At 36.6% G+C, this 72,089-nt stretch overlaps 6 protein-coding genes across 6 annotated transcripts; 2 read left to right on the top strand and 4 right to left on the bottom strand.

Annotated features, from left to right (window-relative positions):
* Positions 1 to 8,553: 8,553 nt before the first annotated feature.
* On the bottom strand, positions 8,554 to 9,519 carry LOC112304352 (olfactory receptor 13C4). Its single transcript, XM_024559952.3, has one exon. The coding sequence runs from the start codon at positions 9,517 to 9,519 to the stop codon at positions 8,554 to 8,556; it is 966 nt and encodes a 321-aa protein (XP_024415720.3).
* Positions 9,520 to 23,779: 14,260 nt separating this feature from the next.
* Positions 23,780 to 24,867, bottom strand: OR13C3 (olfactory receptor family 13 subfamily C member 3). Its single transcript, XM_024560149.3, has one exon. It carries the CDS (start codon positions 24,770 to 24,772, stop codon positions 23,780 to 23,782), a length of 993 nt encoding a protein of 330 aa, XP_024415917.2. The 5' UTR covers positions 24,773 to 24,867.
* A 15,500-nt stretch (positions 24,868 to 40,367) lies between these two features.
* Positions 40,368 to 41,327, top strand: LOC112304521 (olfactory receptor 13C8). Its single transcript, XM_024560151.2, has one exon. It carries the CDS (start codon positions 40,368 to 40,370, stop codon positions 41,325 to 41,327), a length of 960 nt encoding a protein of 319 aa, XP_024415919.2.
* Positions 41,328 to 56,256: 14,929 nt separating this feature from the next.
* Positions 56,257 to 57,177, top strand: LOC112304517 (olfactory receptor 13D1-like). Its single transcript, XM_024560145.2, has one exon. It carries the CDS (start codon positions 56,257 to 56,259, stop codon positions 57,175 to 57,177), a length of 921 nt encoding a protein of 306 aa, XP_024415913.2.
* Positions 57,178 to 64,871: 7,694 nt separating this feature from the next.
* LOC128779714 (olfactory receptor 13F1-like) lies at positions 64,872 to 65,843 on the bottom strand. The gene has a single exon (XM_053915656.2). The coding sequence runs from the start codon at positions 65,841 to 65,843 to the stop codon at positions 64,884 to 64,886; it is 960 nt and encodes a 319-aa protein (XP_053771631.1). The 3' UTR covers positions 64,872 to 64,883.
* Positions 65,844 to 70,552: 4,709 nt separating this feature from the next.
* LOC112304591 (olfactory receptor 13F1-like) lies at positions 70,553 to 71,549 on the bottom strand. Its single transcript, XM_024560252.4, has one exon. It carries the CDS (start codon positions 71,547 to 71,549, stop codon positions 70,590 to 70,592), a length of 960 nt encoding a protein of 319 aa, XP_024416020.2. The 3' UTR covers positions 70,553 to 70,589.
* Positions 71,550 to 72,089: the final 540 nt, after the last annotated feature.

Here is a 72,089-nt window from a genome sequence, read left to right as displayed (position 1 = left end):
AGATGGTTAAGATGGTAAATTTTACCAATTTTGCTACAATTAAAAATCAAAAGACAATCTATTTCAATCTCCTCCATTTAAAAACAGGAAAAAAAGAGGCTGAACATGGGGGTATGTTCAAGGCGAAACAACAGGATAAAGTCACTTAAAAGACTAAAAGTTCTCTTGCTAAGATCATGACAAAGACAAGAATGTCCACTGTTAGCACCTCTGTGTAACATTGTACTGGGTATCTCAGGCAGTGCAATAAGGCAAGAGAAATAAATAAAATGCATTACAGCTGGACAGAAATATGGAAACTTTTTTATGCATAGATTGTCTATGTAAACTAGAAAAAATCCCAAAGAATCCAAAAGGTAAGTAATAAAATTAATAAGAGAATTTGCCAAGATCTCAGGATGTGTCAGATCACACAAACCAATTGCATTTCTATTTACCAACAACAAACAACTGCAAAATACATTTAAAAAATACCAATGTTCATAGCAGCGCAATTTACGATAGCCAAGTGCTGGAAACAGCCTAAGTGCCCATCAGTCAATGAGTGGATCAAAAAACTGTGGTACATTTACACAATGGATCACTATACAGCAGAAAGGAAGAAAGAACTCCTAGCCTTAGCAACAGAACAGCATGGATGGAACTGGAGACATTATGCTAAGTGAAATAAGCCAGGTAGTAAAAGACAAATACCATATGATCTCACCTTTAAGTGGAACCTAATCAACAAAACAAACAAGCTAGCAAAATAGAACCAGAGACAAGGAAATAAGGAACAAACTGACCGTGGCCAGAGGGCAGAGTGGGGAGAGGATAAGGGGGAAAGAATGGGAAGGGTCATCAAGGAACTGGTATAAAGGACCAAAGGACACAGGCAATGGAGGGGGTAGTTGAATGTGGGAGGTTAGGGTGGGTAGGGCAGAGGAGAGTAATGGGGGGGAAATGGGGACAACTGTAAATGAACAACAATAAAAAATAGTTGTAATAAATTAAAAGTATAAAATAACAGAGCAAATTGACAAATGTGCAAGACTTTTATACTGAAAGCTAAAAAGCTTACAGAGAAATTAAAGAAGACCTATTACAGAGGTATGGTGTCACAGATTGGAAGATTCAATATTAAGATATCAATTCTTCCCAAATTGAATTATAGATTAATGCCAATCTCATTCAAAATCCTGGCAGAGATTTAGGAGAAATTCATGAGCTGATTCTAAAACTGATATGGAAATAAAAAGGATCTAGAATAGCCAAAAAAAAGTCTTGAAAAAGAATAAAGTTGGGGGATTTACAATACCTTATTATTAAAATTATTATAAACCTGTAATAATGAAGTCACTGTGGTATTGACATAAACACAGATCAAAGGAACCGAATAAAGGTGTACAGAAAGAAGCCTACACATATGACCACTTGATTTTCAACAAAGACGCCAAGCTAATTCAGTAAGAAAAGGATTGTTTTTCAAATACATAATGCTGGCACGGCTATATATCCATATCCCATACCATTCAAAACGATTTATTTGAAGATCACAGACCTAAATACAAACATTCAATTTATAAAACCTTTTGTTTATTGAGGATGCCTAAGCTTTATGGAGAGAAAGAAGCTAGGTGGCAGAACACTGAAGTGCCAGAATGTCAGAGAGCAGAATGTGAGTGAAGCCTTTTTTAATTTTCTCAGCCTGTCCAGCCACCAGCTGAAAGCAGCTGAGTGAATGATTCCAGCCAACACTACATGGAGCAGAGCTGCCAGCCGAGCCAGCCCAGATTCCTGGCCCCAGGTCCAACTTCTGTGGGGCACACAGAATATCTTGTTTTCCTTGGGAGGGGCAAAGATTTCTTAGCTAGGATCTAAAAATATCACCAGCTATTAAAAAAATCCATCAATTTTATCATTTTTTAAATTAAAAACTTCAGCTTTCATTATGTTTGATATTGGCTGAAGTTTTACACAGATTTCCTTTATCATGTTTTGGAAGTATGCTTCCTTTTTTTGTGGCTAGGTGCTATTTTATTTTTTCCAGTTTTATATAGGTACAATTGACAAATAGAAAGTATATATATTTATTGTATCCCAAAATGAACGTGATGTTTTGAAATGCATATACATGGTGAAATCATTATCACAATCAAACTAATTAACATATCACTGCATATAGTTATTTTTTGTATATGTGGATGGAGTAAACATTTACGATCCACTCTTACCAAATTTCCAGTATGAAATATAGTATTGTTACCTATACTCACCATGCTGTATATTGGATCTCAAGGACTTACTCCTCCTGCATAACTGAAACTTCCTACCACGTGACCAACCTGTCCACTGTAGGGAACTGGTCTGCTTGGCAATGGCCAATGTGGCTCAGCCCTGCATGGGAAAGCCCACAGGAGGGAAGTGGTGGTCAGGAACCAGACCCTCAGACCAGTTTTCCCGTGGGAATCAGGCCCAGAAAAATGCATCCAGACAGTTTTGGCTTGCTCTTGCTAAAACTCCCTTGCTCTGGTCTGAAACAGTACATGTTTATTGCCTGTCTTCAAGGTAATTCCCAAAGCCTGTGTGAATTTTCCCAAGGATAGAGCGTAATCAGCTCACCCCCTTTCCCTTCTGCATTTGTTATTTTTGTTTCCTTGATTGTACCTAAAATGTAGACAACAACATTCTATGTAATAGATAATAAATCCCTCTTTGATTATTTTTATTTCCTTGATTGTACCTAAAATGTAGACAACAACGTTCTATGTAATAGATAATAAATCCTTCTTTGATGTAAGACCCAAGAGAAACAGTAAAAGCCTGTCCAGGTAAGGGTTGGGCGCTATCCCCTTGAGATAAGTGGCCATAGGACTCTCATCTTCAGAGAGTATCTGTACCGTCCCTTTTTCTCCACAGGACCTCCGTAGCCTGTGTGCATTTGTTCTCGTCTTCATCCACAAACCACGCGGACTCTGCAAGACAAATTCTGCAGCGCTCCACATGTCCTCTAACCTTGAACCCCGGCATCATTCTACTCTATGATTCTGAGTTCAACTTTCTTATATTCAACATAGAATTAAGATCATGTGGTATTTGTCTTTCTGTGTCTGGCTCTTTATTATAGCATGCGACAAAATTTCCTTCTCTTCTATGGCTGAATAATATTCCATTGTATGAATACATCACATTGTCTTTATACATTCATCCATCAGTAGACACAGGTCAATTCTATATATTGGCTATTGTGAATAATGATACATAAAGAGTAAAGATACCTCTTTGAGATGCTGATTTTGTTTCCTTTGAGTATGTGCCCAGAAGTGGGATTGCTGGATCATATGGTAGTACTTTTCAGTTTTTTAATAAACCTCCATATTATTTTCCAAAATGGCTGTAATAATTTACATTCTTACCAACAGTATACAAAAGTTCCTTCTTCTCCACATCCATAGCAATATATATCTTTGTCTTATTGATAACACCATTGTAACAGATGCAAGGTAATATTTCAATGTAATTTTGATATATATTTCCCTGGTTATTAATAATGTCAATAATTTTTTCATATAGTTGTTGGTTATATATATGTCTTCTTTGGAAAAAATGTCTGTTTGGGTCTTTAGCCCATTTTTTAAATTGGGTATTAATTCCTTATGATTACATTGTTTGAGTTCCTTATGTATTAGGGGTATTAATCCTTTATCATATGTATGGTTTACCTGTATTTTCTTTTGCTTGACTCTTCATTCTGCTGACTCTTTCTCTTCTGCACAGAAACTTCTTTGTGTTGAGCAATCTCATCTGTCCATTTTTGCTTTTGTTGCCTCTGCTTTTGGAGTCATAGTCCAAAATCATTGCCAATACCAATGTCAATAAGCTTTCCTTTTTTCTACTAATCATGTTGCAGTTTCAGGTGTTTTTTCATTGGATTTATTAAGGTGACATTGGTTAATAAAATTATATAGGTTTCAAGTGTACAATTCTATAATACATCATCTGTCCATTGTATTGTATGTTCATCACCCAAAGTGAAGTCTTACATTTACATCTTTAATTCACTTTGAGGTGACTTTAAATTTATAGTGTGAGGTGAAAGTTCAATTTCATTTTTCTGCATGTGGATATCCTGTTCTATAAACACCATTTCTTAAAGAGACTATCCTTTCCCCGTTGTATGATCTTGGCACCTTTATCAAAGATCATAAATGCATAAATTAATTTCTGGTCTCTCTATTCAGTTACATTGGTCTATAAGGTCAGTTTCTCTGTCAGTACAATGCTCTTTTAATTGCTACAGTTTTGTAGTATATTTTAAATTCAGAAAGTGTGATGCTTCCACCTTTGTTCTTTCTCAAAATTGCTTTGGCAATTTGGGATCCTTTTTGCTTCCAAACTAAACTATTTCTGTGAAGACTGCTATTGGAATTTTAATATAGATTGTGATGAATCTGCAGATTGCTTTGGGTGATGTGGACATTATAAGAATATCAATTCTTTCATTCCATGAGCACAGAGTATCTTTCTATAATTGTTTATGACTTTTCCCATTTCTTTCATCATTGTCTTGTAATCTTTAGTGTATATTTCACCTTGATTAATTTATACCTAATATTTTAGTATTTTTAATGCTATTGTAAATGGAGTTGTTTTAGTCCATATTAGCATTCCCTATTAATATCTCTTTCTGATACTTTATTGTTAGTATATAGAAATAAAATTGATTTTTTAATGTTTATTTTTATATCCTGTAACTTTACTAAATTTATTAGTTCTGACAGTTTTTGTGGGGTTTTTGTTTTTATTTTTGTTTTTGGTGGAGCTGTTAGGGTTTTCTATATATAAGAAAATATTATCTGCAAATACAGACAATTTTACTTCTTCCTTTTCAGTTTGGATGCCTTGTATTTCTTCATATTTGATTGCTCTGGTTACAACTATCCAGTACTCTGTTGAAAAGAAGTGGCAAGAGTGGGCACACTTGTCCTGTTTTTGATCTTAGAGGAAAAGTTTTCCACTTTTCATTTTTGTGTATGAAGTTAGCTGTGGGCTTGTATATATGGCCTATATTGAGATACATTTCTTATGAATTTCTGAGAACTTTGACCATAAAAGGGTATTGAATTTTGTTAAAACTGTCTCTGCATCTATTGATTAGCAGGGCCTGGCCTATATCCTGGGACTGCGAGTGCCAGCCTGACACTTGGGGCAGGCCTGGAAGCTGGGTTCACAGAGGCAGGCATGGAGCATGGGCCAATGGGGGCTGGCGGGGAGCCTGGGCCTTCGGTAGCAGCTGAGAGCCTTGGGGGTGGATGAAGGGCTGAACTTAGAGACTGGGGCCACAGGTGCCAGCCTGGGGTCAAGGTTCCCTGGGGAACCTTGATGGGGTGCTGGGGTCCACAGTGAAGTCAGGTGCTCACTCAACTCTCTTTCCCCAATGAGGTAGTTGTCTTTCTATGCACTGCACTGCTAGGACTTGGGGGAAGGATAACACAAGTAACGTGAAACTATTGTTCTTACCCTCTTCAAGGCATCTTTCCTTATTTCTGTGCTGGGTTTCAATGGAAATTCAGAAGCACTGATCTGTAATCACTCACCTGGAATCTTAGCTCTTATGATGGTATTTTCATTTAAGGATAGTTGTTCAAACTGCTATTTCTGTGAGGGAGCGAGCTCTGGAAACTCCTATCCCACCACATTGCTGATACCTCTGTGGAGGTGTCCTTTTGTCACGAGCTTCTACTCACTTGTTCATGATGTAATGCCCTTTTTATATAATGATGGATATGATTTGCTAAATTTTTAATGATTATTGAATATATACCCATGAGTAATATTGGTCTATAATTTTCTTTTATAGTAATAGTCTAGTCTTGTCAAGTTTTGCTGGTACCAGGGTATGTTGACCTCATAAAAAAGTTCACAGGTATTCTCCCAGACACAGAAATTTATCCTCTGTTTTCCAAGTGCATGCAAGTGTTTTTATAAGATAAATATTGTTTATTCTTTAAATTGGCAAAATTCACCAGCAAAGCTGCCCAGGTTACAATAATAGCCCCTCTTCATTCCCTAAAATGTTGAATTTGTGCTTTCACTTCTTCCCCTAATAAGTGAGCTGGAGGTTTAACAATTTTATTAACCTTTTCAAATAGCCAACTTCTGACTTTGTTCATTTCTCTCTCTCTTTTTTGGGGGGGGTGTTTATTTTCTTACTCACTTACTTCAGATCTTTATAATTTCCTACTAAATACTTTTAAGTTAATATTTTTTCTAGCTTCATGAGTTACAATCTTATGCAACTTGAAAACTTCCTTGTTTCTTATTATACTCATTTAAAAACTCTTATGTGTAAACATCACTTTAGCTGGATCCCACAAATTTGACACTGTATTTTCATAATCATTCAGTTGTTTCCCTTGTGATTTCTTTTTTGACATTTTTTAATTTAGAAGTGTATTGTTTAATTTATAAATATTTCCAAATTTTCTAATTATTTTGATATTGGTTTAAAATTTCATTCTGTTGTGGTCAGATAAAAAGATCTCTGTATGTTTTCAGTGTTTTGAAATTTATTGAGACTTCTTTTAAGAACCAGCATATCTCCACCTTGGTGAATGTTCCAGAGTCACATGAAAAAAATTGTATTCTACAACTGGAGAATAATGTTTTATAAGTGTCAATGGATCAGTTTGCTTGATAGTGTTTTTTAATTTTCTAAATCTATGCTGAATCTGTGTTTACTTATTCTCCCAATTAGTAAAGGTGGATGTTAAAAATCTCTAGAACTAAATATAAATTTGTCTATTTTTCCTTTAGTCGTGTTAATTTTTGCTTCATGGATTTGAAGCTATGCTATTAGCTACATACACATTTAGCTGTTCTTGAATGTTCATAAAGATTTGACCTTTTAAAATCATTTATTTCTCATAATATACTATTGCTTGAAGTTGGTTTGCCTGCTATCAATATAGCCATTCCAGCTTTGAAGCAGGACCAGGTACATGTGCCTAAAACCTTGCTAGTATAAGCCAAATTAAAAAAAAAAAATTAAACATGGATCAGATTGAAGTGTCGGGCTTATTCAAGTGGGGATGGACAGAAGTTAAAAAGCATCCCCACAGAGTTTTGTACATACCTGTCTAAACAGAATGAAAAGCAGTACCCGTTGTAGTCCAAACCAGAGGAGAAGGGCCAGCAGCTAGAGGTTTTGTGCAGTGACAACACACCAACCCAGGGGAGAGTAAATGGGCAACAAGACTTTAGTGACCAGATCACTCAGGTCAAAATCTGGATTTACCCAAGACTATGGATTGGCAAAGAGTACAGCTCTTAGCTAGGAGGTCTGCAGTTATATTATGATTCTAAAAACCAGCAGGAAAGAGAAAATGTAGGTAAAAAAATTAGGCTGAAACTAGGTGTCACAATGGCTGGTGATGTGGACCAATGATACGCTGTGCTTAGCCATGGCAGAAGAATCAACAGAAATAAAAAATGTAATAGGTTTACTGAGGAGCTTCAACTCACTGGAACATAAAATGAATGGATTTTTCCTCCTATTTGCTAATTTCAGCCCTCTATCAGAGCCTGAAAAACATTTCAGACCAGCTAAAATATTTCTGGTTATTTTCACCTCTAAGATATCTATCCTCCAGCTCTTCTCTAAACTCACTTAGTCTACAGACCAAAGGAAAAAAGCTCAGCAAGACTCCATTCATCAAACTAGACATAGGTTCTCCCTTTCAGGCACCCAAAACCTCAACAGGCCCTTTGGTAGCACCCTATTATTTCGCTTGGATAGCAAAGGTCTTCCCATTCTTTCATGGGGATAGTAGTGAAACACCTCTCACCATTTATTGAACACTCTGCCTGATTTACAAGTCTTCTTTGATTCCATCTTCCCTTTTCTTGATGTTTTCTTTATACGTAGAGAGAAGGTCAAGGAGGAGTAGCTGAACTTAATAACTGGTAGCTTAAAAAATATAAGAGGTGGTAGTTACTGTCTTTTACCTTCAGTGGGAGTCTTCACTTTAGTCCTAAATTCTGAGTCAACAGGAAAAGTCAACTTCAGCATCTTTTATAAAGGCAACTACTACATGAACTTAGTACTATGCTGGTGCTTTGAGCAAATTAATCTTTATAATAATGCTGGGAGTAGTGTTTAATTACTCCCCTTTTGCAAATAAAGAAGCAAAAATTTATAAAAGATGAATAATTTTCCCAATATTGATATAAGTAGGTTGTAATACAACAGAATATATACTCCTGCCTCTCTGTTTCCAAAGCTTATTGTGATGTTTTTCACTGTGTAGCCACCCAATACACCAATAACACTCATTTCAGATACCAGCAGGGTAGAATTATAAAGGAATTCATTGTCTTTGTGAGATATGAATCGGGACCTATTAGAATCTGACTTTATAGCAGATGACTCTTCTCAGTAATTGAAGCTAAGCTGAGCAAGTGAAGACGAAAAATAGAAACTTATCTGTATAACTTTTTGCTTTCCATAAGAAGTTCCTCAGTGATGGACCAATGATGCCATTTCCATTCTTAATACACTAAAGACCCACATTCTCATTTGGTCTTATGGTTAGCAGCTTTACAACTCAGCAAATATTTCACAGCAGCTTTTACATCCTTATTTCTCAAGCTATAGATTATAGGATTTAGCATGGGGGTCACTACCCCATAGAACATGGAAACAAGCCCCTCCATAGCTTGCACATTGTCTTTTCCAAGGAGGTTTTGGGACTTGGGTTTGGCATACATAAAGAAGATGGTACCATAAAATATGATCACCACAGTCAGATGTGCTGAGCAGGTGGAAAAGGCCTTGCGTCTCCCTGTGGCTGAGTTCATTCTCAAGATGCTGTAGAGGATGAACATGTAGGAGAAAAAAATGACCAACAATGGAAGAACCAGGAACGCCATATTTGACACCGCTAGGGTAACAATATTGAGGGATATATCAGCACAAGCTAGCTTCAGGACAGCTAATATTTCACATAAGAAGTGATTAATAATATTATTCCCACAGAAAGGCAATTGCATGGCAAGAGATGTTTGCACAACCGAGTTGATTCCACCAGAGAGCCATGACACGGAAGCCATCAGTACATATGCCACCTTGCTCATGATGATGGGGTATCTCAGAGGGTTACAGATGGCCACATAGCGGTCAAACGCCATCATGCCGAGGAGCAAACACTCTGTTGACCCCATTGCAAACCCAAAGAACATCTGCACTGCGCATCCAGAGAAGGAAATGTTTCTTTTCTTTGAGATTAAGCTCACCAAAGTGGAGGGAACAGAGGAGGATGTGTAGCAGATATCCAGGAGAGAGAGGTTGCCCAGGAAGAAGTACATGGGGGTGTGGAGACGGGAATCAAAGATGCATGCTATGATCAGAACACCGTTGCCAATCAGAATCACTAGATACATAACTAGGATTAGAGCAAAGAAAATAATCTCAAGTTTTGGGTACCCAGAGAGTCCCAGAAGAATGAATTCTTTCACAAATGTCTTGTTTATTATATCCATGTCTTAGCTTTCAGATATTAAAGGTAGACCTAACATAAAATATTTTCACTACCAAGCAACAAATGTAACAGATGTCTTGAATAGGCATTACTCTAGGTTGATATAGAGTGTTTTCTTTGATTTCTGTCATCTGCTTCTAACATATGTTGTCTTCCACAGTTTGGGCCTAGAATACAATGATAATGGGATGTTGAGAGTTTCTGTGTCCTGTGCCTACTGTGTTCAGATCTTCCTAGGATCAGAAGCAAATTCAGAAGAAAACTCTCCTCCTATTAATTACATCCTAAGTTTAGTTTTCTAAAAGACCTTAGCATAATTAGACAACAGACCCGATTTCTTCATTTAGCCAGGCCCAGTGAGAGAGTAGCAGGGAAGGCAAAAGACAACTGAGCAAGGACAAAAATGTTGATTTGACGTTGAATAGAAATTTTCAGAAAGGTAAAGCAAGTTTGATTTTTTCGAATATTTGTTTACCTGGCATTCTGTAAATCCTTTTAGTCAGTTAAATGATGTGTTTATATAGGGCTGATACTGGATTATAGTACATTGAACCACATACATTACAATTTAACACCAGCTCAAAGCTCAAGTTAGTTGTAGATCTCATAGTTACAGCCCACTCTTATGCTTTTGTTAGTCCCTATTGGAAGGCCAGTGGGTAGATCAACTATGCATGTATATGATGGAGAACGTATGAAGACCAATAGTCATTCTTCATTTGTTTTACAGTGTGACTTCAGAGTTACTTGTAACTTATTTAAGTGAGAAAACTCTATTAATGGTTAAGTGTATTTGTGTGGGTAGCACTATATACTTTACAAAAATATTATTCTTCTCATTATCTCTATTTTTTCAAATGTTGAAGACAGACGGGCCAAAGTTATCTAGCCTATCAGTAAAAGGTAGAGCTCAACTCAAATCTTTGCCAATGAATTCTAGAGCTCTTTGGGCTATAAAGCCAAAAGTTAAACTGTTTTCTCACCAACTACAATACAGAATTTTGGGGCTGGGTGGAATAATAAAAACAAATCAACTATTTCAGTCTACAAACTTTTCACATGTATATAAATTACCTGGGGGGGTGTTAAAATGCAGATTCTCTTTAAGTGGGTTTGGTTCAGAGCCTGTGATTCTGAATTTCTAATAAGCTCCCAGGTTGTGCTGAAGCTGCTGATATAGGGCCAGATTGTCAGTCCTCAGTGGGCACACCATGCAGATGTTTCCGATACAAATAGATGTTCTTTTGTTTTATTATATAGACTAGCTTAACAACCTGGAAAGTGACTAAGGGCATACTTCTTTCATGTTTTCCAGCAAAATCCATGGCTGTTCAGTACAATTCAGAAAAATAATAATATTAAAAGATGAAGTGTATAAAAGCAGGATAAACTTTTGCTGGACTACTATAATATGTATAGAATATTGCTAAGAGCCTAACTGGAACCCATTCCTCTTCCAAGCTGAGTAAGGAAAATAAAAGTATAACACAACATGTCTGTCATCAAAAAGTGTACGATTCAGCAAGGAAAACAGCAAAACTATACATGAAACAATTTGATATAGAACATATATACACTGTGTGACCAGAGTGAATATTATTATAAGTATTTCCAGAAGGAGGAGGTTCATCTGAGAAATAAACAAGTCAAGAGAGAGTTCTGGAAGAATCTCTACTAGGCTGGATCTGCAAGCACGGAAAGGATGAGGCAGGTTTGGGAGAGAAGAGGAGCAGAGGGGTATCCCAGAAGGGAAAACAGGCTGAGCGAAGTTTAAGAGGAAGCCTATTGCAGTATGGCAGTACCTCCTTTCACACAAGGGAGCTTCTGTGAAGAAGTGATGTGAAGCACACTTGAAAAGGTAAATGAAGCAGGTGTATATAAAGGTCCAAAAGTCCAGCAGACAATTTTGATACTTCTTTTTGTGAGGAAGGAGCCCCTTTATTAGATGCACCAAGTCCAAGGTGAGCTTTTAGACCCTGTGATTTTTAGCTACCCTTCAAAACTGACATTAAGCACTTTGATTTTAAGAGGTTTTTGAGCAGATATCTGATACTAGGAATTAAAATATTTAGATTAATTAGATTATCATTCATTACTGACTGGCACACTAAAAACTCATCTTTTCATAATTGCCAGCAGTTTTCAGGTAAACCAAAACTGCAAGTTTAGGGTTCACACAGGCTAGCAGTTCTGAGAACGGCAGCATAAGCTCACTGCACCTCTCTTAACAGTTTGATCTGTGATGATAGGTGAAAAGATTGCTCTACAGTGTATAATGTCGTAGAGTCAGAAGCCAAACTCAGCAGAGGGATTCTCACTTCAGAAACAATTCAGTTAAAGAACACAAAGGAGACTATCAACTGGGATGAGAGATGCAGATGAGAGAATACTGAATCTCCAAATTAGAGATGAGAAAATGGAGCCTCAAAACAATTTTTAGTGTATATTTATTCAGGTAAGGGTCAGAAGTACTTTTAAAACTTTTAATGTATTTAAGTGAAAAAAACCTTTCATTTATGGAAGCAACTTCTATTGCAGGATCTTATGTGCTAGATACCGTGTTTATCTAGCACAGTATCGGAGAGGAACTGGGAGTCTAGCCGAGCTACGGACTTCTGTTTCTTTTCCTGAGATGCAGTACCGCTGACTGGCCTGGTTGGGCAAGGGGAAGCAGGACTGTGTGTGGATGTTTGTGGGTGTTTTAAAGGGACTTTGAGATTTAACGGTGACATTCCACCATTAAACACACGTAAGTTTTGAAAAAAAATTAGTTTACTTGGTTGAAGTCACATGGCTAATAACAGGCAGAGACAAAACCCAACGCCCATTCTCTTTCCAGTATTTCTGTGCGTAACAGGTAGCATTAAACTCTGTATAGAAAACATGTGTCAGCAACAGAAAATGGTCAGTGAGACTACCGATACATCAAAGTCATAAAGGAGAAACTTAATAAATAAGGGACACGGAGAATGCTTAAGCCTTAGTTAAGAACTTACTACTTCTTCTCATTATGGGCGGTTCAGGGCTATGGGATTAAATTACATGTGCCAGAACACCTCATTTTCTGTGAAGTGATTCTACATTCACTCTACACTCCTTCTTAGGATAAATTGAAGTTCCCCACACGTGGGGTACAGAAATTGGTCAAGGGATGCCTTAGATAAGGGACGGGAGCACTCTAATCAGCCCAGGCACTAATGCAAAAGAAAACAGCAAACGCTGACTTACCAAGAGACATGGGGATGTTCCAGATCCAGTCTCTTTGGGGCCCAGGCCTGGAGAGCCTGTTGACTTCTACTTCCAGAAAAATGTAATGACAATGTATCTTAGGCCACTTAAACCACTTTTCTTGCCACCTGCTCCAAGCCTTCCCCTCCTAGGCAGAAATTCTCTCACCAATTCAAACCTACCTTGAACCAGTCCTGTCTTGCTGCCTTTGTTCTTCTTCTCCCAGAAATCCAAACTGGTTATTTTGTATATTGTAAGATAACAAGAGATGTGAGGAGAGGAGCTTGTCTGTCTCGCTCACCCTTCTGCATCTGGAGCCTAACAAAGTGGCTGCACATCTTGGGCTTGGACTGAATTAGTGAACGTTTACACTCTAGATTCTTAAGCAATTTCTCTGTGCCTGATTGTGGATTCATATCCAAGAAAAGTTTAGTATGCCCAGATGATTCATTTGCAACAGGCTGTGACTTTTTTAAAAAAGTATCTTTCAGTACGAACAACATGCCATCTTATGTAGACAACGCAGGTACAGAAGACCACCTACTACTCACTTGCATGGATATAGCATGGGGTGAGCCTAGTGAAAAAGTGCTTGGGACTTAGAAGCAAAAGTTCTAGGTTTAAGGTTCTTTTCTTTTATTATATAGTCTCAGTTTTCTTATTTGTGAAATCACAATAAAAATACCTGTCTTACTTTTCTCCCAGGTTTGTTTTGAGAAAAATTCAGTAGCATATGGAAACTGCTTTACGAATTAATGGGCATTATACAGAAATAGCAATCACAGCTATTGGGTAATAATAATAAATTTGTAGCTGTATTTCCCCATGCTGTTCACATTTTAAATCCATATTTAATAATAGCTTGTGTGGAATGAAGAGGCATAGTTTCATGGTACTGAAGACTTACCTTTCTACTGATCAATTATTTCCACCTCCTAGAAGAATCAGTTACTTTCTTCATAGTGTTTATGCCAGCACGCTGAATTAAGATCAGGTTTAACAAACAATGCCAGATTCCACAGATGTGGAAGAAAAATATTTGTAATGCAACAGCTGTAATTGTTCCCCAACTCCCAAAGCAATTTAAGTTGCAGTGAGAGATCTGTGGAACGGAGAAACTTCTGGTGTGTTAGGATCCGTGTCCCACAGACCCAATTAAGATTGGTGCTGGGAATACTGTGGCTGAACTACAGCTCAAAAATGAAGTGACATTCTCTTACCCATGTAACTTTTGGAAACAGGGGCAAATGTCCACCAAATTAACTTTATAAAATGTGAGAGCTTTTTAATTCAAAATATGTTTACCAAAGCAAAGTTGATTCAAAGTAAGATCTTAATGCCAATGATAAGTACTAAGGTGAAATGCTGGAACTTAAAAATGATCTAGATATTACAAATTAAACAGATACTGGTTGTAAATTAAATGCACTGTCATTTAACTCTTTTGCTTTTTTATCTTCATTTTTTTAAAAAAGGTTAATGGCATGCACAATACTATTGCCAACCTATTTTTGGAATGAAAAGAAATACAGATGATTAATAATATAAATACAGTCATAGGTCAAAAGTGAATTCAGATGTTTAAGGTCAAAAGTAAAAAGAGTCCAGAATGGAAAGCTTGGGGCATGTATTTAAAGATAGCCCATTATCAAATTAAAGTGTTTCAATCCATTAAGCTATATTATAACACAGATTCTGACTGTAATTTTCCAATAGAAGCTACATGTCACTGTAGAGTTTATGGATTCTGGAGGGCCATTTTCAGAAGGCAGTCCCATGCCCAAGCAGGAGGCTTACCAACTGTGGATTATGGCTCCAGCTACTAACCAAGAAACACCCCTGTCCCACTGTGGACTTGGCTACGACACTGACTTTGACCCTGTCACCAATAGCATCTGCCAAGGGACCTGTCAGGAGTCATGCTTCCCCATGACATAGGCTCACCAACCTTAATCCTGGCTATGGACCCTGAATTGGAGGTGATCTGTCTCCAGCTGCTCTTAGCCAACAGTACTGTCAGCCCATGGCCTGGGGGAGACACACTCCCTCTGTGCCCCAAGGCAGGCCCTCCAGCCTCTGTCTGCCTGCACGTCCTGAATTGGCCCCATAAGTCTGTTCCAGTCCCTTGAGGTATCAGGATGGGAAACTCACTGCCCACTCAGGGACCAGCCTAGAGACATGCTTATCCGAACCCCTGGAGGTAGACTTTCTGACCTCAGTTTAAATCGGTACTGGAACCCAGTTCCAACCCTTCACATCTGCAATGAGACAAGTACTATTTGCCCAGATACCAGCCAAAAGACACACACATCTGTGTCTCTGGAGGTAAGCACTTGTCCTCAGTTTCACTGCAGATCTTGAAAGGGTACAATTAACCAGCTCCAGCTCCTCACAGCCACAGTCTAAAAGTGGACCAGCCAAGGGACCTGTTAGGAACCTCCCAGGGACCTGAGAGAGCTACATTCATCTGTATACCTGATCAAAAGCCCACCATCTGTGGACCTTAAAGCAGATCCTTGTTCCAAAATTGGAAATATCGACCAGGGTCCTAAAGGCAATCTCATCCACACATGGACATGAAAGTATATAAAATACATATCTCACTGTCAAAGATACATACAAACACAGACTTACATACTGTAATGGTGGCATGTAAATCACTTTTACTGCTAGTATATAAAATACAAAAGTAGCATAAATAGTTAACACCACAGATACTTGTTAATAAATATACAATATAGAAACAAGACATCAATTATATGAAAGGAGGCAGTAAAATGTAAAATTGCTGTATTTGATTGTGTTGGGCTCATCTGAACAAACTAAAAATGAGTAGATAGTAAATCAATAATCAAAAAAAAAGCTTCCAATGAAGAGTCCAGGACCAGATGGCCTCAGTGATTAATTCTACCAAACATCTAAAAAAGAATTAATGCCTATCCCCCCCGAAAAGCTACCAAAGAACTGAAGAAGAGGAAGCACTTCCAAACTTATTTTAAGGGGACAACATTACCCTGATACCCAAACCAGATAAGGACACTACAAGAAAACTAAACTAATGCTCTCCAGCTCGGGAGAGCTGCTAAGTGAAACAAGCCAGGCAGTAAGGGACAAATACCATATGATCTCACCTTTAAGTGGAACATAATCAACAAAACAAAAAAGAAAGCAAAATATAACCAGAGACATGGAAATTAAGAACAATCTGACAGTAACCAGAGGGGAGGGGGCAGGGGATAATGGGTGCGGGGAAGAATTTTCAGGAACTACTATAAAGGACACATGGACAAAACCAAGGAGGGGTGGAAGCGAGGGAGGGAAGTGGGGATGGTTGGGGTGGTGGGTAAATGCGGACAACTGTAATTGAACAATACAATAATTTTTTAAAAAAAGAAAACTAAACTACAGACCAATATTCCTAATGAACATAGATGAAAAATCCTCGACAAAATACGAGTAAACCAAATTCAATATTAAAATGCACTAAAAGGATTATACACTATGATCAAGTGGGATTTATCCCTAAAAGAAGGATGATTCAACATATGCAAATTAACAAACATGAAACTCCACATTAACAGAATGAAGACTTAAAACCATATGATCTATTCAACAGAGGCAGAAAAAGCATTTGATAAAACTCAGTGCCCTTTCATGATAAAAATTCTTGACAAATTAGGTATAGAAAGAATGTACTTCAACGTAACAATGACCATATATGACGATCCCACAGCTAACACTGTACTCAAAGTTGAAAGGCTAAAAGCTTTTTCTCTGAGATCAGGAACAAAATAAAAATGCCTACTTTCACCATTTTTGCTCAATACAGTACTGGAAGTCCTAACTAGAGCAATTAGTCAGGAAAAAGAAAAAGAAGGCATCCACTAGAAAGGAAGAAGTTAAATTATCCTTGTTTGTAGATGACGTGATCTCATACAGAGAAAACCTTGAAGACTCCACCAAAATAACTGTTAGACCTAATAAACTAATTTAGTAAAGTTCCAGGATACCAAACGAATATACAAAAATCAGTTGCATGTCTATACATATAAAATAAACTATTGGAAAGAGAAGTTAAGAAATAATCTAATTTATAATAATATTAAAAAAACAATAAAATACTTAGAAATAAATTTAAGCAAGGAGGTGAAATAGCTGCACTGAAAACTATAATATATTGATGAAAGAAATCGAAAAGCATGTAAATATATGGAAAAATATTTCATGTTCACAGATTGGAAGAATTGTTTAAAATATCTATACTTAACCAAGCGATCTACAGAGTCAATAAAATCTCTTTTGAAATTCCAATGGTTTTTTTCACAGCACTAGAGAAACAATCCGAAATTCATAAGAACCGCAATAGACCTTAAATAGCCAAAGCGACCTTGAGAAAGATGAACAAAGCTGGAGGCATCACGTTTCCTGACTTCAAACAGAATTACAAAGCTTTCATAATTAAAGCAGTATTATACTGGTATAAAACCAGACACATAGACAATGGAACATAATAAGCAGCACAGAAATAAACCCAGGTGTACATAGCCAACTAGTCATTGACAAGGACAACAAGAATATTCAGTGGGGAAAGAACAGTCTCTTCAATACATGGTGTTGAGAAAATGGGATATCTACTTGCAAAAAACAAAATTGGACCCTTATCTTGTACCGTTCGCAGAAATTAACTTGAAACATATGAAAGACTTACATGTAGTGTCTAAAACCGTAAAGATCCTAAAAGAAAACTTAGGAACAAAGCTTTTTGACAGTGGTCTTTGCAATGAGTTTTTGTATATGACACCAAAAGAACAAACAACAAAAGCAAAAAATAAATAAGTGGGACCACATGCAACTAAAAAGCTTCTGCACAGCAAAGGAAACCAACCACAAGATGAAAACGCAGCCTATGAAAAGGGAGAAAATATTCGCAAACCCATATGTCTAGTAAAGGGTTAATATCCAAACTAGATAAGAAACTCATACAACTTAATAGCAAATAAATAAATAAATAAATAAATAGGCAAAGGAACTGGAAAGACATTATTCTGACAAAGACATATAAACAGCCAAAGAACATGGAAAAAGTGCTCAACATCACTATTCATCAGGGAAATGCAAATCAAAATGACAATGAGAGAGCTCCTCATACCTTTTACAGAGGCTATTATCAAAAAGTCACATTATAAATGCTGGTGAGGATGTAGAGAAGAGGGAACCCTTGTACACTGTCGGTGGGAATGTAAATTAGTATAGCCAGTATGATATACAGTATGTATGTTCCTCAGACATTAACAATAGAACTACCCGTGATTTAGCAATCCTAATTCTAGGTATACATCCAAAGGAAATAAATTTAGCATCTCTACGAGGTAACCTCACTCTCGTGTTCATTGCAGCATTACTGGAAATAGGAAAGATATGGAAACAACTGAAGTGTCTGTTGCCAGGTGACAAATGTGCACGTGAAGATGTGTCTGTGTGTGTGTATATACATACACATATTTACAATGGAATAGTATGTGGCCGTAAAAAGGGAAGAAGAAAATTTTGCCGCTTGTGACAACATGGATGAACCAGAAGGGGATCGTGCTGAGTGAAATAAGTCGGGCACAGAAAGACAACACTGCATGAAATCCCTTACAGGTGGAATCTAAACAACAAATCAAGCCAGTGGGCCTGGGGAGCAGAAAGGCGGCTGCCACAGTTTGGGCAGCGGGGGCAATGGGAAGATGCTGGTCACGGGGTACAGACTTCCAGTTTTGAGATTGGCGAGCTCCGGAGACAGTCACAGTCTATTGCAGCGCCTGTCAGCGTCTTTCATCTCGTGGCGCACGCTAAGTAGGGAAATTCTGCAGCGCACCAAAAAACGTATTTTTGAGAATATGACAAAAATAGGTGTAATTTTTATTCATTCATACTGGATTGCTATTGTTGTGTTGGCTGTTGTCATTTTTTTAATTTGACAATCTGAGGGAAAAGAAGTCAGTGCTTCTGACTAAAGAAGCAGATGCTTCATATTTCAAAATTTCTTGTGAAACGCTGCTCGAAAATCACCGCTCGAAAATCAAACTCTGCTGAGAATAGATATGGAGAGCTCTCATTTCACACACACACAAAGGTAACTGCGAGGTGGTGGGTGTGTAAGTTAGCTTGATGGTGGTCATCATTTCACACTATATACATATATTAAAACACCATGTTATATACCATTACAAAATTACATTGTACACCTAAATATTATATATATGATTTTTCTTTGTTAATAATACCTCACTCAAGTAGAAAAGCTTTTGAAATAAATACATGGATTCTGAAAAATTAAAATCTATGTAAGAGCAGTATTTATACATGTAGATATATACAAATGCATACAATGCCGCCTCCCCTCTCACACATTCACACCACAAACCATACTGTAGGCACATTAATTCTCAAGTGAAAATATGTCAAGATTGTTTTTCTATTATAAGGTCATACAAGTAAGTTTAGAGCTGGGAAACTCTAAAAATCATTTAGTAAGACTTCCCTTTCTATAGATGACTAAACTGAGGTAAAAGTGATGATATAATATTCCAGAGTCACAAAGTTGCTGTTAGTATTTAATTAAGAAGAATTAGAAACAGTCTTCGTCACTCACCAAAGGAACCAGACAATTACAGTAATGAAATGGTGTGAATTTTTACTGGGCTAGCGAATGGTCTGAAAATATAGGCCATATATGACTGGAATATAAAGGATTCCATCTCCCTCAGGAGCTGGAAATGGACCTAACAATTGTTACACTTCTCAGCAGGAAAGTCTGAGACTCAAGACATTTATGAGCCACCGACTTGAAAGGATCCAGGAGGAGCCATAGCTGGCAAGTGGGGCGCATTGGCCCATTACCCTTGTTTCTGGGCAAATAACAAAGAGCCTTAGCTGAGAGACACCCATTCTGGATTTGGATTTGCAAACCTGGCAAATGAAGTAAATACCCCTACCACTATTTAACACCTAGAGCAAAAGTATTATTTTAATTTGTATTTTGATCATCTAATTAAAGAAGTGTAAGGTTCAGTGAGTTACAAAGCATTAGACATTGCATACATTCCCACTCACAAAATGTGGACTAATAAAAATTGGAATGGACAATTGAAATGCCTGCTTATGAAATTGCAGGGTGATAAAAAACTAAAAGAATAATTGTAAGGAATGTATAAATGTGTGTGTAAATTACATATATGTAGATTTAAGGAAGATCATCATTGAATATGCCATTGAGATACTTTGGGAGAAGATGCGGAGAAAATGATGTGAATAATACAAGTACTCATAGAAACTTTTTCTGCATTTCTAGATGTTTTTCTTTTCCTTTGCCTGACACTGTATTAGTAGGACATGGGTTACATTTATGAGTTCCGTAGGAAGAATCAATTACTGAACGTGATACTATAGCAATACATCTAGATATTACTGACCACACTCCTAAAAGAAGGAAAATATAGATCCTTCCTTTTTTAAAAAGTTGGATTAATGGTTTCTGTCCCTATCTTACCTGGTCGGTGAGGCATGCCTGTAAGCTTGTGCTTATCCAGCCCTACTCTACAAAACAGACTAAATAAAGGAGAAACCATTGACCTTATTTAAATTGCTCCTAGCTCTATGGATCGGTCCTCTAGCTGAACCTAATTGTCCTGCCCCAAGGAGAATAATCGGGATAAAGATTAATGAAAAGTGGAAAGAAGAGAAAGTGATTGCTGCTATAAAGGAAGCTTATGGGAGGAAGCTCTTTGACAGGCTCTAAAGTATGGTTGGAGATCACTATTACCTGTATCATAGAGTCACGGAGAAAGCAACATTTTAGTCCAAAATACGTACCCAAACTTGACAAGCAGTCAACAGTAGCATGTTGGGTATATAAACCAACAGTGACTAAAACATTCTAAAAACATTGGCCTGGGAGATACAATTGACATTTCAGAATTTGCCTTTTTGTCCTGAAATTCCTTCTTCCTTTAGTACCATATCCTCTACCTTTACAGGGAAGCCTTAGCCACACATGGTTATACACTCCGAGGCCCCATGTGCTCTTTAAAATATCCAATTAAGGTTAAGTGCTGCAATGTTTAATTTTAACATCTAGCCTCTTGAAACTTAGAAAATCATTTAGATTATTCACAGTCTGCATTATCTCATGGCAACCATCCACTGGAGTGGAAATCGCGTCCTTCGCATGGCTCTTGTGCCCTTCTCACGGCTTGCAGTCCTCACCGGCCCTGTCCCGCTGTGCGTAACTGGAGACAGAACCATTCACATCCCAGGTTCTGTGCCCCAGGAGGTGAATTCTCACAGACTACCATGTGAACAACGGCATTTGGATTTTTGTGACTTAGTGTATGTCTACACATTACATCTATATATCTATATATTTATAGGTAAATATAATAGATAAATATATAATCTATAAATGGGGAGATGATAGATAGATAGATAGATAGATAGATAGATAGATAGATAGAAAGAAAGAAAGAAAGAAAGAATCTGGAAGAAGATATATAATGATGAAAGACTGACCATGTGTTGAGAATTACTTAAGCCATTTGATTGTACATGTTATTTATTAAATTATACATTCTTTTATTAAATATTTGAATATAAAAACTTCCAAAAGTATGTTTCAAAGAAAAAAATGCATGTAAATGTGTGCCTACATGGATAAATGCAGATAGAAATATGTGTGTATGTATTTTGGAAACAGCTGTAAACATATTTGGGGGAAATCATATATGGTATTTAGGATGGATAATATGACCTTTCTGAAGGTAATTTAGCTAGGAATTGAAAAAGTTCATATCACCTGCTCTGTTAACTTCAGTTCTTAAATTTACCCTGTGAAACCATATGTATCTTATAATAATAAAAAAACCCTTCAACTTCAAGTTCATATCACATTAAATGACAAATCAAAATAAAAACATAATGAATGTGTGACTCCCAGTTACTTGAAGAAATGTTTAAAATTATATCTTTGTGAGGTGGCCAAGTGACAAAATTTTTTGTATTTTTTGAATTAAAAAGTATTTATTAATCAGAAAATAATACACCTAACAATCTTCTGAAGATTTCATGATTTTCCAGGGAGGGCAATTTATTACCAAATCTGTTAATTTTCTGATCACTTGATTAGCATGAACACACTTGTTTATATTGAAGCTGAACTTCACCACTTTTACATACCTCTGGAATATTCTAGCAGTTGAAGAGTTCAACTTGATATAAGCTTGCAGAGAGATGCTGGCATCCTTGGTATTGTGGGGGGAAAATAATAACTAAGGTGCTAACGAGTTGGTTAAAGCAATTTAAATAATATTTACATGCCTAAAACCTTGTTGTCATACATCAAAATTTAAACAGAATTCAATAAGGATCAGATACAAATGCAAGACCTCCAGTGAAGATGGAGGAGAAGAACGAGAAGTTCAAAAGCCACTATCCACAGGGTCTGGTACACACCTTTCTGCATAGAACCCAAAGCAATGCCAGTGTGATCCACCCAGAGAAGAGAGGAGAGCAACTGAATGTTTTCTGTAGGGACAACACTCCAGTTCTAGCGGGGCAATGGCAGAGGGCCGAATTTAGTGACTAGATCATCTGTGTAGAAACCTGGGTCAACCCAAAGGAAGAGGACTGGCAAAGAATGAAGCCTCTGAGTGGTAGACATGTGATCATGTTGTGGCTCTAAAACAGGTAGGAAATACCATATTTGCCATGTATAATGTGCACTCACGTTTTTGTATGTGTTACTCATGAGATTATTATGCCCAATATTATACTCATGATATGTAATCATTATACCCATGTATAATGCACATCCTTATTTTTCCCTCAAAAATACGGGCAAAAAGGAGTGCATTATACATGGCCAAATACAATAGTAAAATTGATTAAGAAAAGAAAGTCACAGCTCAGCTATCATGATGGGCTAATAGATTATAGGAAAGCTGGATACTAACAAAAAACCAACTATGATATATTTATTGAAAAATTTCAACTCACTGGAGAATGAGAGAACTGACTTCATTTTCCCAATCACTGTTTTTTATCACTCTTTCTGAGCCTTTGAGAACATCTCAGGCAGATCTGAAATGTTTCCATTTATCTTTGGCATAGAATACCTACCTTCTTCCCTCTTCTAGACTAGCACCTCTGCTTGTCTGTAGCCTTAAGAGCTCAGCAGGCCCCTTATCATCCAGACAAAAACTAGATTCTCTTTCTTTGCAAGCACCCAAAACCTTAAGAGACCCTTTTGTAGCACCCCTTCACTTGGCTTGGATTGAAAAAAAAAACCAACTTTCCCATTCTTCCACAGGCACTGCAGTGAAGCACCTCCCACCACTCTTTTGTGCGCTCCCCATATGGTAGAACACTCCCTTGATTGTTTTTTCTCCTGGCCTGAACTTCTCTTTACATAGATACAGGGGGAAGGACAAGGAGAGTGTGATTTATATTAACACAGTGAGTTTTATGGGGAGATATTTGGCCCTTGCAACTATTAACCTGGAGTCTTAGCTTCAATTCTGAAATTCTAGGGAACCTCGAAGCTGGTACTATGCTAAGTGCTTTCTCCACTGGGAACAGGTTTTATTTATTTCCTTATTGCAAGATAAGCTAACTATGGCCTACAAAGAAAGTCTATCCAATGTCATTTAGGTAGTTTGCGTAATTGCAGATTTTGTAGTCTTGCTTGTCTACTTTCGAAACCATGTTTGATTGTTTTCCACACTTACCCGGAAACACTCACTTTAGAGATCACCAGGGGTGAGATTCTAATAGAATTCATTGTTCTTCTGAGATCTGGATCAGGGCATGTTGGAAGCTGAGTTTATAGCAAACTATATTTCTCAGTAATTCTCACCGAGCAGGGTAAGGGAAGGAGAATAATAAAAATACTTCTTCTTAACCATGGTTTCCCCAAAGGAGGTTCTTACAGATTTACCTATGAGTCCATCTGTGTGCCTATTACACGCAAACTTACATTTTCTGATAGAATATACTTATTGAATAGGTTTTTGGTTCAGCAGATATTTCACAGCAGTTTTTACATCTTTATTTCTCAAGCTATAGATTATAGGATTTAGCATGGGGGTCACTACCCCATAAAACAGGGAAATAAGCTTGTCTGAAGTTTGCAACTTGTCTTCCCCAGGCAGTCCTTGAGACTTGGGTTTGGCATACATAAAGAAGATGGTACCATAAAATATGATCACCACAGTCAGATGTGCTGAGCAGGTGGAAAAGGCCTTGCGTCTCCCTGTGGCTGAGTTCATTCTCAAGATGCTGTAGAGGATGAACATGTAGGAGAAAAAAATGACCAACAATGGAAGAACCAGGAACGCCATATTTGATACCAACATGGTAATAATATTGAGGGATATATCAGCACAAGCTAGCTTCAGGACAGCTAATATTTCACACGTGAAGTGATTGATAATATTATTCCCACAAAAAGGCAATTGCATAGCAAGAGATGTTTGCACAACCGAGTTGATTCCACCAGAGAGCCATGACACGGAAGCCATCAGTACATACGCCACCTTGCTCATGATGATGGGGTATCTCAGAGGGTTACAGATGGCCACATAGCGGTCAAACGCCATCATGCCGAGGAGCAAACACTCTGTTGACCCCATTGCAAACCCAAAGAACATCTGCACTGCGCATCCAGAGAAGGAAATGTTTCTTTTCTTTGAGATTAAGCTCACCAAAGTGGAGGGAACGGAGGAGGATGTGTAGCAGATATCCAGGAGAGAGAGGTTGCCCAGGAAGAAGTACATGGGGGTGTGGAGACGGGAATCAAAGATGCATGCTATGATCAGAACACCGTTGCCAATCAGAATCACTAGATACATAACTAGGATTAGAACAAAGTAAATGATCTCAATCTTTGGGTATCCAGAAAGACCAAGAAGAAGAAATTCTGATACAAATGTCTTGTTAATTTTATCCATGTCTTCTGTTTCAGAAGGAAGATCTAATATAAAATACATTCACTGCCAAAAAACAAATATAAAAAATTCATATTTTTATATGAACAATTCATTTTTTAGAATGTATTATAAGGAGTTCTTGCTTGAAGCTCTGACATCCAATTATCTCCAACAAAGTGTGTAACTAGAGTACAATGAAATGAGGGAAGATAGAAGTATCTGTACACATTGCTAATATATGAAGATCGACCTACAGTCAGACATACAAAAGTAACTTTTCCTGCTGTTTAGGATTTGTTCCTGAATAGAGGCTTCTAAACTCTTGACTGGTTATTAACTATAAGCCTGAATTCTTCATCTACCCCAGAAAGCAAGCAGCGGAAATAGCAAAAGACTACTCAACAAGGACTGAAAATTTGATTTGGAATTACAATAATAATGATGGTCAAGATTTCACAACAACTTTGATTCCTTGGCACATAGCTTCTTCTATGCCTGCATACCTTATATTAGTCAGTTTAACTGAAATTTAACATGTTTAAACACAGTTGCTGAACTCATATTCTAGCCCCTCTGAGTATCTTCTATAACTGTTCCTATGACACCATTGCACATATCAGCTCTACATGAGTATTACAGATAATTCTTGAAGAATATTACATAGTCTCTTCAATTCTTTTATTCATTAGCTTTAGTGCATATCTTGATAATTCATTTAAATCAACCTGAGAAAATGAGGTTTAAATATTTTATATAAATAAACATATATGTGTGTGTATATGTACCATTTTATGCTTTACAAAATTAAACTTTTATATTATTCTTAATTTTTTCAAATACAAAATATGGAACTTGTCCAAAGTTATGCAGATAGCAAATAAAGTAGAGTTTGAAGCTCAGATCACGGCTAATTCTCAGCTTCACTAATTTTCGTGTACATGTGAATCATCTGGGTATCCTGAAAAACTTTATTCTGTTTTAGTGTTCAGGGCAGCTCCTGAGATTCTGCATCTATTGTAAGTGCCCAGGTGATACTTAGGCAACAGCTCTTGAACGTACTTGAGTAACAAAGCTTTAATCTGCACCGAATTGGTAGATTATCCAGATTTTTCTGATCTAAATGAATTTCTTTTGCTTTCTTATGGATTGGCATGCCGACCTGAAAAATGGCAAGAACATAATTTTCTGTCTTATAAAAAGCTCCATATTCAAATTGCTTGTAAATATGCTAAAGAAAAAATATTAGAAGACAAAATTTTTTAAAGTAAGCTAAACTTGTGCCAGGCTACTAAATAGTTTTAGAATATTACGGACGGCTTACCTTTGGTTCAGTCATATTCTCTGCATGGTACGAATACATAAAAGAATAATGTGAAGTGCCTGCCATTACAAAGCTCACGATTCAGTTAGGGTATAGGAAAAGAACAACTGAAAATATATTATAAGTATAATTACAGTATGTAACTGAAACCAGGGAAAGTGCAACCCTGGATAAGAGGGGATTACGGTACCCATTGGAATGCATATCACACGGGTTTAACATGGTGGAAAAGTGCCCCAGGCTGAAATGAGAATCTTTGGTTTGAGGTTCTGAGCTTCTAATTAGCACTGCAGTCTTTTCATTGTTAAAATAGTGATTAAAAAATACCTGTGTTACTTTTCTTCCTGGGATATTGTATGAAAATAATGAGACAGCACATGGAAATCGCTTTAAAGATTAACAGACATTATATAGATAATAATGAAATAATAATAATGTTTCATATCATATATTTTGGTGATAACAAATTGGTATTTGTATAGCACTAGGTTACTCACATTACAAATTATATTAAAGAACAGCTTTAACTATAGATTGAAATATAGTTTCACAGTATTGAAGACTTACTTTTCTATTCATAAATTATTTCCATCTCCGGGAAGAATCAGTTACTTTCTTCTCAGTTTTTATGTCAGCACTCTGACTTAAGGTCAGGTTCAACAAACAATGCCAGATTCCACAGTTATGGAAGAGTAAATATTTATTGTGCAACAATTGTAATTATTCTCCATTTCCCAAAGCAATTTAAAGTTGGAAAGATAGCTCTTGTGGAATGGAGAAACTTCTTGGAGACAACGTCCCACAGACACAATTAAGACTGCTGTTGGGAATAAACCGCAGCTGACTGCAGCTCAAAACTGAATGAAATATTCTCCTACCCATGTAACTTTTGGAAACAGGGGCCAATGTTCACCAAATTAACTTCATAAAATGTGAGAGCTTTTAAGCTCAAAATATATTTACCAAAGTAAATTCAAAGTCAGAAACTACACATTCAAATGATAATTACCAAAACAAAATGCGAGAATTAAAAAATGATCTAGATGTTATAAACTAAATTAAAAAGGCATTTGTTGTAAATTAAATGCATTGTCACTTAACATTTTCACTTACTTTACATTCATCTTTTCGATAAATAAATTTCATGCAAAATGCCTTTGCCAACATTTTTTGGCATGAAAAATACAGATAGCAATAAAATAAATAAATTCACAGGACAAAAGTGAATTCATATATTTATTGCCACAAAGGTTAAAAAATCCATAATGGATAGTTTGAGTAACACTGAGGTTCAGTAAAGATATCCTTGAAAAATGAAGGAGAAATAAAGATCTTCCCAGACAAACTAAAGCTCAGGGGGTTCACTACCACTAGACTCTCCTTAAAAAATTGCTAAAAGAAGCTTTCAAGCTAAAATAAAAGGATGCTAATTAGTCACATTGAAACCTAAGAAAATATGCAACACAATGATAAAAGTAAATATATTGTCAGATTCATAAAATTCTAATTAGGTAATAGTATAGTGTTTTTACCACTATAAATGTAAAGTTACCACTGTTATGTAAATACTGACAGTTTTGAAGGGAGAAATAGACAATGACAAAATAATATTGGGGGCTTCAATATCACATTTTGAGCAATGGATAGGTGACGCAGAAAATCAACAAAGACCTTTGCCCATTTTGTAATCGGGTTGTTTGTCTTCCTGGAGTGGAGTCGTGCAAGTTCTTTATATATTTTTGAGATCAAACCCTTGTCTGAGATATCATTGGCGAGTGTATTTTCCCATATGGTTGGTTCCCTTTTTATTGTGTTGATGTTTTCTTTAGCCGTGCAGAAGCTTTTTATTTTGATGAAGTCCCATTTGTTTCTTCTCTCGTTTATGTCCCTTGCTCTAGGGAACATATCAGTGAAAATATTGCTGTGTGGGATATCTGAGATTTTCCTGCCTGTGTTCACCTCTAGGACTTTTATGGTGCCATGACTTATATGTGTCTATTGATCTATGTGTCTGTTCTTACGCCAGTACCAGACTGTTTTGATTACAGTGGACTTGTAACATAGTTTGATATTAAGTATTGTGATTCCTCCTACTTTGTTCTTCTTTCTCAGAATTGCTGAGACTATTCACAGTTGCTTATGGTTCCATACAAATTTTTGAAATGTTTGTTCTGTATCTGTGAAATATGTCATTGGTATTTTAATAGGGATTGTGTTGAATGTATAAATTGCTTTGAGTAGTATTGACATTTCAATGATGTTAATGCTTCCAATATATGAACACGGTATATGCTTCCATTTATTTGTGTCTTCCTTAATTTTATTCCTCAGTGTTGTGTAGTTTTCTGAGTACAGGTCTTTTACCTCCCTCTCCAAGGAGTACATACAGAGGGCCCAGAGACATATGAAAGGATGCTCTGCATCACTAGCCATCAGAGAGATGCAAACTAAAACCACAATGGGGTACCACTTCCCACCAGTCAGAGTGACCTTAATAAATAAATCAACAAACAATAAGTGCTAGAGAGGTTGTGGAGAAAACAGAGCTCTGTTACACTGTTGGTGGGAATTCGGACTGGTGCAGCCACAGTAGAAAACATTATGGAATTTCCTCAAAAATCTAAAGATGGAACTGTCCTGTGACCCAGCAATTTCACTGCTGGAATTATACCCTAAGAATCTTTAAACATCAATGCAAAAGAACCTATGCACCTCAATGTTCATAGCAGCACAATTTACAATAACCAAGTGCTGGAAATAGCCTAAATGCCCATCAGTCAATGAGTGGATCAAAAAACTATAGTACATTTACGCAATGGCATACTACACAGCAGAGAGAAACAAGGAGCTCCTACCCTTTGAGACAGCAAGGATGAAACTAGAGAGCATTATGCTAAGTGAAATAATCTGGGAGGTGAAAGACAAATACCACATGATCTCACCTATAAATGGAACCTAATCTACAAAAAAAAAAAAAACAAGCAAACAAAATATAACCAGAGACATGGAAATAAAGAACAAACCGACAGTAACCAGAGGGGAGTTTGGGGTGGGGGGGGACTGGAGCAAAGAAGGGGGAGGGTCATCAAGGAACATGCATAAAGGACACATGGACAAAGAAAATGGGGGAGGGGAGAGGATACAATGTAGGAGGTGGGGGTGGGTAGGGCAGGAGAGAGTAATTGGGGAAAATGGAGACAACTATAATTATACAACAATAAAAAATGAAAAAAAGAAATATTGTAATCATTTAAAAAACAAAAGAAAATCAGCAAGGAAACATTAAATCTAAACCATAATTTCAACCAAATAGACCTAGAAGATCCATCCAAAAGTAACAGAATATACATTCTTCTCAAGTGTATACAGAATAGATCACATCATGGGCCATAAACAAGTCTCAACATGTTTAAGAGGATTGAAGTCACATGAGATTTATTTATTTATTTATATTAAATTTAGTGGGGTAACATTATTTAATTAAATTATATAGTTTCCAGGTGTGCAATTCTGTAACACATCATCTGTATAGTGTATTATGTGTTCAAAACCACAAGGCAAGTCTCCTTCCATCACCATTTATCCTTCCAAACCCCTTTCTACCTCTCCCACATCCATTTCCCTCTGGTAATCACCGTACTCTTTCCTCTGTCTATTTTTTTTTTTCTTAATTCTGTCACCTTTTTCACCCAGCCCTACAACCTGCCTCCCCTCTGACAGCTGTCAGTCTGTTCTCTATGAGTCTGCTTCTATTTGTTTGTTAATTCATTTTGTTCATTGGATTCCACATATGAGTGAAATCATATGGTACTTTTCTTTCTCTGGCTGGCTTACTTCACTTAGTATAATGCTCTTGAAGTCCATTCATGCTGTCACAAAGGGTAAGATTTCCTTCTTTTTTACAGCCAATTAGTATCCCATTGTGTAAATGCACCACAGCTTTTTTATCTACTCATCTACTGATGGAGACTTGAGTTGCTTCCAAATCTTGGCAATTGTAGATAACTTTGCAATGAACACATGAGTGTATATATTCTTTTGAATTAAGTTTCTGGTTTCTTTGGATAAATTCCCAGGAGTGAAATTGCTGGGTCCATATTTAATTTTTTGAGGTAGCTCTATACTCCTTTCCACAGTGGCTGCACCAATCTGCATTCCCACCAAGAGTGCATAAGGGTTCCCTTTTCTCCACATCCTCACCAACGTCTGTTTGTTGATATACTGATGATAGCCATTCTGACAGGTGTGAGGTGATATCTCATTGTGGTTTTAATTTGCATTTCTCTGATGGTTAGTGACATTGGCCATCTTTATATGTGTATTAACCACTTGTACATAGTCTTTGGAGAAGTGTCTATTCAGGTCCTTTGCACACTTTTTAACTGGATTGTCTGTTTTTGGTGTGGAGTTGTATGAATTCTTTATAAATATTATATATTAACCCCTTATCAGATGTAACATCAGTAAATATGTTCTCCCATTCAGTAGATTGTCTTTTCATTTTGTTGATAGTTTCCTTTCCTGCACAAAAACTTTTAAGTTTGATATAGTCCCATTTGTTTATCTTTTCTTTTGTTTCCCTTGCCTGAGGAACATATCAGAAAAAATACTGCTATGAGAGATGTCTGAGATTTTAATGCTTATGTTTTCTCCTAGGATTTTTATGGGTTTAAGTCAAACATTTAAGTCTTTAATCCATTTTGAGTTTATTCTTGTGTATGGTAGAAGAAGTGGTCTAATTTCATTTTTGCATCTATGTGTCCAATTTTTCCAACATCGTTTATTGAACAAACTATCTTTATCCCATCATATGTTCTTGCCTCCTATGTCAAATATTAATTGACCATAAAACATGGGTTTATTTCCGGACTCTCTATTCTGTTGCACTGATTTATATGTCTGTTTTTATGCCACCGCCATGCTGTTTTTATTACTATTGCCTTGTAGTATAATTTGTAGCATAGTTTAATATTAGGTAGCATAACTCCTCCAATTTCTTTTTCCTCAAGATTGCTATGGCTATTCAGGGTCTTTTGTGGTTCCATTTAATTTTTTGGAATATTTGTTCTAGTTTTGTGAAATATGCCATTGGTAACTTGATAGGAGTTGTACTGAATATATAGATCACTTTGCGTAGTATGGACATTTTCATGATGCTAACTCTTCCTATCCATGAATATGGTATATGCTTCCATTTATTTGTATCTTCTTCAATTTCTTTCTTCAGTGTCTTAAAATTTTCCAAGCGCAGTTCTTTTATATCTTTGGCTAAATTTATTCCAAGGTATTTTACTTTTTTGATGCAATTTTAAAAGGGATCGTTCTCTTAGTATCCCTTTCTGATAGTTTATTGTGTATAAAAATGCAAATGATTTCTAGATAATTATTTTTTATCCTTCTACCTTATTGACTTTATTTATTAGTTCTAGAAGTTTTTTGGTGAATCCTTAGGGTTCTCTATATACAGGATCATATCATCTGCAAATAATGACAGTTTTAAGTCTTCCCTTTCATTTTGGATGCCTTTTAGTTCTTCTTTTCTGATGGTGTGGCTAGAATTCCTAGTACTACTTTGGATAAGAGGGGCAAAAGCGAACATCCCTCTCTTGCTCCTAATCTGAAGGGAAATGCTTATAGTTTTTGCCCATTGATTGTGATGTTGGCTGTGTTTTTGTCATGTATGGCCTTTATTATGTTGATGTATCATTGTACCTTCTATTCCCACTTTGCTGAGAGTTTTTTATCATAAGTGGGCACTGGATTTTATAAAATGCTATTTCTGCATTTGTTGATATGATGATAACCTTGATTTCATTAATGTAGTATATATGTTTATTGATTTATGGATATTGTACCAATCTTGCATCCCTGAAATATTTATCATGGTTTATGATCTTTTTAATGTATTGCTAAATCCAGTGTGCTGAATTTTTGTTGAGGATTTTAACAATTATATTCATTAGGGATATTGGCCTATAAATATATTTTTATTTCCCTTTTAATTTTGTATTGGACCCTTTGGTTTTTATGAGGCTATTGTTTACTTTTCAGATATTTGTAAATGAAAATGAGAGTGCAGTGCAGTAAATTTTATGGCATGCTAGAAAAACCCTTCTTAGAGAGAAGTTTATAGTGATAAAAGCATACATTAATAAGAAAAATCTCAAATAATCTAACTTTACCCCTCAAAGATCTAGAAAAAGAATAACAAACTAAGTCCAAAGTTATCAGTAGAAAGGAAATAACAAAAATCAAAGAGGAAATCAATGCAATAGAGATCAGAAAAATAACAGAAAAGATCAAGGAAGTCATGAACTCCTAGAAGAAAACATAAAATAAAGTTCTTTGATAATGGACTTGACAACTATTGTTTGGATAAGACACCAAAAGCACAAACAACAAAAGCAAAAATCAAATCAGATTACATCAAACTAAAAAGCTTCCGCATAGCAAAAGAAATAATCAACAAAATGAAGAGGCAACCTATGTAATGGGAGAAAATATATGCAAACTATATATCAGATAAAAGGTTAATATCCAAAATATATGAAGTCATACAACTTAGTAAAAAAAACCCCAAACAATAAGATTTTTAAATGGGCAGCATAAATAAATGGACTGTTTTCAAAGAAATCATACAGATTTCATACCTATTAACCAACAGGTACATGAAAAGCTGCTCAACATCACTAATCATCAGAAAATGCAAATCTAAACCACAATGTGATAGTACCTCATATCTATTGAATAGCTATTAACAGAAAGACAGAGATAAGTGTTAGTGAGGATGTGGAGAAAAGGGAAAACTTGTACACTGTTGGCGGGATGTAAATTGCTTCAGCCACCAGGAAAATAGTATGGAGGTTCCTCAAAACATTAAATATAACATGTGATCCAGCAATCCCACTTATGGGTATATATTCAAAGGAAATGAAAACAGGATCTCAAAAAGATATCTGAATTCCCATGTTCATTACAGCCTTATTCACATTAGCCCAGATATGGAAACAACCTAAGTGTCCATCAGTGAATGAAGATGTAATTAATGTAATATAATTAATATAATAAATATAATATAAATATACACATATATACAATGGAATATTACTCAACCATAATAAAGAAATCCTGCCATTTGGGGCACCATGAATAGACCTTAAGGGCATGATGGTAATTGAGATATGCCAGACAGAGAAAGACAAATACTGTAAATCACTTTTATGTAGAATCTAAAAACGCCAAACTCATACAAACAGAGTAGAATGGTAGTTACCAGCAGCTGTGGAGAGGGGGAGCTGGGAAGATGTTGTTCAAAGAGTACGCACTTGCAGTTGGAAGTTGACTAAATTCTGAAGATCTAATACACAGCATTGTGATTATAGTTAACAATACAGTATTACATACCTGAAAGTTACCAAGAGAATGTTGGCACCACAAGAAATGATAGTTATGTGACGTGATAGAAGTGTTAACTAATACTATGGTGGCATTCATATTGTAATTTATAATTGTATCATATCAACACAATGTTATATGTCAATAAGAAAATTCAGAATAACACATAAAACATAGATTCCAAGTTTTTCTGATTGAAGGAAGAGAAAAAGAGGTTAGCAAAAGAGAAATCAGCTCTGCCTCCTTCCAGGACTCTATTTTTTCAGTGGTTCTTTGGTGAAAAGTACCATTGTAGACAAAAATTACAAACATTAAGGCAACATGTAATTTCACAGTATAGAAAACATCTGTGAAACTGAATGTAGATGGTAAAGCTGTCCGTCTGCCCACAAGGAGATATTCTACATGTCCGCCATGCTCAAGGCATGTCTTGAGATGTTGCTGGGGCACAGAAAAGCAGGAAGTTTTCTGCCATAAGTAGTTTTCGGCTCCTTAGGGGAAACTCGTTGCATATACATTTCACAGGCAATAAATAATCTTGTTGTTTCTCAGTCACTCAATCTTCAAAATAAAGATAATAATAGTATATATCTCATAAAATTGTAATAAGGATTATGTAAATTAAATGCATGTAAAGCTTATTAAAAATACCCCTTTCCCACACTCAGCTGGTATTGCCTGTTATTAACTACCATTAAATTACAGATACCTGGACAGCATAACATAGCATTTAGAGTGAACTAAAGAAATGTCAAAGGTTAAAGAGAAATTACTAATTTGAAATAGTAAGGTTGTCTGAAAAAGCTTTAACAGGAAAATATTGAGAAAGGGGGATTCATTTCTGGGGCAAAAGTTGAGTTTGAACACAGTCCTTTATAGTGAAAGTCAAAAAGAAGCTGCTTTTGCTAAAAATTTACATTCTGTTCCATGTGCTTTAACTTTTATTTGTATCTAGAAGGAAAATGAAGCTTAGTTTTTAACTTTGTATTGACGTTTAATTGTCAGTTTGTTATTAAAGTCTTCTAACCTAACTTTTCCTGCACTCAGTGCCGAGTAGGGATGCGATACTCAAAAAGCTAATTTTCATTTCAGATTCTCATCGGTGAGCAGTGGGGCAGAGCTACAAGCAGACTGCAGTAGCAGGAGCCATAAAAGCTGGATTTGGGATCTTTTTTACCACCTCTTATACTGGCTGGACAACCTTCAGCAAAACATCTCAACTTTCAGAGTCTCAGACTCTACATCTGTAAAATCGGAAAATTGTACTAACTCTTGGTAGTATTCTGAGAACTGGTGATACTTGAAAATACTTTACCAATGAAGGCAATATATGCTGTTAACCATGAGATGATTTCATACAATTTCAGAAAACAAAAAAACAATGCTGATTAAAGAGTTTTTCTGTGTGAGTTATTAATTCTTCAAATACTGTGATAATGTAGACGGTGATATAAATTTCTTATTTAGGTTGCAATGCAACAGGAATACACCAATTATAGGATATAATTGGATCTAACTGTAGTCTCCCGGGAGTTTTGGAAAGTTTTTAATCCTCCAGGTTGACAGTTCTAACTTTAGCTTGTTGCCAATATTGGACCCCTCCCTGGCTCACTTCAAAAAGAATTTAAAATGTCTTGCTGTACTAATGGCCGCTGTCTTGGAGGATGTTTCTGGAGCTCAAAATGTAGAGAAACACTTAGATGACCACAAAGGCCCCAAGAATCTATGGGTTATCTCCCTTTTTTTTTTTTTTTTTTTTCCTGAGACTGAACTAGAAACTCCGGGCCTGAGAGTCAGAACATTTTAGATAAATTCATCTATCAGTTTCACCTGAGAAGTAAACTACGGGTCAGTCCAAACAGGAAGAAAATAACTACAGCACCCTGCTTACTGTCTAACTCTCACTGACATCTCCTCACTTAGTCCTGCAGATGAATGCAAACAGAGAGCATTCCTTAAAGTTATAAAGCAAGACAGCCTTAAGGAAGAAGACTGGTCTCAAATCAAGGAAAGAAAACCATTCCTCAGGCTAAGAGGTATATAAATGATACAATACATTTTCTTCTCTTGTAAATATTGTTTTTTCAAATTATGGGTAAGATATCAATTTTATATGCTTTAACTGGGTATATCTAATTTTCTCATCTGACAAGTTTTCATCATTTAGTGCCATAAAGCTTTGCATTATATTTTAGAACGTGGCTGCGTTATGTTCACAACAAAGCTGTTAGGTAGGAATGGACATCATTTAAAGAAGAGGGAAAAGGAGGCTGCAAGTACTTGAGTTTCAAACCTAGGCACTCTAAAATAAAGTTTAGTGCTCGTTTGCCATGTCTGCCTCTTCAAAAATATTTACAGTTGACCCATGGGCAAGATTGGATTGTGCCTCTCCTCCACTCCCTTCAGCAGATAGAGTAAGAACATTTGATACCAATGCTCTTAGAGTCGTCATTGTAAAACAGCTGTGTTATCTCTTATTTAATTCAGCAGCCAAGCAATTTGAATACTATTATTGGACCTATAATCTACTGAAAAATTAATTCTCTGTCCCAAATGTGGGGCTCCAATGCAATTATTTAATCATACTCAGCAATCGCTATGGCTAGTTATATTCAAAATAATTGTTGAGTTCAAAACAATTAAAATGAGAAGAGGCTGAACCTCATTCACAAGAGCGGATTCACACCAGCTCACAAATGCTACTGTGAAGCAGAGTGTCAAGCTTTACAATGAGCAACGGAAAAGCCAATGGGGGAGCAGCCACTGAGCTCCTCTGATCAGCCCATTTTTTCTGGCTCTGCAAGGCCTGCATGTAGCGTTCTCATCAGAAGGGGAAAACTAGGCCAAATGAAGGGGGTTACTTATATGAACAGCACATTTATTGGAATCAGGATAATAACAGGAATGCCAGCTTCATCTCTCTCTACATTAAGCATAACTTTCCCAACGGGACCCCAAGAGGAAAACTGCTGGATGAACACTGTCTCTCATTAACCTTGGGAACGTCCCTCCATTCTCCACGCATAACCAACCACTTATGACTGACTTATTGTTTCTTTAACTAGACTTAAAATTTTAATTTTTAAAAATGTCTGGTCTAGTTAAGCTTTAACCTGTTTTTTAAGTGTCTTAATTTTTTCCCCTCCAGTCCATTACATATTGCTTTTTGGTGTCAGAAGTCAATGTTCTTCCTTTTTTCTTTTTTTACATTTATGATAGTCCCTTCTATTGAACTATATATTGATTAGAGCTCCTTCATTAGTATACGCCTTATATTGCTCTTTACGATTTTTATGTGTTATCTATCTGTTTCCATTTAAACTTAGACCTTGGTTCATCGTGCTCTTCTACATTTTATTTTATATTCTTCTACACATTATTTTCCTCACTCCTTAAAAAGCCTCCTATTCTCCCATTTTCACTGATTCCACTAACATTCCCTCCTCAACTTGTAATTATGTGTTTGATTTGTTCCTAAAAATGCATGTTCCCTTGTAAAATATGTATTTTAAATGTATATGTCCATTTTATGGTGCTAAAAACCACAATATTGATTCCTTTTTTAACCACTTTGTCAGGGATCTATTTACCTTGTTGTACAAACATCTACTTCATTTGCTTCTCACTTCCGCAAATTGTTCTATAACACATGCTCACACATAGTAGGTCCATTCCTCTGACGATGGACATCCAGGTTTCCTCCAACCATTTTTTGCCACAAGCAATGCAATAATGAGCATCCTTAGGCTATTCCCCTTATAATTCTGGGCAAGAACTTACCAAGGACATATTCTCTTGACTGCAATTGCTGGGACCTATGCAACTTTAAACACAGCCAGAGAGTTTTCCAGCACACCAGTGTACAGTCCTACCAGAATCTGCCTCCCTACATGCCTGCCAACATTTGGTATCATCTACTTTTCTAATAAAAATTGATGATATATCATGGCTTTTTTATTATTTAGTGAGCATTTCAGATTTTCTAACTGTGAGAATTTTTCCATATACTTGTCAGCCAGTTAGAAAAACCTTTCTGTGAATCCCTGATTTCTATCCTAACTTTCTATTGGCTTAAAGTTTTATGTTTTATAAAGTTGTTTCCTCTGCTATAAGTTCACAAGATTTTCTGTGCTTTTATTAATTTTATACTCTTTACATGTACATTGTTAATCCATCTGGTCTCCACTTTTTTGTATGGTAATCTAAGAATCTAATTTTATCTTTTTTTCATATATAAGAGCATTTTCCTAGCATGATCTACTATGCTGTTACTTCCCCATGGCTTTGGGGTGACGGTTTTATAATATGTCAAATTTCCATACAAACATGTGTCTATATCTGAGATCTCTTTTCTTTTCCACCAGACTGCATTTTAATGTCCTTGAACCAATATTTTCCAATCCTCATCCCAGGATATATTTATTGAGTTTTTAGAGACAGCAAAGAAGAGAGAGAGAGAGAGAGAGAGAGGGAGACAGCCATGTGACAGAGAAACTTCGATCGGTTGTCTCCCATACGCACCCCGACCAGAGACTGCACCTGCAACCCTTTGGTGCACAGGACAACACTGTAACCAACTGAGCCACCCAGCCAGGACTATAATATCTTATAACTGTGACTTCACAGTGTGTTTCATATATGGATGTTTCCCCTTTTTTTCTCTTACACATTTAACTGTGCAAGTTGTATACTTTTGTTCTTCCATATAAATTTTAGAATGAGTACTCATATTCCTCAAAATAAATCCAGCCAAAACTTTGAATGTATTTAATTGAATGAATAGACTAATTTGGGGGAAAATGGCAGCCTTATATTTTATCCCATTTATTAACATGTACCTTTTCAATTACTCATAGTCTATTCAATTTTAAACAATTTCCGTAAATACCTTGTGCAGACTTGGTTAAAATAAAACCCAGATGCTTCATAATTTTATTTTTATTATAGTAATATCCATCATGTTTGCTAATCATTTATTGCTAATATAAAGAGAACTATTGATTTTTCCATTGATCTTACATTCAAAAGTCTTACTAATGTTTTCTCATTAGGTCTTAACATATTTTTTCAACTCCTTTTATTGTTACTTCTGCCATTTCTTATATGATTTTAAAACAGACTACAAAGTCTATGTGAAATAGCAGCTGTAGGAGTGGACATCCTTATTATAGATCTTAATGAGAGTGTATAAACTGTTTCCATCATTACTGAATAGTAATTTGCTATAGGCTTTTGGTATATAGTTTCCTTTTAAGATTAGGAAGTTACCTTCTGTTTTTGAACTTCAAATAGTTTGTATGAAAATGATTAACTGAGCTTTACCAAATTTTTTCTTGCATCTCATAAAGTAATTACATTTAATTTTCTTTAGTCTACTCACTCATATTATGATTTACTGATGATGTTTACCAAATGTTTAAGGAAGGCTAATAAGGAAGGTCTATATGCATAGAATAACACCTCTTACTTCCTTAGATTGTTATGAATAAAAGCATTCACAAATGTATCTGCCATAGAGTAATCAATATATATTACTATTATATTTGATAATAAAATTATTAAAGTGCATATTATTAATATTACTCCCTACTCTTTGCATTGCTTTTCAAACCATGCCCTTTAGAAACCAAAACAAGGGAGGAAGAATGAAAAAGGTACTAAAAATAGTTCTTTTTTTCCTTTCCTGCAAAACAGTGTAACTTCAGAAAAATTCTCCTTTTTGTTTGTTTTATATATTACACTTCTGTTTAAATTTTCTTTGCTAAGAAATAATGGTTGCATATCACTGGTTTAATGTTTTAAACATATACATTTTTAACAAAGGCACTGTTATTAAAGTTGATCCCTTAGCAATAGTTCTCGCATGAGGTAAAAAGAAACAAGTTAGGTGGAGGCTACAATACACAATATTATATCTTTTCCTTCGTGATAAAAATTGACTTTGTAAATACTTTTAATTCATTTCTATTAAAAACAGTTTTGAACACAAAGTTCCTCATCGAGTTGAGGTGGATACTGGAATAATATGAATATATGTCCTTTGTACACAGCCACTTCTCAATGAGACTGTATGCACACATGTAATAACCAGCACACCACACTGAGCTCTCAAATGAGACTCAACCACACAGGACTGCATCATGGTTTTGATGGGCCCTAGAACTTTGCCATTACGGGCCCTTTCCTCCGTGCAATAATATTACATGTTATATCTGCATTGGCATGAAGATAAGTATACTGCTTATTAAAACTTAAAAATTCATCATTTTATTCCTATTTTAAAAGAAATCAAGACATTTTCATAGTCTCCTAACAGTATGGTAGGCCAACGGTGCCTAGTGGATAAGTCAGCCTCGCAGCCGTGGGCCAAGCATTCCAATACACACGGGATTCTGACAGGTAGGAATTGTTATTGGGACCAACGGAGAATAACATGTCAATATTCATCTCCAGTAACAAACAGATAGCAGAGAGAGGAGGGTATCCTGGTAGAACAGAGAACATGCTTCAAATCCAATGGGTCAGTTGTAACTGAGCTCAATGACAGAAATGGGTTCGATGTTTCAAATAACTATAATTTGTTTGAAGATAAGCTAAAAATACAGATTTTATACCATATCTCCCACTCATACAATGCTGACCTTTAACTGAAATTTAAAGCACAGTGCACAGTAAAATGACAATAAACTAGTTTGGGATCTAAATATCCCATAATCAAATGTGTTTTCTCTTAACCCTAAGAAAATCAGATTAGAACTCTTGCTCTAGTGACATGGGTTTCCAGTATGAAATTTGTCCCAGAGTTACATTGTTGCATCCAAATACAGCAATACAGTAGCATAGAATGTGATTCTTAAGAGAGGAGCTCTTACCTCCACTGTTTTAACAAATTTTATTCTATCATCCATAGAGTGTTGTTGGAGAAAGGGTATATGAAATATGGGAAGGACCAATGATTCCACGTTGACAGAATTTGTCCTGGTTGGACTTTCTGCCCACCCAAAGCTCCAGACAGTTTTCTTTGTGCTAATTTTGTGGATGTACCTGCTGATCCTTCTGGGAAATGGAGTCCTTATCTCAGTAATCATCTATGATTCTCACTTACACACCCCCATGTATTTCTTCCTCTGTAATCTTTCCTTCCTGGACATTTGCTACACAAGCTCCTCTGTCCCATTAATTCTTAACAGCTTTCTGACAGTAAGGAAAAGTGTTTCCTTCTCTGGGTGCATGGTGCAAATGTTTCTCTCCTTTGCAATGGGGGCCACAGAGTGTGTGCTTCTAGGCATGATGGCACTTGACCGCTATGTGGCCATCTGCTACCCACTGAGATACCCTGTCATCATAAGAAAAGGTGTCTACGTGCTCATGGCAGCTGGGTCCTGGGTCTCTGGGCTTGTCGATTCGGTGGTGCAGACATCTCTCGCAATGCAATTACCATTCTGTGCTAACAATGTCATTAACCATTTTGTCTGTGAAATCCTGGCTATCCTAAAACTGGCCTGTGCTGACATTTCAATCAATGTGATCAGTATGGCAGGATCAAATCTGATGGTTCTGGTTATTCCATTGCTAGTAATTTTTATTTCTTACATTTTTATTGTTGCTACTATTCTGAGGATCCCTTCCACTGAAGGAAAACGTAAGGCCTTCTCCACCTGCTCAGCCCACTTGACGGTGGTGATTATATTCTATGGAACAATTTTCTTCATGTATTCCAAGCCCAAGTCGAAGAGGTCTGTTGGCACAGATAATCAAGACATCTTTGAGGCCCTCGTCTCCCTCTTCTATGGAGTGATGACTCCCATGCTCAATCCTCTCATCTACAGTCTGCGGAACAAGGATGTAAAAGCTGCCGTGAAGAGCTTGCTGGGTAGGAAAAACCCTGATGGGACATGAGTGAATTCTGATCTACTCTATGTGACTCACCTATGTGAAAAGAGACCAGGTTGTAATGAAGACTTCTTTCCTGCTCTGCATTGAAAGCTGCTGCAGACACGAAATTCAAATAGAGGAAATTACCCTGTGAAAACAAATTCACCATGCCATTCAAAACCATACTATAGAATATTTTGATTGCAGTTGTTACTATTAGTTTTTGTTCTAAGTGCAGAAATAAAACACACTTTTGGTTTTATAAAGCACTATATGGAATGCAAAATGTTCAAAGTCTCTTAGGAAGGCCCAGCAAAAGATAATCATTCTTAAGCCTTCAGAAAATAATAAAAGCAAAAGGTGTTCTAAAAAGAACTCTATAACCTAAAATAAGTGCATTATTTGTTACTTATGCAAAGTGATTGTTAATCAGCACATGATATATTACATACTCATTTTTAATTTGTTTGTTTATTTACTATTTGTGTCCACCACAAATATAAACTCTATGAGAGTAAGAACTTGTCTGTTTATTACCCTATAACATCCCAAAGGCCTAGAATAGAACATAACATCTTATGGATGCTCCATAAATATTTTTCAATAAATAAATGAATTATATCATATATAAAAATAGAAATGTATATCTGTCATAACTGAGGTTAAAAAGTTTATTCAAAAATATTTGATCCACCCTGGCTGGTGTGGCTCAGTAGATTGAGTGCTGGTCTGCTAACCAAAGGGTTGCTGGTTCAATTCCCAGTCAGGGCACATGCCTGAGTTGTGGGCCAGGTCCCCAGTAGGAGGCACACAAGTGCAACCACACACTGATGTTTCTCCCTCTCTCTCACTCCCTCCCTTCCCCTCTGTCTAAAAATAAATTAATAAAATCTTTAAAAAGATTGATCCAATGTAATAGTATCTAAATAACCTGTGTTGGCATTCTGCCACATGACTCCCTAAATAGTTAACGTACTACCTTTCTTATGTAATATGTATTATGTGATGTAGAAGAACAGGTTTTATTTGCAGCTATCATAACTTTTCTGGATTTGGTACATAATGAGACTAAGATAGCTGAAAGAGTCCCTTAGTAATGCACTGTAAGTTTTAACCTCATAAAAGAGAGGTGACATGGTACCAGAGAATTCTTCTTGGGTTCTGAAAAGAGACTAGGCTGTAATGAAGTCTTCTTTTCTGCTCTGCATTGAACCACAGAGCTCCTAAACAGAAGGAGAATAGACAGAACTGGTAACTGACCAAATCTAAACTGAAGGCTCTTGGGTTCTGGAAGCCCCATAGCCATTAAAGGAACTGAGTCAGATCTAGCCCTTTGGGGAGTCTACAAGAGTTTAAATATAGAACACAAATCTAAAGTAAAACACTACAGCTACTTCTAAATTGTGAAAGTAAGCTCATAATATCTTCCTTTGTTGTCAGCAGGTAATTATTGTTTCTTCATAAGACGGAATAAGTTAATTCATGTATAGCACTAAAAAGTGCCTAAAACACTAGATGTCCAATAAATGTTGACTTGTTTTATTGTTGTTGTTGTTGGGTGTACTATAATGCACCATAAAGCTTTGAGTAGCACAAGATTTTCATCCTCACTCTTTATGAAGTAATTTTGATATAATTAAACTACTGTGTCTCAGCTTCAAATCCACTTTTCTATGCTCTGCTTTGGGAATTAGGATTGGCACCCTGAAAACCACATTGCTCCTTTGCTAGCTAGCATCTGTTAAATCCTTCTAAAAGAGTTGCTAGAGAGAGAATGGAAGGATGGATGAAGATAAGGGACCTCCCTATGCGCTCCTTGTTCCTGTCAGCATCAGGCCACCTGTGGTCCTTCACTGTGACCATGGCAGCTCCTCAGCGACTTATAGTTTGGGTTTTAGTTTTCTTTTCTTCTTTTCTATAACCCAGAGCCAGCAGCTACCAGTGCCACCTCCTCAGAGGTTTGTATGTGTTTCTCAGCCCTCCTTCTGAAATGAATAGGCCTGCCAAGTCTTTAGCCTGTCTTGAAGATCTTTAAAAGCAATAAAATAGGCAATTCTCTGCTTGAGAAATGTAGTGAAGTAGATAGAGTATAAGCAACAGATTTGGTTAGGTTATCGTTTTCATACACAACTAAATAACAGAAGGTAGTGGAAAGACATTTGTAGTTCTTCCGCAGTTGCTTTCTTGTGTCTAAAATGTAGATTATGGAAGCTTCCTTAGTATATACTAAAATAACATGATAATAGTCGTATAGTCCTATCAAAGGAAAATATTGAGTAGTTGCACCAGACCCTGAAATACGTGTGAGAAGGGACAAACTTAGGACCTTGAGACAAACGTAAGCATAACTCTTTTCTTGTACTAATGCATACCTAACACCTACCTAAGTTCTATCCCGGGCACGTGGTATGCTATTTCTATGAATATGTTAAATTAATTCATAAGTAAGTAAATAAATGAATGAAAAAACTTCAGAAGGGTACATGTAGTTTCCAAAATAATTTATCAAGATCATATTATTGGATCCTCATGATAACTGTTCAAGTAGCTAACATTTCCCCAACTTTATATGACATAAAACCTAGTTCCAAAATTATAGAAATAGCTGAAGTCACAAACAGGACATGGGAAGTAATTCATTTAAACAAAACAATGAACAAGCTTAACAATTTAACTATTATGGAATACAGAATATACCTCTTCTAAAGCACATATAAAACATGTACAAAAGTTGATCCTTTTTTAGACTGAAAGAGAGAGTCAGCACATTTTAAAAATTGTATTAAACAGTCCATATTCTTCCAATTAAATTACAAGTAACTCATTTTAAAAACTCCATAACCTGAGATAGCACTTCTAAATAACTAATGAATAGCCATGATATTCAAAATATTTAACAATTTCTGTGACAAGTACTCCAATAAATCAGAATGAATGCCTGCCATGAACAACCCATGTGGCCATAGTGACGTATGCCAGCTAAATTTCAGCTTTGCTTTATAGGTCAGAGAAAATTACAAAAGAAAATTAAAATCTCATAAAACTAGCCCTGAGTTTATGCCCATTAGTACCGCAATGCCTGTTCTTGATAGTACACATGTTGATTGGTTGATAACTGTGACATAGTCTTTGTAAAAGATCTTTTCAATATCAACCCTGCTAATAAATAAAATACTATTGAATACTGTATATTAAAATTTACTAGATATAGAAAAAGCAGTTGAGGGAAATTTTCATTTTTAGACTCATAGGAACAGCTTCATAAAGAAGAGAGAATGAAGGAAACAGAAGAGAAGGATAAGAAACTATAGAATTTGAATGCAAAGCCATGTGCAAGGCATTGTGCTATGTATTCACATCTTATTTCTTATTAAATCTTCACTATCATGTTGAAAAGTGTATCTCCTTGCTCTTAACTTATAGATAAAGAGACCAAGACTCATAGAAGTTCAGATCATGCAGGTTCGAAGTGGCAAAGCTAGTTTTCCAACCATGGTCTTGACTATAAAGACGTGTTATTTCCTCTACTGCCTACTAGTATGAAGGGAAATGTCCTGAAGTCCAGTTGCACCTGAGTAGGAAACTAAAGATATTACAGGGCAAGAAAGTTGAAATATCCTAAATGAATTTAACCTTGGAATTTCTCCAAGGATGTTAACTGGATATATCGGTAAGTTCAGGGGACTATGATGACCAACTTCTCAATAATTTTGGCAAAAGCCATGAATGGGAATGAATAATACTTTGACTTTGTTTATTCCCAGTATTACATCATCCTCCTGAGAAACTCATTGATATCCCTGTGCTTACAGGTAACAGACAATAATCACGAGGAACCAAGTGTCTTACCCAACCAGAAAACTGCTAAATCAACCTGGGGTCATGGTTGTTCAGTGTGATGCACTTTAGGGATGAATTTTTAGGGTTCAAGGATTTTTAGTTTATAAAAGAGACAGAAAACATTACTGGTTAGGAGACTGGATGTGCAATTATACTGTTGAGACTGAAATCTCACTGCCACATCTACCTTACTAATCTACAGCCTATGCACACAATTTAACTTCTCTGAACCTCAGTTTTCTTATTTATTGTAAGGACTAAACATACCAGTTCATTCATCCATACTTTACAGCACTTCTCTCACTCTGGAAAAAGGGTCTTAGTCTGAAAAACCAAAGAGCCAGAGCAATAGGAAGAGTTCAACTATAACCACATTTGCTGTGGTCACCAGGAAGATATAGTCTAGCCATTATAAGAAATGAAAACTTACACACTAATGATGGACATCTAATGTGATGCTGTAAATGGTGTGATTTTTGATGCAAACACTATAGGTAATATTTTTGCAGTATATGAGAAAAGCAGAGCAACAATTACTAACTGCACCCACATTTTGGGGAAGAAAGAAAGAGAACCACTAAAAGGAGGAGCAAGTTGTGAGAGATAGAAAGAGAAGCATGGATATGTAGAGTCACCAAGATAACAAAAGGGAGAGCCTCCAGAAGCTTAAAAGGGAATATCCCAACTCTAAGAAAGGAAATTGGAGATACGGACATTGGTGATACCAGGGATACGAATATGCAGAAGAGAAACTATGACCCAATTGGGTCAGGAATGGCCCCTGTACCACAGGCTGGAGAGTCACCACTGTTAAGGCCAAAGTTGCCATAGGATCAGTAGGACCATAAACAAAATTAAAAGAGCAATAATTTTATGGAGCCCAGATAGAAAATTCTCATGACTATCTCCAGACAACACCCATGAGGTTTCCAGAGAAATGAGAAAAGGAAGGAAGAGCCCTCTTCCCTGTTGCAGCTGAATTAAAAAGAAGCAACCGCTTCAGTGACTAAGGTTTTATGTAGCTCAGGGAAGGGAACATGTTAAACATCACTTAAGTTGAAGATACACTTAATCCTCATAAAACCCTTAAATATACATTATTTTATATAATAAGGAATGTGGAGTCCACAAAAGTTATACAAATTGCCCTGGGTCACACAGATAAGAAGTGGCACAGTGGAGATTGGAGGATAATTCAACCGACTCCAAAATTCATACATTTCCCATCACCACATCATATGTATCGTTTTTACTTGACTGCTGAATGACCTTCCTATTCATCTCTTTAGCAAATGGACAAAGAACAATTTTCAGCCTTATATGACTTCTCAGAGTGTAAAACACAACCATTCCCAAAAAGGCCAATCGGCCTAGGAAGACACCAATTCTTTTCTACTTGTTATCTTATAACCTGGTAATCTCCTCCCACGGGAATATGAAACACTGTCTGATATTTATAACTAAGCAGACAACTACATCTCAAAGGACATCATTAAAAGTTGACTGACCTACTTGTCTCTGATATCAAGGTACAAATAGGCTACATAGGGACGGGATCCCATGTGCTTGCAACAGTCTGAAGTCAAGCTTGTTAAAGTGAACTTGTAACTTTTTAACAACAACACTCTTCCCTCCACAAGTTTTCTGGAGGGAATCTGGGGATTTTCCTAGGAGAGTCAATCCTCCACCTTAGTTGCCAACAAAACACAAAAGTAAAGAATGTATGAGATCATCACATGGAAATTCGAAAAGTGGAATCCTTCTATTCTGTGAACAGACAGCAACCCCTTCTGTGTTTGCCATCACCACCACGTCATTCATAAAGTGTAATTAGACGGCGTAAACAAGACATTCTAGTGGAGACACTGAGTGGATAGGGGTGATAAACTGGTGGGAAAGGGGATAATCTAGGCTGTGCATTCTGTTCAGTCAAACAGAATTCAGGAGATCGCCCAGTCCTCCCCCCCACCTTGTTTATACTGACGTGTTTTACTCACGTGCATTAATGGCACAGCGGTGAAGATCTTGAGTTTCTGATTTCCAAAAGACATAAAATCGTGCAGATAGTCCATTTCCATTCTAGGAAATCAATTGAAGGCCCATCTAATCAATGTTATGATTTTTAAAAAGTCATTACGGTTGTTGGGAGATAGAATGCTCTTACTTTTAAAGTAGAGAGACCTTCTTTTCTCCAATATTCATATAAATCCTGTACAAGCAGGAGTCAGGACATTACAAAGGAAAATCTTGAGCAGGAGTCCTCCTATCCAGAGTAAGTTTCAATCAGTATTAAGACTTTCTTTCTAACTCTCAATTTAAATAATCTGTAATGACATTTAAATATAGTTCAAATCAGATACTCAGCTCAGGGCCAGTAAGATGATAAATGACAAGTAAACAAAAATGATAAACTAATCATACTAATTAGCACACCTTTATGATAGGTCTGTTCATCACATAAATTCAGAATCACTGTGAAATCACCATGACCCTCTAAGAGCAATTGATTCTATTACGGTTCTGTGGGAGGAGAGTGAACAAACTATTTGTTCACCTGCATCTAAATATGTGAACATTGATTGCAGAAATTTTAATATATGGTTGCCCAGGGTTTCTAATAGTAGCTAAGTGATCAGATTTCTATGAGCTGAGTCACTGAGAATATATTTGTACTGATTTTAATACAAATGTGAGTAAGGGCAATAAGAGTGATCAAACCACTTTATCTTTTGTTGGAGATTTTTTATGATTACAATCTAATTTTAGAGGACTCAAATTTGAAATGTCTCAAATAAATATGTCATTTTTAACATTACCTAGAACTCATCACAACTAAAAATGTATCTGTCCCTTTGGCATCTGGTAACACTGGACACAGACATGTGGGGTGAGAAGGGAATTGGGCCATACTGATCTGCCAACTCCTGTGTTCCTGACATACTATATTCTTTACCCACCACCAAACCACACAAAGCTCCAGGAGAGTAGGATGAGCTGCCTTAGCCTTGGCTGCAAATGAAATACCCAAAGATGATTGTGAGAATCACACCCTCAATCCTTGAGAATATAAGCTCTGCTTCTTCCAAATATTTTCTACTCTGTTTTATAAGAGCCTGTGAAACATGAAAGTCAGAACAGAGCATATTCTCTCATCTTGAGAAAATAAACATTATCTAGAAATAGTCCTCACACAATATCAAGTTGTGACCATTTCCCAGTTTACTGTAAGTGTGAAACTTGGCCCTAACAAGAGATGATACTCAAAAAAATATTTAACAACTAAGGCACAGGCAACAACAAATCATAACAGAAGCACAGCGGGGGAAACATACTGAGCTGTAAGCAGAGTGGTGGTGATGTGTTCTGTATCACAGGTTAAGGTGATCCATCATGCTGCTGTTTGAAGAATGTATGGCAGGAAGGCCGGAGTGAAAGCCGAGAGACCAGCAGGAAGCTGTTACAGAAATGCCATCTTAAGCAGGAGCTCGTGACTTGTCAGAGCTGTGCATTACTCAACTTTGTGTCTCCCACAGCTCTTTGGACTGCCAACGTGCCTGCTGAGTTAGGTTGACTTGAATACATTTATCAAGAAAAATGTGTCTCCTCTAGTTTAGATGGAATTATCTTAAAGACTTGCCAAGGCTTTGTGTAATCGGATTCAGTGAGTTATGTAATTCTGTCTCATACAAGCAATCAGTATTGTCCTCAACTCATTAAGGAACAGATTATATTCTTTGGTGGCAGTGATTCATTTTGATACTCTTCTTATTGATTTTTATAGCTTCATACGGAAGCATAATGATTAAGTCTATTTTATTTACCAAAACAAACTGAGATCATTTATATCATTAACAGTAGGCAAACTATACTCAGACTCACTGATTTATAATTAAATATAATAATGTTAACTGTCTTTCATGGAGTGCTTATTAAATACCAACAACCAAGATAAGTACTCTTTATCACATAACAACCTTGTCCACAATCTGTAAATACTTGAAAAGATGCCAAGAAAATGGAGTATATACTTATATTTTGTTGTTTGAAAGAGAAAGATGAGTTGCATAGAGAGAGTTATATATATATAAAATATTCTAAAAATGAGAATTGTCCCAAAATAACCTGTGTGGCCTCATAAAGTGTTCTAACCATCACTGGGTTTGAGAGCAGAAATAAGATGAATGTCAACCATGCTTAGATGTGTTTCTGTCATCTCACAAGTGTTATAAATAGATTAAGTAAAAGATAAAGATGATTTCCAGCTCTAAGATCCAATAATTTAGAATTTGACTATTTTACTGGTCTAATTGTGTAAGAGTGTACATTTAGCAAGCTAGCAAAGTTTCCTGTCACTATTTTTTCAAAAAGGTTTCCAATTTCTTGCTCTTTCTCTTCTAGTTCTGACACCCCGATGATGCAAATGTTGGTATGCTTGAAGTTGTCCCCCAAGGTTCCTCACACTATCCTCATTTCGTAGGGTTCTTTTTTCTCCTTGCTGTTCTGAAGGAAATAGACATACAAATCCAGGAATTGCAGAGAGTCCCAAAGAAGATAAACCCAAAGAGGCCCACACCAAGACACATTATAACTAAACTGTCAAAAGTTAAATACAAAAAGAATCTTAAAAGCAGCAAGAGAAAAACAGTTGCCTACAAGGGAGTTCCCACAAGACTGTCAGATGATTTCTCAAAAGAAACTTTGCAGGCTAGGAGAGATTAGCAAGACATATTGAAAATGATGAAAAGCAAGGACCTACAATGAAGATTACTCTGCCCAGCAAAATTGTCATTTAGAACCAAAGGACAGACAAGGAGCTTCCCAGACAAGAAAAAGCTAAAAAATTCACCACCAACAGCCTTAAAGAAGGGTCATCTTAGAAGAAGAAGGAGGAGGAGGAGGAGGAGGAGAGGAAGAAGGAGAAGAAGGAGAAGAAGAAGGCGGCAATAAACACATATCTAGCAAAAATTGAATCTAAAAACAAAATAAACCAACAAGCAGGACAGAAACAGAAATATAGATACAGAGAACATTCTGATGATGGCCAGATGGGAGGGAGGTCAGGGGGTGGGTGAAAAAGGTGAAGGGATTAAAAAGTACAAATCGGTAGTTACAGAAAGGTCATGGGGATATAAGTACTGTATAGGGAATAGAGTGGCCAAAGAGTATATATGCATGATCCCTGGACATGGACAACGGTGTGGGGATTGCCTGAGGGAGTGGTGGGGACGTGTGGAAGGGGACAAGGGGAAAATTGGAACAACTATAACAGCACAAACAATAAAATATATTTTTAAAGTATTTATAATAAATTAAAATGAATCCATTTTAAAATTTAAAAAATGTACATTTAATTATTTTTATCTCCACTTTCATTTGGAATAAACAAAAAAATCAAATCATAGAAGAAAATATCATTCATATTTTTAGGGATCACATGAAAATCTTACCTCAATGAAAATTAAAATAACATGTCAACAATAAGGAAGAAATCTACAGGTCGGAAAAGTATTTGCAAAAAAAATTAGAGTACAAAGTGTATTGAGGGCTTAGGCAAATTAAAAGGAAAATTATCCAAATACCAAGAGATCATTAAGCAAAGGATAGTTAAACAAAGCATGTGGATCGGCAACAAAAGAGTAAATACATGTATAAGTAACAAATAAAAATAGAAGAAATGTTCGAACAAATTAACAATCTTAGAAATGAAACATTAAAACAAAGTAACATTTTATACAAATAGAAAAGAATAAAAACCTTCTCTGCTTCTAGAAAAAACACACAAAAATGGGCAAATGCTTTGATAATAGTGTGAAGTATTAACTTTGGAACAATTATTTTACATGAGTACTAAGAATTCTCTCAGTTCACATCCTTTTGTTTTATAATCCTATCTCTAGAGATTTACCTTATTTCCAGTAGAAGTAAAGCAGATAGTCTGATACATATATATTAATGGTCACTTTATCAAAATCTCAAAAAAATAGAAACAAATTGAAATATCCAATAATATTAAAATTGTAGGGTAGATCTATACAACCACACTTAATGAAACATTTTTCAAATATTAAAAAGGGATATTACAAAGACTTTTGTGATTTTCATGAAAATCACAAAAAAATATTGCTATGAAATGGCACATACTAATTAAAATTTACCCATACAATGATTAAACTGGTTAAAGAAAACTCATATGTGTTGTAAAATTAACAAAATTATGTAAGATTAAAAGATCTTAAAGATGTGGAATGACTTATTTAGGATTCGGGGGGATTGATGCAGTATTATTTTGGAATAAAAAGAAAAATGAATTCCTGAAAGACAAATACTGTAAGATCTAGATCACTTACATGTGGAATCTACAAAAGCTGGATTTAAGGAAACAGAGAGTAGACGGGTGGTTTCCGGGGCTGGAGGAGGAGTAAAGGAGTGACGGTGGTCAGAAGGTACAAACTTCCAGTTACAAGATTAGTAAGTTCTGGAGGCCAAATGTACAGCATGGCGACTACAGTTGATATGTATCGCAAACTAGAAAGTTGCTAAGAGAGTAGATTTGAAACGTTCTCACCACATGCACAAAAAAGCATGATATGAGCTGATAGATGGTGTTAACTAACCTTCATCATGGTAATTACTTTGCAGTATGTACATACATCAAATCATCATGTTGAATATTTTAAATTTATAATTATATAATATAAATTATATCTCAATAAAGCTGTGGGGGACAAATTCTTGGGGAAGTTTAACTTTTCTGAGAACTTCTGGACATATTCTAATTCCAGGCCCAACTTATGTTGAAGTCATAAATATTCAATGAATACTCCAAGAAATGTTGGGAGATTTTCTTTAAGTCAAAGTAATTGGGCCTTTGCAACGTGCAGAAGTAGAGACTTTGTCTCCAGGGAATCCTAAATTTCTAACTCACAGCCGTAGGGACTGCAGAAGATTGTAAAAATAAGTGCTAAACTGACTTCCAGGAGAAGTCGAGTCTCTTTCAAGTAAGTGACAGCTTTAGGGCAAATGATGTAAAACTAGAGTTGCATCATTGATCTTTATTTTTAATATGTTTTATTTCTTTGACACCCTCTTAAAAAGATTCAAGTTTGCCTGACTATGGCTATTCTATCCCATATATCCCCCCCTTAGGAAGGAGAAGCAACCATCTTTATAATTGAGAATTTGCTGGTCTCATTTGTAAAATGCAAATAAAATTCAAATTCCTGGGGATTTTTTCTGTTGCTCAATAGAGTACATGGCGTGGATGACTTTAAAAGCCCAGTCTCAAGGTAAGATAAAGAGATTTTTGTTAAAAATTACTTCAAAAGAAAAACATTCTAACAATAAATATAAAGATTTCTGACTTTAGGTGATCCTTGCTAGTATGATTTTGAAAATTACATATATATACATATATTGACATGCATAAATACACACATATATTTACAAATATATATATGTAAAGGAAAAAATACAAATACTTAGACATCATTTTCAAGACCAGAATATTATTTGAATTTATATTTTAACCCCAAAATGGTTTATGGAAGAGACTAGGGAGAAAGACGAAGTTGCTTGCAACATTAACAGGCCCTCACAAATAACAGGCTAATGACTACTATACTCGAGTATCCAATTCACCAAAGTCTTAAGTAAAAATTATCTGCAGCAAGAGCCCATGGTGATTTACATAATATTCAGACATAAACTATGTTCAATAAGACTTCAAGGAAACATGTAGTTAAAGGTGTTCAGGGGAAAATAGGACTAGAAACAGAAGTGTGTAGCAGAGGGCAGAAGTAATCCCAGCTGTTAGTCTGACTCCCAGGTGGTGAAGCCTAAAGAAGAAATATTAAAAATGTTTGAGTTCTCATTTATTACAAATCAAATTCCACTACCCCAGACCTTAATTCTCTCCGTGCTCATCATGAAAAGAGTTTCGGGCACGTTTTTCATTTGAATTCATTATTGTGATACATGTCTTCATACGAAGAAGACAGTGTCTTCAATGTTTTCAGAAAAGGTAAATGTATTTTGTATATATGATTACCAAATGGACTCTTGATGAAAGTTAATTGTACCATGTTAAAGTATGGTTTTATTTAAAAATTTATAAATTAGTAAACATTGAGGTATAGAGGGGAAAATGGGAGATTAAGGGTCATAGAAATAAGGGTTTAAATCGTAATTCTAGCATTTGCTAACCATAATATATTTATATTGTACTTAACCTTTGAAATCTCAAATTAATTTCCTCATAGTTAAAATATTAAGAATAATATTTGGGTTATTTTGAAGATTAAATGATAAAAATTATATAAAGTGCATTGCACTGGAACCTCACATCAGCCATTCTTCTCTCACTGAGCTAAAATAGTACCTCTTTCCTTGTAGTATATTAATTGAAGATTAGAGTTTTTAAAATCTATAAATTGAGAGTTGGCAAATCCATTAATCTTTGTGCAGTATCATCAATGGACTGAATTAATCACTTTAAAAGAGTTGGAGAGGATAATAGGATTATTTCCTATAGTGACAATTTAGAGTACAGATGGCATAAGTTTTTCATTGAAAAATCTCAGTACTTTAAAAATTAGATCTTTAAGTAGCTAAGTCAATCAAACAAAGCAAAAGAAAAAACACAGAAAGTTAGGGGTCCTTCTACAAAGTTAGAGTTTGACTTCTGAGTTGGATAGAAAAAAAGTCACACATATTTTTAGGTCTATTCCAACACTATAACTTCATGTCTGGGCCTGCATGAAGTCCCAAAGCATTGAACCAGAGTGGTGCTTTCTCATAAAAGACCAGGGGTTGGAAGAGAGGGATTAGAGGATGGCTAGGGTCCAGGCCATTCAGCCTTTACAAGTAAGAATGTCACCTTCTCGGGACAATTCTGTTTCAGAAATCAGTGGTCTGCAATCTCTTTTTATAACATATGATTAAGTCAAGAACTCAAGTTGTTTATGTTGGTGTACCTCCAAAAACAATAAACACTGTTACGAGAGGATTTTTAGGGCAAGGAATATAAATGCTCTGGGTCCACTAGAAACAGTGGGTTCCCATTGATATCCGGATACCAGCACGACTTGGGCTCACTGTGTAGCCTCTAGATACCTAAGACAATCGTGTATAATTTATATTGTTTTAACATTTTTTTCTGAGTTAATCTTCCTAATAAAATTGGATATCTGCTTCAGTGTTTTTTTCTGTTTTATTATAATTTTTCTTTGTGCACATCTATTTTAGAAATTTGAATGTCAGAAAAACAGATAAAAGGTCTGTAAGGTAACCATTAGTGTTTTGGATATTTCTTTCCAATCCTTCTATTCTGTCTACCTTGGTGGAGGTTTTGGTTTTGCAAACAATACCGTAACATCATTTTCATAATTATATAAATACCCCACAAACGTCATATTAACAAGTGCATAATAACCCATCAAATAAGTGTATTATAATTATTCAACAATCACCTTAGTGTTAGCCAATAATGAAAAAACTGTTTCACAAAAATAATATCCAATAATGACAAAGAACTAGGAAAAATTGAATTATCCAATATACAGACCTCATGGGAAGTAATTTACTAGAAAATATCAAGGATCTTAAAAGTGTTCATTCCATTGTTCCCAGGAATACATTTAGGGATGTAAACATAAATAGAGAAAATCTTTCAGACACAATGATATTCAACAAAGTGTTTGTTAAGTGCTTCTTAAAAGTTACACTACCACTACAAAACTCATGAAAATAACTTCCTTTATACTGTCTATTTAAAAGAATTAAAGCAGATTGGTGGTTTTTCCTATAGAGGTTTGCAAGGGATTTTTTCCCCCAGCAACTATCTCAGAGTTGTTAGAAGACCAAATGCACACCATAATTATTTTCTGCAATGTCCAAATAGGAATCAATTTTTAGATCTTTTTAGAAAAGAAAAAGAGAGGACATTTGATCTGATTCACATCTTTCCTGCAAAAACTTCAGTACAGGCCCCAAATGGCTGATGTTCTTTCAAAGCCTCTATAAGAATTTTATTCTTATAGAGTATCCAGTTTGGTTACTTGTATATCTAAAATCAAAAGAATACAAAATTTATCACTACACACTTACACAGAAGTCTCACCTCCAACTCGCAAAATGTTCAGTTTTGCATTGTCTGCTACTCAACTCAATTCCACATACAATCAAAGCACCAGTGGTACTCTCCAAAGGTTTTGGGAAAAGATGGTCTAAAAGGCCTTACTATCCATGTGAAGTCTGCAGAGAAGCAGCATCAACAGCATCTGGGAGCTTGTTAATAAATGCAGATCTTTGAGTCCACGTCAGACCCACTGATTCAGAATCTTCTACACAGATTCTCTATGTGATTCATCTGTTCACTAAAATTTGGAAGCACTCCACTAGACAAGTGGTTCTGTTCCTCAGGTGCACATTAGAATCATCTGGAGAACACTATGCAAAATATATGCCTGATTCTCACCCCTTAGATAACTTGCATAATTTGGGGACAGCAATAAGCATGTAGTTAAAAAGGGGGTGGGGTAAAGTAAGAAAATGCAGATTTGAATGGTGCATTTTTATATTATACATCTCACTTACTATGTTTTTATATAAATTTCCTCTATGAATTTTATTTCCTTAGAGAAATATTGTGATGATAAAATACATATAATGTGTGAACCTATTTGTAAGTTATAAAACCCTAAACCAATGGTATTGTTAATGATTGGGCATGGTATAAAATCAAATAGATATTTTAACAGATTATGCATGCTCTTTTCAAAATAATAATATTCAAAGTGGGTTCTGTGGCTTCACTGAATTAGAAATGACAGCTGTGTATTCAAAATGCATTATGATCTCAGGAATGGAATGCAGAAACCTGTAGTTTTAATAAGCAACCAATGTAATTATCACATGTCTTCAATCCCCGGCTTTATAAGCTAGAAGGGGAATTTGTAAAACTAAACTTACAACTGTTACCACCATTCCTGCTACTGCTGATACATTTGATGCCCCTCCTACCACGATCTCTTACTCCACATGTTAATACTCTACAGATTCATTGAATTCACGTGCAGTTTTCTCTTTTGGATTACTCCAGGTATAAAGTAATGAAATGGAAAGGACCAACTGGACAGAGGTCGAGTTCATTCTGCGGGGACTTTCTGAGTACCCGAGAGCTGAAAAGGCCCTTTTTGTGGTGTGCTTGGTGATGTATCTGGTGATCCTCCTGGGGAACAGCACCTTGGTGGTCCTAACTCTCCTGGACTCCCGCCTCCATGTACCCATGTACTTCTTCCTTGGTAATCTCTCCTTCCTAGACATTTGGTACACATCCTCCTTTATCCCCTCAATGTTGATACACTTCCTGTCAAAGAAAAAAACCATCTCCTTCACTAGATGTGTTGTTCAGATGTCTGTCTCCTACACTATGGGGTCCACAGAGTGTGTGCTCCTAGCAGTGATGGCATACGATCGGTTTGTGGCCATTTGCAAGCCTCTGAGGTACCCCGTCATCATGAGCAAGGCACTCTGCATTCAGATGGCTGCTCTGTCCTGGGTACTGGGCTTTTTCAACTCATTAACAGAGACTATTCTTGCAGTACGATTGCCCTTCTGTGGAAAAAATGTCATTAATCATTTTGTTTGTGAAATATTGGCCTTTGTCAAGCTGGCTTGCACAGATATCTCCTTGAATGAGATTACTATAATGTTGGGTAATGTAATGTTTTTGTTTTTTCCATTGCTGTTGATTTGTATCTCCTACATTTTCATCCTTTCTACTGTACTAAGAATCAATTCAGCAGAAGGAAGAAAAAAGGCCTTTTCCACCTGCTCAGCCCACGTAACGGTGGTGACTATGTTTTATGGGACAATCCTTTTCATGTATATGAAGCCCAAGTCCAAAGATTCTGCTTTTAGCAAACTGATTGCCCTTTTCTATGGAGTAGTCACACCCATGCTCAATCCTATCATCTATAGTCTGAGGAATACGGAGGTGCATGGAGCTATGAGAAAATTGATGACTAGACACTGATTCTGGAGGAAAGGATAAGAAACTTAATCTTTGAGTCCATGCACAAAATAAGCTCATATATTGGAGCCAAAGGGTTTTTAATATAAATGCAACAAGAGAAATAAAAGTTATATATAGATTCATGGAATTTAGGAGTTGGGAATAAATTTCAACATAATAATCTAACTTTATCTTTTTAAGAAAATGACACAAAAATACAGGGACAATTGGTCTAAGAAGTAAAATTAAACTTTTAAAGACAAGAAAAATTTCAATTAAGCTTTCCAAGCAAATCCAGTACATAAGTCTACTTAACAAGTAAAACATGTACTTTTTATTCCCCTTTTTGAAAGAACTATTTGTGTTCATGTTTTTGTGTCTGCTTACTGTTGGTTTTTTCTTTTACCCCGAGACTTGATCTGGCCCTAACCTAAATTTTCAGGTGCATATTTGCCCTTTTTCTGTCCCTACCCATTTTTCTCCCACCCCCTTTACATATTCTGAGCTTCACTCACTGTGTAGTTATTCGATTGTATCATGTCCTTTCCCACCTAAGGTCAATAGCATATGCCATTTCATTTCCATTATCACATTTCTCTTTCTATGGTGACATCCTAGCAAGCTCATTAAAAACAATGCAAGTGTTATATTTTCTGTTAATCCTTTCAAAATTTACCCATAGTTAGTTATGCCCCTCTCTACACTGTCTTGAACTTTATCTCTTTTATAGCAATTTTCCTTTTACTATAATCATTTGTTAGTTTCTAAAAACCTCCCCAAGGGCAGCATTCACTGTTTTCTTTATGAAGTTCAATGTAAAATTAATTAAAAACAGTAGGCAGTAATTAACCATTGAACTAATTAATTAAAAATTTAAAAGAAGAGTAAAATATAGTCTGAGTACTTGGTATAATACAGGGAGATAAGAAAACCTGAATTTATGTATATTTCATTTATCAAGTGACAAATCCAAAAGCTAACTTTAAAGACACATAAAAGATTGAATAAAACATATTGAAGAGGTCATCTGGGCTGGATAAGAAAAAAATCATATTGGTGTATATTATTCTCTAATAAGCAACTGTTAAGGAAAAATTCATAGATTGAATAAATCCTTAAAAAACATTGACAATTTCACTTTTTCTGAAGCAATAGTAGTCTCATTTTAACTATTTCCTTTTTCAAAAATATCCCCTTGAAATTTCTAATGAATAATAATATACAATAATAATAGTTGGTTTTTTGTATAATATCATATCACACATTTCTGTGATATATACTTGAACTGCCTGGTACAACATCATAGCCTGAGCTGGACAAAGAGAGCATCGTGTGCTCAAGTGCCACCTGGCAAAGCTTTTAGTAACCTGACAGTGTGCAGGAGGGAACCTGTGCCTACTCGGCCCAGCATGATGCTCTGAAGCCTTATGCAGTAAGTGGAATGTCAATGTGGAAGGGAGGTCCAGTGCAGGCTGATGGTACACAGGCAGAATGAAGAGGATGTCCACCCAGTGAACGACCAGCTCAGGCTGACAGAGTCCAAGCAGGATGAAAGGGGCCTACGCAAAAGAGGCAGAATGTGGATCCCAGCACTTGGTTGAGGATCAGATTTGTAAAGGAAGGCTACCCAGTAGAAGATATTAGAACACAGGTAGGGCAAGGTAAACACTGAAAAGCCAGGGGAAGGAGAGGGTAGGTGGCCCCAAATTAATTGTCAGAGCCTAAATGGGTGAGAAAGGCGTCCACAGGCTGATAATTCAGAGCCTGAGTATCCATGTCTGAGAGAGCTGTAGAGGAAATAAAGACCTACATGGTGTGAGAAGAGCATACCTGAGGAGGGGGAAACAGTCATTGAGTCAGATGGACTAGTCTTACACAGGCATCCTTGAAGTGGGACAACCTTGCCCAAAGTGTTAGTTCTCAATCAACTTAAAAATGTTAGTGTAGGAATAGTGGGGTGTGGGGATTAATGTGAAGCAAAAGAAATGGGAGGCCAGTTATTTACAGTGGATAAAACAAGTAACAATTAAACATATTGAGACCGGTTTTCTCACTATCAGAGAAGAAGTTACAAATATGGAAAGACAGGAAACTACAATAGAATCAATGACATGGTGTTGGAATGGAACTGGAAACTGTGAACTCATGGTTTTCAACATGTACAGATATATAGAGGGACATACACATACATGTGGAAAGATACAGAGAGATGATGTATAGATATAGATATGTGTATAAAATTAACATGGATGTAAATGTTTGTAAGTGTATGTATATATGTATATACATATGTACATACCGTATGTGTATGTATATATACACCTGTACATACAAATTCATACATTTATTCCCCAAATATGCTCACTGACAGGGCCTGGGAGCAATGATACACCAATAATTATTATATATCTGGAACCATATCTTAATTCCTAGAACAGTTTACCACTAAAAAGGAATGAGATCTGATTCTAGGAATAATGCAGAGAAAAATCTTGATTTTGAAAGACTTGTACTTTGGGTGTAAAGTTCTAGATTGACAGTTTTTTCTTTCAGCACTTTAATGATATTGCTCCATCACCTCTGGCTTGTACTGTCTAAGGGAAGTCTTATGGTGCTTAGAAAGGAACAAAGATCTCTTTGGGAACCACAATCCATCTTTTTTTTTCTTTCTTTTTTTAAAGCAATTTAATGATTATGTGCCTTGGTGTGGTTTTCTTCGTTTCTTATTCTTCTGATTTTTGAACTTCCTATCTCTGTATAGTTTTTGTTTTCACCAAGTGCAGAAAATTTCCATCACTATTTTTTAAGTATCCTTTTGTCAACATTTTCTCTTTTGGGACTTCTGTTACATGTGTATCAGACCACTTCGGTTGTCTCACAGCAACTAATGGTCTAATCACTTTTTTTAGTTCTTTCATTCTCTGTGTTTCATTTTGAAGTTACTATTGCTCTAATTCCAAGTTTACTAACCTTTTCTTCTGCAGTGTCCAGTTCTTTAATTCCATCTAAATGTATTAGGTATACTCATGTTAGATGTAGTCTTCATTTCTAGATCTTAGATGTCTTTTTAAAAAATCTTCCATATCTCTAAAGTAATCTATGTCTCAAATGACATGATTGAGTTTTTATCTATCTTCTTGACTATATGGGATATAGTTAGAATAACTTTTTCATGCCTTGTCTAGTAATTCTATCAGTCATTTATGTGTGTGTTTTGTGTGTGTGTGTGTATGCTAGTATTATACCTCTAGTGGGTTTTATGTGTCTGTTTTTTTAATCTAATTTATTTTTTCAGCTTTATTGATATCTGATTAACAAATAAAATTGTATCCATTTAGGTTGTACAATGTGACTTCTTTATAGGTGTACAATGTGTTCATTTTATTTTCAGCCTCGTGTGAGCTCTAAAAATCATTTCTTTCAATCCTCTTAAATGATTCTTTCCTGGACTGTTAGTTTTCTCATATACTTGCACTAACCAGTACTCAGTTGAGGATTCAAGAGCCATCCCCTTAGATCTCCAGAACTCTTTTTCTCTGTAGCTTTCTCCTCTTTGGTATTTTGCTTTTGAAAACTAGCTGCCTTGTTCTCCTTGGATTCTTAACTCCATCCCCTAAACTCAGGGAGACTCCACATGAGTTCCTCTCTCTATTTTATTACCTAAAAACTCACTCAGGGAAGTAAGCTGGGAAAATTTTAGGGCCCAATTAATTTGCTTCTCCTTTCTCAGTGTTCATTGTCCTATGTTGCATGATGTCCGATATCTTAAAATCAGTTTTTCATAGTTTTTCTGTTTTACTTTATTGTTACAGGAAGAAAGGTAAACCTGGTCCTTGTGCTCCATGTTGTTCAGAAGCAGACATCTAAATCCTCACCACTTTGATGTTCTACCCCCAGAAACTGGGGAAAAGCACAGTTCCAGTGTGCATACCTATGGAGTAAAGCTGGAAAACAGAAAAAAGTAATCTTGGGGTATTTTATGCTTAATCCCTAAGTACTGCCATAGTGGTAGGCTTAGACTTGTAATACACTAACAGATGTTGCTCAGTATATTTGAGATCACAGGTAAATTCAAACTACCTGAAGCTAGAGTCTAGCCATAAAAAAGAGATCAAAAAATGACTGTATCAAAGGGATAAGTCCATCATCCCTATTTCATAGGAGAGGATATTGGATGTGGATGTTTAAGAAATTGACTAAAATCACTCAAAAAGTTGGTGCTCTTTTTTAGATTGAAATTGAATTTAAATTGAAATTGGAATTCTTTACTCCAGATCACAAGTATGCTGTTTTTCCCCTATATCACAGCTCTGACTGTTCACAGGAAAACAGTCCATCACTTTATAGACATTTGTCCTAAACTTCTCCCTAGAGAGCATCATCCACACCTAGGGCTCAGTTTCCATCACTGGACTTCACAGTGTATAGCTTTCTTCCTGGTTTCTCTTCTCAGTTGCCCTAATCTCTTCACCCAGAGGTCTGACCATCACTGCATTGGCAACCAGTCAACCAACCAACATCCTTATTTTCATGAAGTGATCATCCTTAAGCCTCTCCTCTCATCTAATCACTGATTGCATCAGACTTCTTTACTTAGATCAGTGGAGTCACCTTCAGTGACTGGCTATCTGAGAAATCCTCAAACCCAGTCCTATAACCCTGCAATTTCTAATTCATCCTGTCTTCCCCATCCCATATTTCCCCTGGTCTTCATTGCCTCGATGGGTGCTGTTGCAATGGGCCTCTACCTCATTCTTAATCAATCCTCCAACTGTCACAAAACCAGTCTTTCTAACAAAGTGCTTAATATGATTACATCAGACAACTGGGAGAAAATCTTCACTGACTGCCCATTTTCTGCAAAGACCAATATACAAGATTACTGAAAACCTGGCCTCATTAAACCATTTTACCTTCATCTCTTAAATGAATGCTAGCAGCCTTGAAATGATCTCTCCCAGCCCTTGCCTTTGGTAACAAAAATTAGAAGCAGTTGGTTATGGGTTTTGAATTTATTTTCTCATTTGATTGTTGCAAACAACCTCATGATACAGGCATTGCTGTACCCATTTTCTAAATCAAGTAACCAAAGCACAGAGAGGTCATACTCAGTTTTCCTGGGTCACGTAGCTAGGAAGTAGATAAGTAGGAATTCAATCCTGAGTTCCTTGGTTGTAAAGCCCATGGTTTTCCATAATACCACCTCACTACTCCTGTGGCAGCAGTTACTAAACTGATAGGTATTGACATTGTAAATGAGAAATAGATTTTGTCCACAATTTTTTACCTCTTCAACAGGCGTATGTAGATCATTAGGTAGAATAATATGCTTCTTGATATTAACTGAGAATCAGGTTATCATATATCTTATTTTATCATGCTAATGAGGATTCAAGGGAAAGGATGATGAACAGGAGTTTTTGAGTTAATATCTATTCCCATTTGCATTGCTCTTTAATTTGTTCACACACCTTTTTATTTGTCACGATGTGCCCCTACTGTGTCTTCAATTCAGTGTAGTGTTAACATTAAAAAGTATTGATTATTTTATATGGAACCTACCAATCTCTCCTTTTCATTGTGATATAAAAATAAAAGGTAATGCTAACATTACCTTGCTATTTAATGTATTAAAATAAAAATATGAAATATAAAAAACACTAATCTTAGGCAATGAAAGAATAAGAGATCCATGGTGATCAGGTATGTGAGCTACTGAAGTTGATTCAAATCAGGCAGAGCAAATCACAAGACCAAGGCCAGTGATGCTATCAAAAACCTTACATCATAAACTTATAGATATTTGATGTCAGGCTTAGAAAAGTATCCACTTGGAGGTAGTAAACCCAAGGCCAGATAACAGAAAAATTTAAAGGGGGTGAAAGCTTTACTTAGGAAGGCTCCATATAGAAATAGAGGTTTGTGAGGCTTGGATGCTTTCGATCTACTCATCCAGAGGTCATATTCGCCCTGCCCTTATGCAGGCAGTGCAGGTGACATCTCTGAGGGGAAAATGAGTGCCCACCACTAGTTGGAATTAATAAGCTTGATCTCATATCACTGTGCTAGCTGTTGCTTCCATTTACTGCTACCCTCTTATCTATTACTTCCACTCCCTCACCTTTCTTTTACTCTTCCAATGACTACAGGTCATTGCCTTCAAGGATTATCATTGGATAACGATTGGTCAGTCCATTGACCCCAATATATCTACCTGTTGTTATTGAAGTTGTTACCCTTTAGACAGAATAGATATATCCTGATACGATATTCTCACATGCCCTAAAGTTAATGCAAGTCCTTTTCTTGTCTCTTCTACACCAACGGGCAACCTTCGCCCTGGGTCTAAACCATCACAACAATCATTCTGACTCTCATGGCAACTCCATGATAAAGAGCAAGTACGTTCTGCACATTAACCCCACACTGAGTCATCTGGTCCAGAGGGGAACTACAAATACTAGAAAAGCTGCTGAGTGTACATTTTTAAATTCTTTGTATATTGTGATTTATATAATATTTATATAATAAGATATACTCATATGTTTCAATAATTTACATCAATTCAGTGGGTTTGGGGTATTATCAATTCTATGATATAGGTACCATGTCTTTTTAAGTGCTAATGGGTTCACTCATACCTGTGGATTTAAGAAAACAGCTGTCAGGAAAAGCACAATTAAAAAATAGAGAACTAGTCATTTCGCTGAAATACTCTGTAGCTTCTTTGAATTTACAAAATGATGTCAGCACCATGAGGCCAACAGCCTCCCACCAAACTCTTGGATACTGTTTTTCCTGCCGGGCACTACCCTCTACCCTACTTCTATTCAGGATGTATTTGTGCAGACTTTTTATATTTGTACACAGACATTCACATCACACACATCTGTCTGCATGCACAAACATATCTGCACATGTAAAACACAGCCACACATTTATAGAATATGAAATGATTTCCATTAAATTTAGCCTATGTTGAAAAAGAGTTTGTATTCATGTGCTAACTGCTTGAACAAAATACCAGAGATTGGGTGGCTTAAGTAACAAGAGTTTACTTGCTTTTAGTTCTGGAGGCCAGAAGTCCAAGATTAAAGTGTTGGTAGTTTTGATTACTTCTGAGGCCTCTCCTTGGCTTGCAGATGACCACCTCCTCACCCTGTCCTTTCCTCTGTGTGTGAGCACCCCTGGTAAATCTAAGTGTGTCTAAATTTCTTCATATAATGACACAACTCAGATTACATGAGGCCCCCACCAACAGCCTCATTTTAACTTGATCACCTTTCTGAAGACCGTATCTCCAAATACAGATACACTCTGTGGTGCTGGGAGGTCTGCCCTTCAACATAAGAGTTCTGGAGAGAAACAAGTCAACCTGAAACAGAGCTTAACCAGAAACCAGCTTTTAAACATCTAGACTTATCATATTTGTATATTACATGCCTACAACTTTGAATATCCATTATATTAACTTTTAATGTTTGTTAAAGTTACATTTATACTATGCAACTCAGAACAAAAATTGAAATTTAAAATCATGAGACCTATTTGTATAAGATTTTATATATGTTTATTTAAAATGTATGTATGTTACCTCAGAGTTTCAGAGGTTGGTCAAAGAAGAGACTTAGGAAACCACACACCTCATTTAAAATGAGTGCTTCCCCCCCCCGGTCCCACAGTTCAGGTGTATACGGACCACGGAACACCCCTAATGTTTATTGACATTATTTGCCACTATGAGTGAGAAGAGTACAAAGAGGGTTCCTAATCAGTAATTTTTTCACAGCCGCTTTCACCTCTTTGTTTCGTAGACTGTAAATGAGAGGATTCAACATGGGGGTTAATCCGGCATATACCAAAGCCATAAATTTATCTATTTCTTGGGAATTGACAGCCGAGGGCTTCAAGTACATGGAGAGAGCTGTCCCGTAGAACAAAACCACCACAGTTAGGTGGGCTGCACACGTCGAAAAGGCTTTGCTTCGACCCTCCCCTGAGGTGATTCTTAGGATGTTGACGAGGATGAAGGCATAAGAGATGCAAATTAGAACCATCTGCATAGGAAGAAGAACGATGCTGATCACCAGCATGATTAACTGCACTTTGGAAGTGTCTACACAAACCAGTTTCAAGACAACCAGAATTTCACAAGTGAAATGATTGATAATGTTATTTCCACAGAGGGACTGAGGCAGCACAGACATAGTTTCCACCAGGGACGTGAGGCAGCCTGTCAGCCAGGAGCCAGCTGCAATCTGCACACAAACCCTCTTGTTCATGATGGTGGGGTACCTCAAGGGCTTGCAGATGGCCACGTATCGGTCATATGCCATCATGGACAGGAGCACACACTCAGTGGAGCCCATGGCAAGAGAGAAGTACATCTGAGAGGCACATCCTGAGAAGGAGATGGTGTTCTTGCCTGACACAAAGTTTGCCAGCATTGGAGTGAGAGCAGAAGAGGTGTACCAGATGTCCAGAAAGGAGAGGTTGCTGAGGAAGAAATACATGGGGGTGTGGAGGCGGGAATCCAGGGTGGTGATGCAGATCAGAATGGAGTTACCCAACAAGGTGACCAGGTACATCAGCAGGCACAGAACAAATATGATGATTTCGACTTTGGGGTAGTGAGTAAATCCCAGAAAAATAAAATTTGAGATGACTGTCAAGTTTGTCTTCACCATGTTATTCCTTCTTGTTCATCTGCCATAATGAATAAAAATATCATTGTGTATACTTAAAATCTTAAACTTTACCAACTTATAAGGGGTTTTTGTTAGGGGTACTTTAAAAGAATCAATATTGTAGCAATACCATTTAATTATTCATCCATTCATTCAACATTTATTGAATACACTACAAGTCACTGAAGTTCCAAAGCTGCTCCCAGGCAACTCATAATAAAATATATGCGGAGGGGAATAATGGTGGAGAGGGGATGGGACTAGTCAAAGAACATGTATGAGTGTCCCATGGGCATGGACAGCAATGTGGAAATTGACTGGGAGTTGGGGGTGGGATGCGCAAAGGAGGGCGAAGGGGAAAAAGTTGGGACAAGTATAAGAGAATAATAATAATAAATGATTAAAAAAAAAAGAAAAACAACAGGCCGAGAGAGAAAAAGGAAAGCAGAAGTTTAGTTGTTGAGCTAAGGAATATTTTAGCAAGAATTCGCCCTCTTAATATCTTGTTATTTATAAAGCTGAAACGACAAGTCAAAAAAATGAAACACAGTCAAGTAAATAAGCAATTACAATAAAATGATATAAGTATGTCCCAGGGTACTAGGTAAACATGAAGTAAGAATCCTAACTCCATGTTGGGGGCACTACACAGTGAGAGATTTTTGAGAATTAGTTTAATAAAAAAATGTATTGGATCTACTCAAGTTAAGGATCAGGGGAGGTTTTCCGAGCAAAGAAATTTTTTATAAAAGCTGCAAAAATAAAATATTTGGTTGCACCTCATGAAGCCGAAGATTATGTAATGTAACAGATGGATATGCCACACCCTGAAAAATATAAGTAGAAGATAGACAAGACTCCAATCACTGTAACACCAACTGACTTCTGACTTTAAGAAGGCATTTTTTTAATGTGGAATAATCTTGAACTCATGCTTCCTTAGAAAGAAAATCATTTTCAAAGGAAGCATTTTATAATACAAATCAAATTACTTGCAATATAGCTCACAATTCATCACATATGGCACCATGTTTAAAAACTACTGTCCTACAAGATAGAGTTCAGGTGAAATCAGTCTCACACACAAGCCTCACATTTTCATCATTGCCTACTTCTCCAGCCTCATCTCCCAATCCTCCATACTCTGGTCTGAAACAAGTAGCTTGTGGCTCCTCATACTTACCATGCCATTTTATATATTTTATGGCTTTTACTTACAGTTTATTCACTTAGAGTTGTCCTTCATTCCCAGCTCCAATCTTGCTTTTCTTGGATATCTTATCCAATCACTAAAACTGTTTGCCATTGTCTCAAGTACACTTCATTATTTGTACACACTTGTGTTACTCAAATATATCACACTGAACCATAGTCATATGTGCACAACCACTGGATTCAAGAGCTTGTTCCCCACAACACTAGCAAAGTAATAACGCACATTTAACATTTTTCATGATACAGTGCTACCTTGAACATGGTAAGTTTTTGATATATGTTAAAATAAGTACATTTCCACTATAGTTCTGTGCCAACATAAAAGCCTGAAGACTTCTCAATCTGTCATTTATATTTGAAATCTTATCTGCAACATTAAAAAAACTAGTTGACTTAGGAAATAAAGATTACAATTTCTTATCGTTAAATATTTGATGTATGGCGAGGGCATCAAAACAATGACCACTTGACTCCCAGAGGAGGTAGAAATGTTTCCCAATCACTCTCTGCAGGCAGTTACAGCACTAGCCTCAGAGTGAGGTTTGGGCTCTAAATCCAACCATGCTACTTACCAGTGTGCAAAATTAGGCCAATCACCTGACCTCTTTGAAACTTGGACTTCTAATCTATACAAGAAGGATGATCATTCCTACCTTTTGCAGATAGCAAAGATGATCTAGATTAACTTCTTTTAAATTCTCCCCCCACTACCCCAATTCCACCATGGCTTCTCTAAAATTTTCCAGAGTCACAAAGGGTTGAGATTGCATGGTCTCCCTGCTTTCCAGAAACATAATTGCCTGCATGCTGCTCCAATGCTGGCCCACATTGATTCAGATGAAAGAAATTCGCACCTCTTTAGAATCTATTAAAATTTCAACCCCCAGTCCACATGAACCCTTTACTGATTATTTCTAAGAAGGTGAATGTTAAACATGTTTGGTCTCTTAAAGTCCACTGACCAGAGGTCAAGTCCATATTTGTTAGCACACACCCCTTCTATTTCAACTGAGGGTTTCTCTGTGGGTCTTTGCCCAGCCAGCATCCAGTCCTCTTGCTCTACCCCTGGCTCCTGTCTCCCCTCTCCTTTCATGTCCTCCCTTTCAGAAACAAAACGATGAAGGCTTCTCTCATGCATATTGAGTCCCTACTCATTCCTTTCCCCATATCTTACATGCTTGCCACAGTCTCACCTATCCCGTTTCTTTTTTAATTTAGATATTTTATCTTTATCTAAAAATCTGTCTGATAACAGTGTTCAAATAATTCAATGGTTTCCTACGAATTCCTCCTCTTTCAAATGGCAGAGCCAGAACAGACTCAGAGAATTTATCATCCAGCCCTCTCACCTTGACCTTGACAGATTCCTGGAGAAGTTTAATGTGATATCTGGGGTAAAGGGCATAACAGTGCGAAAAATTCTATATTACAGGGTTCAGCAAAAGTAGGTTTACAGTGGTTCATGTGGAAAGTAAAAAGATAATTAACAAATGACAATACAAGAACAGACTGTGTCACATACCCACAACTGTAGACACACCTCTGCCCCACCCTGTGTATCATGACTCATTTCTTCAGCTGAACATTTTCCTTCCAATGGTACTCCTTTTTGAAGTCCACATCCCTGTTCCTGTCTCCTGGCCCAGCTGAGACCTGCCAGTAAGTCCTGTAAACCTGAGAATAGGAAAGAGATGCACGGCGCCTGCTCCCATTTACCTCAGCACTGAACGTGAACATCTTCCTTTCGGTTAACGTACGCTTCAATGTTTAGGGTTAGCTGTCTCCTGCACAGTCCTTCTTACGACTCTGGTGCCATTCTCAAAAGAATAAAAGATGCTGAATTTTTAATTACAATAACACCTTGTGAAAACTATATAAAGTCAGTTGTGCAGAAGCAATTTTATTCAGAACATTTCAGTGAAAACCAATATGGATGTTCTTAGTTTGCAAAAAGTCGACTCAACTCTTGCCTGATTCAGAAAGTCTCAATATACATAGCTCCTATTAATTAAAAATTTTTAAAATAACTTCTCAAGAGAAGTCATGACATGAAGATTTGTTCTGCTCCAGTCACCGCCTATGATCTGCTCCAAAAAACTTCCAAAGGGTTACCCTTGGAACTAAGACTAACAAAGTCTCGTTGCCCTTAGGGGCCTTCCAAATCCCTTAACAATTTTAATGTTTTGATTCAGAAACATAAAGTTAATAAATTTTCTAGCTCTCAAAGGTATGCTTCCACAAGTTACATTAACTAATTCAGGACCCCAAAATATTAGGCAAATTTTTTAAATTGTTTTAAGTCATGTGGCCCAGTAAAAGACCTGACTTAAAAAGCATTTGAGAGCAATGGGGGGAAAGGCTGGACAACCGTCACTGAACAACAATAAAAAAGAAAAGAAAAGAAAAGCATTTGAGTAAGCAGACCTGGAGAAAACTATTTGCCTATTCTATTCATTCTGCAGATTGCCCAGGAATTATACAGCAAATATTGCAATTAATACAACTGTCTTCCCATATGACCTTTGAGCTTATAGAGTGATCTATTTATTTGGAGAAATATCTACAAATCACTCAGTTATCTGAACAATAGAAGATAAAACATCCTTACTGAGCTTTTAAATCACTGTGAAGTGAAGAGAGAGCATTGATCAATCAGATAATTTATTACTATCAAATGCCCCTTGAATAGACTATGTCCCTACTACTGTGTGTGATTTTATACAGATTATGTAATAATCCCTGGTGTAGTACATGAGAATGAGTATTGGACTTAAAGAGTGAGCTATGGATTGAACCTCAGCTCAACTACTAAGTGATCATATACAGTTGTACACTAATTGCACTAATGACCCCAGTTACTCACTTCTTCCTAGGCCTGCCTCGTCTGACTTTGGCCCTAGGCAGATGACCTGATTTCGTCTGAGGCTTCTCCTTGGCTTGCAGATGACCAACTACTCACCCTGTCCTTTCCTCTGTGTGTGAGCACCCCTGGTAAATCTAAGTGTGTCTAAATTTCTTCATATAATGACACAACTCAGATTACATGAGGCCCCCACCAACAGCCTCATTTTAACTTGATCACCTTTCTGAAGACCGTATCTCCAAATACAGATACACTCTGTGGTGCTGGGAGGCCTGCCCTTCAACATAAGAGTTCTGGAGAGAAACAAGTCAACCTGAAACAGAGCTTAACCAGAAACCAGCTTTTAAACATCTAGACTTATCATATTTGTATATTACATGCCTACAACTTTGAATATCCATTATATTAACTTTTAATGTTTATGTTAAAGTTACATTTATACTATGCAACTCAGAACAAAAATTGAAATTTAAAATCATGAGACCTATTTGTATAAGATTTTATATATGTTTATTTAAAATGTATCTGTGTTACGTCAGAGTTTCAGAGGTTGGTCAAAGAAGAGACTTAGGAAACCACACACCTCATTTAAAATGAGTGCTTCCCCCCCCCCGGTCCCACAGTTCAGGTGTATACGGACCACGGAACACCCCTAATGTTTATTGACATTATTTGCCACTATGAGTGAGAAGAGTACAAAGAGGGTTCCTAATCAGTAATTTTTTCACAGCCGCTTTCACCTCTTTGTTTCGTAGACTGTAAATGAGAGGATTCAACATGGGGGTTAATCCGGCATATACCAAAGCCATAAATTTATCTATTTCTTGGGAATTGACAGCCGAGGGCTTCAAGTACATGGAGAGAGCTGTCCCGTAGAACAAAACCACCACAGTTAGGTGGGCTGCACACGTCGAAAAGGCTTTGCTTCGACCCTCCCCTGAGGTGATTCTTAGGATGTTGACGAGGATGAAGGCATAAGAGATGCAAATTAGAACCATCTGCATAGGAAGAAGAACGATGCTGATCACCAGCATGATTAACTGCACTTTGGAAGTGTCTACACAAACCAGTTTCAAGACAACCAGAATTTCACAAGTGAAATGATTGATAATGTTATTTCCACAGAGGGACTGAGGCAGCACAGACATAGTTTCCACCAGGGACGTGAGGCAGCCTGTCAGCCAGGAGCCAGCTGCAATCTGCACACAAACCCTCTTGTTCATGATGGTGGGGTACCTCAAGGGCTTGCAGATGGCCACGTATCGGTCATATGCCATCATGGACAGGAGCACACACTCAGTGGAGCCCATGGCAAGAGAGAAGTACATCTGAGAGGCACATCCTGAGAAGGAGATGGTGTTCTTGCCTGACACAAAGTTTGCCAGCATTGGAGTGAGAGCAGAAGAGGTGTACCAGATGTCCAGAAAGGAGAGGTTGCTGAGGAAGAAATACATGGGGGTGTGGAGGCGGGAATCCAGGGTGGTGATGCAGATCAGAATGGAGTTACCCAACAAGGTGACCAGGTACATCAGCAGGCACAGAACAAATATGATGATTTCGACTTTGGGGTAGTGAGTAAATCCCAGAAAAATAAAATTTGAGATGACTGTCAAGTTTGTCTTCACCATGTTATTCCTTCTTGTTCATCTGCCATAATGAATAAAAATATCATTGTGTATACTTAAAATCTTAAACTTTACCAACTTATAAGGGGTTTTTGTTAGGGGTACTTTAAAAGAATCAATATTGTAGCAATACCATTTAATTATTCATCCATTCATTCAACATTTATTGAATACACTACAAGTCACTGAAGTTCCAAAGCTGCTCCCAGGCAACTCATAATAAAATATATGCGGAGGGGAATAATGGTGGAGAGGGGATGGGACTAGTCAAAGAACATGTATGAGTGTCCCATGGGCATGGACAGCAATGTGGAAATTGACTGGGAGTTGGGGGTGGGATGCGCAAAGGAGGGCGAAGGGGAAAAAGTTGGGACAAGTATAAGAGAATAATAATAATAAATGATTAAAAAAAAAAGAAAAACAACAGGCCGAGAGAGAAAAAGGAAAGCAGAAGTTTAGTTGTTGAGCTAAGGAATATTTTAGCAAGAATTCGCCCTCTTAATATCTTGTTATTTATAAAGCTGAAACGACAAGTCAAAAAAA

Source organism: Desmodus rotundus, chromosome 1, assembly GCF_022682495.2.
Source record: "Desmodus rotundus isolate HL8 chromosome 1, HLdesRot8A.1, whole genome shotgun sequence".
Classification (NCBI taxonomy): Eukaryota; Metazoa; Chordata; class Mammalia; order Chiroptera; family Phyllostomidae; genus Desmodus; species Desmodus rotundus.
Note: the sequence above shows the minus strand (reverse complement) of the source record. Positions and strands in the feature narration are given on the sequence as shown.

Bases quoted from the DNA above. Each gene is read 5' to 3' on its own strand.
- LOC112304352 (XM_024559952.3), bottom strand. From the start codon at position 9,519: ATGGATATAATAAACAAGACATTTGTGAAAGAATTCATTCTTCTGGGA.
- OR13C3 (XM_024560149.3), bottom strand. From the start codon at position 24,772: ATGTATTTTATATTAGATCTTCCTTCTGAAACAGAAGACATGGATAAA.
- LOC112304521 (XM_024560151.2), top strand. From the start codon at position 40,368: ATGGGAAGGACCAATGATTCCACGTTGACAGAATTTGTCCTGGTTGGA.
- LOC112304517 (XM_024560145.2), top strand. From the start codon at position 56,257: ATGGAAAGGACCAACTGGACAGAGGTCGAGTTCATTCTGCGGGGACTT.
- LOC128779714 (XM_053915656.2), bottom strand. From the start codon at position 65,843: ATGGTGAAGACAAACTTGACAGTCATCTCAAATTTTATTTTTCTGGGA.
- LOC112304591 (XM_024560252.4), bottom strand. From the start codon at position 71,549: ATGGTGAAGACAAACTTGACAGTCATCTCAAATTTTATTTTTCTGGGA.